We start from the raw sequence: 71,035 nt of genomic DNA, 5'->3' as shown, positions 1-71,035 counted from the left end.
CTAGTGGTTAGTGTTATCCCTAGTGGTTAGAACCCTAGTGTTAGCCCTAGAGGTTAGTGTTAGCCTTAGTGGTTGGAACCCTAGTGTTAGCCTTAGTGGTTAGTGTTAGCCTTAGTGGTTAGAACCTAAGTGTTAGCTCTACCGGTTAGAACCTTAGTGTTAGCCCTAGTGGTTATAACCCTAGTGTTAGCCCTAGTGGTTAGTGTTAGCCCTAGTGGTTAGAACCCTAGTGTTAGCCCTAGTGTTTAGAACCCTACTGTTAGCCTTAGTGGTTAGTGTTAGCCCTAGTGTTTAGAATCCTGGTGTTTGCTCTAGCGGTTAGAACCTTAGTGTTAGCCCTAGTGGTTAATGTTAGACCTAGTGGTTAGAACCCTAGTGTTAGCTCTAGCGGTTAGAAACTTAGTGTTAGCCCTAGTGGTTAGAACCCTAGTGTTAGCCCTAGTGGTTAGTGTTAGCCATAGTAATTAGAACCCTAGTGTTAACCCTAGTGTTTAGAACCCTACTGTTAGCCCTAGTGGTTAATGTTAGACCTAGTGTTGAGAATCCTTATGTTAGCTCTAGCGGTTAGAACCCTAGTGTTAGCCCTAGTGTTTAGAACCCTAATGTAAGCCCTGGTGGTTAGTGTTAGCCCTAGTGGTTAGAACCCTAGTGTTAGCCCTAGTGGTTAGTGTTAAACCTAGTGGTTAGAACCCTAGTGTTAGCCCTAGTGTTTAGAATCTTGGTGTTAGCCCTAGTGGTTAAAACGCTAGTGTTAGCTCTAGCGGTTAGAACCTTAGTGTTAGCCCTAGTGGTTAGAACCCTAGTGTTAGCCCTAGTGGTTTGTTGTAGCCCTAGGTGTTAGAACTCTAGTGTTTGCTCTAGCGGTTAGAACCCTAGTGTTAGCCCTAGTGGTTAGTGTTAGCCCTAGTGGTTAGAACTCTAGTGTTAGCTCTAGGGGTTAGAACCCTAGTGTTAGCCCTAGTGGTTAGTGTTAGCCCTAGTGGTTAGAACCCTAGTGTTAGCTCTAGCGGTTAGAATATTAGTGTTAGCCCTAGTGGTTAGAACCCTAGTGTTAGCCCTAGTGGTTAGTGTTTGCCCTAGTGTTTAGAACCCTAGTGTTAGCCCTAGTGTTTAGAACCCTTCTGTTAGCCCTAGTGGTTAGTGTTAGCCCTAGTGTTTAGAATCCTGGTGTTAGCCCTAGTGGTTAGTGTTAAACCTAGTGGTTAGAACCCTAGTGTTAGCCCTAGTGTTTAGAATCTTGGTGTTAGCCCTAGTGGTTAAAACGCTAGTGTTAGCTCTAGCGGTTAGAACCTTAGTGTTAGCCCTAGTGGTTAGTTGTAGCCCTAGGTGTTAGAACTCTAGTGTTTGCTCTAGCGGTTAGAACCCTAGTGTTAGCCCTAGTGGTTAGTGTTAGCCCTAGTGGTTAGAACTCTAGTTTTAGCCCTAGTGTTTAGAACCCTACTGTTAGCCCTAGTGGTTAGTGTTAGCCCTAGTGTTTAGAATCCTGGTGTTTGCTCTAGCGGTTAGAACCTTAGTGTTAGCCCTAGTGGTTAATGTTAGACCTAGTGGTTAGAACCCTAGTGTTAGCTCTAGCGGTTAGAAACTTAGTGTTAGCCCTAGTGGTTAGAACCCTAGTGTTAGCCCTAGTGGTTAGTGTTAGCCATAGTAATTAGAACCCTAGTGTTAACCCTAGTGTTTAGAACCCTACTGTTAGCCCTAGTGGTTAATGTTAGACCTAGTGTTGAGAATCCTTATGTTAGCTCTAGCGGTTAGAACCTTAGTGTTAGCCCTAGTTTTTAGAACCCTAATGTAAGCCCTGGTGGTTAGTGTTAGCCCTAGTGGTTAGAACCCTAGTGTTTGCCCTAGTGGTTAGTGTTAAACCTAGTGGTTAGAACCCTAGTGTTAGCCCTAGTGTTTAGAATCTTGGTGTTAGCCCTAGTGGTTAAAACGCTAGTGTTAGCTCTAGCGGTTAGAACCTTAGTGTTAGCCCTAGTGGTTAGAACCCTAGTGTTAGCCCTAGTGGTTTGTTGTAGCCCTAGGTGTTAGAACTCTAGTGTTTGCTCTAGCGGTTAGAACCCTAGTGTTAGCCCTAGTGGTTAGTGTTAGCCCTAGTGGTTAGAACTCTAGTGTTAGCTCTAGGGGTTAGAACCCTAGTGTTAGCCCTAGTGGTTAGTGTTAGCCCTAGTGGTTAGAACCCTAGTGTTAGCTCTAGCGGTTAGAACCTTAGTGTTAGCCCTAGTAGTTAGAACCCTAGTATTAGCCCTAGTGGTTAGTGTAAGCCCTAGTGGTTAGAACCCAAGTGTTAGCCCTAGTGGTTAGTGTAAGCTCTACTGGTTAGAATCCAAGTGTTAGAATAAGTGGTTAGTGTTAGCCCTAGCGGTTAGTACCTTAGTGTTAGCCCTAGTTGTTGAAACCCTAGTGTTAGCCCTAGTGGTTAGTGTTAGCCCTAGTGGTTAGAACCCTAGTCTTAGCCCTAGTGGTTAGTGTTAGCCTTAGTGGTTAGAACCCTGGTTGTGCCCTAGTGGTTAGTGTTAGCCCTAGTGGTTAGAACCCTGGTGTTAGCTCTAATGGTTAGTGTTAGCCCTAGCGGTTAGTACCTTAGTGTTAGCCCTAGTTCAAATCAAATCAAAATCAAATCAAATCAAATCAAATCAAATTTTATTTGTCACATACACATGGTTAGCAGATGTTAATGCGCGTGTAGCGAAATGCTTGTGCTTCTAGTTCCGACAATGCAGTAATAAACAACAAGTAATCTAACTAACAATTCCAAAACTACTGTCTTGTACACAGTGTAAGGGGATAAAGAATATGTACATAAGGATATATGAATGAGTGATGGTACAGAGCAGCATAGGCAAGATACAGTAGATGGTATCGAGTACAGTATGTACAAATGAGATGAGTATGTAAACAAAGTGGCATAGTTTAAAGTAGCTAGTGATACATGTATTACATAAGGATACAGTCGATGATATAGAGTACAGTATATACGTATGCATATGAGATGAGTAATGTAGGGTAAGTAACATTATATAAGGTAGCATTGTTTAAAGTGGCTAGTGATATATTTACATCATTTCCCATCAATTCCCATTATTAAAGTGGCTGGAGTTGAGTCAGTGTCAGTGTGTTGGCAGCAGCCACTCAATGTTAGTGGTGGCTGTTTAACAGTCTGATGGCCTTGAGATAGAAGCTGTTTTTCAGTCTCTCGGTCCCAGCTTTGATGCACCTGTACTGACCTCGCCTTCTGGATGATAGCGGGGTGAACAGGCAGTGGCTCGGGTGGTTGATGTCCTTGATGATCTTTATGGCCTTCCTGTGACATCGGGTGGTGTAGGTGTCCTGGAGGGCAGGTAGTTTCCCCCCGGTGATGCGTTGTGCAGACCTCACCACCCTCTGGAGAGCCTTACGGTTGAGGGCGGAGCAGTTGCCGTACCAGGCGGTGATACAGCCCGCCAGGATGCTCTCGATTGTGCATCTGTAGAAGTTTGTGAGTGCTTTTGGTGACAAGCCAAATTTCTTCAGCCTCCTGAGGTTGAAGAGGCGCTGCTGCGCCTTCTTCACAATGCTGTCTGTGTGAGTGGACCAATTCAGTTTGTCTGTGATGTGTATGCCGAGGAACTTAAAACTTGCTACCCTCTCCACTACTGTTCCATCGATGTGGATAGGGGGGTGTTCCCTCTGCTGTTTCCTGAAGTCCACAATCATCTCCTTAGTTTTGTTGACGTTGAGTGTGAGGTTATTTGTTGTTGTTTTGTTGTTGAAACCCTAGTGTTAGCCCTAGAGGTTAGTGTTAGCCCTAGTGGTTAGAACCCTAGTCTTAGCCCAAGTGATTAGTGTTAGCCTTAGCGGTTAGAACCCTACTGTTAGCCCTAGTGGTTAGTGTTAGCCCTAGTGGTTAGAACCCTGGTGTTAACTTTAGCGGTTAGAACCTTAGTGTTAGCCCTAGTGGTTAGTGTTAGCCCTAGTGGTTTGAACCCTAGTGTTAGCTCTAGCAGTTAGAACCTTAGTGTTAGGCCTAGTGGTTAGTGCCCTAGTATTAGCCCTAGTGGTTAGTGTAAGCACTAGTGGTTAGAACCCTAGTGTTAGCCCTAGTGGTTAGTGTTAGCCCTAGTGTTTAGAATCCTGGTGTTAGCTCTAGCGGTTAGAACCTTAGTGTTAGCCCTAGTGGTTAGAACCCTAGTCTTAGCCCAAGTGGTTAGTGTTATCCCTGGTGGTTAGAACCCTAGTGTTAGCTCTAGCGGTTAGAACATTAGTGTTAGCCCTAGTGGTTAGAACCCTAGTGTTAGCCCTAGTGGTTAGAACCCTACTGTTAGCCCTAGTGGTTAGTGTTAGCCCTAGTGGTTAGAACCCTGGTGTTAGCTCTAGCGGTTACAACCTTAGTGTTAGCCCTAGTGGTTAGAACCCTAGTGTTAGCCCTAGTGGTTAGTGTTAGCCCTAGTGGTTAGAACCTTAGGGTTAGACCGAGTGGTTAGAACCTTAGTGTTAGACCTAGTGGTTAGAACCCTAGTGTTAGCCCTAGTGGTTAGTGTAAGCCCTAGTGGTTAAAACCTTAGGGTTACACCTAGTGGTTAGAAACCTAGTGTTAGCCCTAGTGGTTAGTGTAAGCCCTAGTGGTTAGAACCTTAGTGTTAGGCCTAGTGGTTAGTTCCCTAGAATTAGCCCTAGTGGTTAGTGTAAGCCCTAGTGGTTAGAACCCTAGTGTTAGCCCTAGTGGTTAGTGTTAGCCCTAGTGTTTAGAATCCTGCTGTTAGCTCTAGCGGTTAGAACCTTAGTGTTAGCCCTAGTGGTTAGAACCCTAGTGTTAGCACTAGTGGTTAGTGTTATCCCTAGTGGTTAGAACCCTAGTGTTAGCCCTAGAGGTTAGTGTTAGCCTTAGTGGTTAGAACCCTAGTGTTAGCCTTAGTGGTTAGAACCCTAGTGTTAGCCCTAGTGGTTAGTGTTAGCCTTAGTGGTTAGAACCCTAGTGTTAGCCCTAGTGTTTAGAACCCTACTGTTAGCCCTAGTGGTTAGTGTTAGCCCTAGTGTTTAGAATCCTGGTGTTTGCTCTAGCGGTTAGAACCTTAGTGTTAGCCCTAGTGGTTAGAACCCTAGTGTTAGCCCTAGTGGTTAGTGTTAGCCATAGTAATTAGAACCCTAGTGTTAATCCTAGTGTTTAGAATCCTACTGTTAGCCCTAGTGGTTAGTGTTAGCCCTAGTGTTGAGAATCCTTATGTTAGCTCTAGCGGTTAGAACCTTAGTGTTAGCCCTAGTGTTTAGAACCCTAATGTAAGCCCTAGTGGTTAGTGTTAGCCGTAGAGGTTAGAACCCTAGTGTTAGCCCTAGTGGTTAGTGTTAAACCTAGTGGTTAGAACCCTAGTGTTAGCCCTAGTGTTTAGAATCCTGGTGTTAGCCCTAGTGGTTAAAACGCTAGTGTTAGCTCTAGCGGTTAGAACCTTTGTGTTAGCCCTAGTGGTTAGAACCCTAGTGTTAGCCCTAGTGGTTTGTTGTAGCCCTAGGTGTTAGAACCCTAGTGTTTGCTCTAGCGGTTAGAACCCTAGTGTTAGCCCTAGTGGTTAGTGTTAGCCCTAGTGGTTGGAACTCTAGTGTTAGCTCTAGCGGTTAGAACCCTAGTGTTAGCCCTAGTGGTTAGTGTTAGCCCTAGTGGTTAGAACCCTAGTGTTAGCTCTAGCGGTTAGAACCTTAGTGTCAGCCCTAGTGGTTAGAACCCTAGTGTTAGCCCTAGTGGTTAGTGTTAGCCCTAGTGGTTAGAACCCTAGTGTTAGCCCTAGTTTTCAGAACCCTTCTGTTAGCCCTAGTGGTTAGTGTTAGCCCTAGTGTTTAAAATCCTGGTGTTAGCTCTAACGGTTAGAACCTTAGTGTTAGCCCTAGTTGTTAGAACCCTAATGTTAGCCCTAGTGGTTAGTGTTAGCCCTAGAGGTTAGAACCCTAGTGTTAGCCCTAGTGGTTAGTGTTAAACCTAGTGGTTAGAACCCTAGTGTTAGCCCTAGTGTTTAGAATCCTGGTGTTAGCCCTAGTGGTTAAAACGCTAGTGTTAGCTCTAGCGGTTAGAACCTTAGTGTTAGCCCTAGTGGTTAGAACCCTAGTGTTAGCCCTAGTGGTTTGTTGTAGCTATAGGTGTTAGAACCCTAGTGTTTGCTCTAGCGGTTAGAACCCTAGTGTTAGCCCTAGTGGTTAGTGTTAGCCCTAGTGGTTGGAACTCTAGTGTTAGCTCTAGCGGTTAGAACCCTAGTGTTAGCCCTAGTGGTTAGTGTTAGCCCTAGTGGTTAGAACCCTAGTGTTAGCTCTAGCGGTTAGAACCTTAGTGTCAGCCCTAGTGGTTAGAACCCTAGTGTTAGCCCTAGTGGTTAGTGTTAGCCCTAGTGGTTAGAACCCTAGTGTTAGCCCTAGTTTTCAGAACCCTTCTGTTAGCCCTAGTGGTTAGTGTTAGCCCTAGTGTTTAAAATCCTGGTGTTAGCTCTAACGGTTAGAACCTTAGTGTTAGCCCTAGTTGTTAGAACCCTAATGTTAGCCCTAGTGGTTAGTGTTAGCCCTAGTGGTTAGAACCCTAGTGTTAGCCCTAGTGGTTAGTGTTAAACCTAGTGGTTAGAACCCTAGTGTTAGCCCTAGTGGTTAGAACCTTAGGGTTACACCTGGTAGTTAGAACCCTAGTGTTAGCGCTAGAGGTTAGTGTTAGCCTTAGTGGTTAGACACCTGGTGTTAGCCTTAGTGGTTAAACCCTAGTGTTAGCTCTAGCGGTTAGAACCCTAGTGATAGCCCTAGTGGTTAGAACCTTAGTGTTAGCCCTAGTGGTAAGTGTTAGCCCTAGTGGTTAGAACCCTAATGTTAGCCCTAGTGGTTAGTTTAAGCCTTAGTTGTTAGAACCCTAGTTTTAGCCCTAGTGGTTAGAACTCTATTGTTAGCCGAAATGGTTAGTGTTAGCCCTAGTGGTTAGAACCCTAGTGTTAGCCCTAGAGGTTAGAACCTTAGTCTTAGCCCTAGTAGTTAGAACCCTAGTGCTAGCTCTAGCGGTTAGAACCTTAGTGTTAGCCCTAGTAGTTAGAACCCTAGTGTTAGCCCAAATGGTTAGTGTTAGCCTTAGTGGTTAGAACCCTAGAGTTAGCCCTACTGGTTAGAACCCTAGTGTTAGCCCTAGTGGTTAGTGTTAGCCCTAGTGGTTAGAACCCTAGTGTTAGCTCTAGCGGTTAGAACCTTAGTCTTAGCCCTAGTAGTTAGAACCCTAGTGTTAGCTCTAGCGGTTAGAACCTTAGTGTTAGCCCTAGTGGTTAGATCCCTAGTGTTAGCCCTAGTGGTTAGTGTTAGCCCTAGTGGTTAGAACCCTAGTGTTAGCTCTAGCAGTTAGAACCTTAGTGTTAGCCCTAGTGGTTAGAACCCTAGTGTTAGCCCTAGTGGTTAGTGTTAGCCCTAGTGGTTAGTGTAAGCCCTAGTGGTTAGAACCTTAGGGTTAGACGTAGTGGTTAGAACCCTAGTGTTAGCCCTAGTGGTTAGTGTTAGCCTTAGTGGTTAGAACCCTAGTGTTAGCTCTAGCCTTTAGAACCTTAGTGTTAGCTCTAGTGGTTAGAACCCTAGTGTTAGCCCTAGCGGTTAGAAGCCTAGTGTTAGCCCTAGTGGTTAGTGTTAGCCCTAGATGTTAGAACCCTAGTGTTAGCCCTAGAGGTTAGTGTTAGCCTTAGTGGTTAGAAACCTAGTGTTAGCTCTAGCGGTTAGTGTTAGCCATAATGGTTAGAACCCTAGTGTTAGCCCTAGAGGTTAGTGTTAGCCTTAGTGGTTAGAACCCTAGTGTTAGCCTTAGTAGTTAGAACCCTAGTGTTAGCTCTAGCGGTTAGTGTTAGCCTTAGTGGTTAGATCCCTAGTGTTAGCTCTAGCGGTTAGAACCCTAGTGTTAGCCCTAGTGGTTAGTGTAGGCCCTAGTGGTTAGAACCCTCATGTTAGCCCTAGTGGTTAGTGTTAGCCTTCGTGGTTAGAACCCTAGTGTTAGCTCTAGCGTTTAGAACCTTAGTGTTAGCTCTAGTGGCAAGAATCCTAGTGTTAGCTCTAGCGGTTAGAACCCTAGTGTTAGCCCTAGTGGTTGGTGTAAGCCCTAGTGGTTAGAACCCTATTGTTAGCTCTAGCGTTTAGAACCTTAGTGTTAGCTCTAGTGGTTAGAACCCTAGTGTTAGCCCTAGTGGTTTGTTGTAGCCCTAGTGGTTAGAACCCTAGGGTTTGCTCTAGCAGTTATAACCCTAGTTTTAGCCCTAGTGGTTAGTGTAAGCCATAGTGGTTAGAACCCTAGTGTTAGCCTTAGTAGTTAGAACCCTAGTGTTAGCCCTAGTGGTTAGTGTTAGCCTTAGTGGTTAGAACCCTAGTGTGAGCCCTAGTGGTTAGAACCCTATTGTTGGCCCTATAAGTTAGTGTTAGCCCTAGTGTTTAGAGCCCTAGTGTTAGCCCTAGTGGTTATTGTTAGCCCTAAAGGTTAGTGTTAGCCTTAGTGGTAAAAACCCTAGTGTAAGCCCTAGTGGTTAGAACCCTAGTGTAAGCCCTAGTGGTTAGAGTTAGCCTTAGTGGTTAGAACCCTAGTGTTAGCTCTAGCGTTTAGAACCTTAGTGTTAGCTCTAGTGGTTAAAGCCTAGTGTTAGCTCTAGCGGTTAGAACCCTAGTGTTAGCCCTAGTGGTTAGTTTTAGCCCTAGTGGTTAGAACCTTAGGGTTAGACCTAGTGGTTAGAAACCTAGTGTTTGCCCTAGTGGTTAGTGTAAGCCCTATTGGTTAGAACCCTTGTGTTAGCCCTAGTGGTTAGTGTTTGTACTAGTGGTTAGAACCCTAGAGTTAGCCCTACTGGTTAGAACCCTAGTGTTAGCCCTAGTGGTTAGTGTTAGCCCTAGTGGTTAGAACCCTAGTGTTAGCTCTAGCGGTTAGAAACCTAGTGTAAGCCCTAGTGGTTAGTGTAAGCCTTAGTGGTTAGAACCCTAGTGTTAGCCCTAGTGGTTAGTGTTAGCCCTAGAGGTTAGTGTTAGCCTTAGTGGTTAGAACCCTAGTGTTAGCTCTAGCGTTTAGAACATTAGTGTTAGCTCTAGTGGTTAAAGCCTAGTGTTTGCTCTAGTGGTTAGAACCCTAGTGTTAGCCCTAGTGGTTAGAACCCTATTGTTTGCCCTAGTAGTTAGTGTTAGCCCTAGTGGTTAGAACTCTATTGTTAGCCCAAATGGTTAGTGTTAGCCCTAGTGGTTAGAACCCTAGTGTTAGCCCTAGAGGTTAGAACCTTAGTCTTAGCCCTAGTAGTTAGAACCCTAGTGTTAGCTCTAGCAGTTAGAACCTTAGTGTTAGCCCTAGTAGTTAGAACCCTAGTGTTAGCCCAAATGGTTAGTGTTAGCCTTAGTGGTTAGAACCCTAGAGTTAGCCCTACTGGTTAGAACCCTAGTGTTAGCCCTAGTGGTTAGTGTTAGCCCTAGTGGTTAGAACCCTAGTGTTAGCTCTAGCGGTTAGAACCTTAGTCTTAGCCCTAGTAGTTAGAACCCTAGTGTTAGCTCTAGCGGTTAGAACCTTAGTGTTAGCCCTAGTGGTTAGATCCCTAGTGTTAGCCCTAGTGGTTAGTGTTAGCCCAAGTGGTTAGAACCCTAGTGTTAGCTCTAGCGGTTAGAACCTTAGTGTTAGCCCTAGTGGTTAGAACCCTAGTGTTAGCCCTAGTGGTTAGTGTTAGCCCTAGTGGTTAGTGTAAGCCCTAGTGGTTAGAACCTTAGGGTTAGACGTAGTGGTTAGAACCCTAGTGTTAGCCCTAGTGGTTAGTGTTAGCCTTAGTGGTTAGAACCCTAGTGTTAGCTCTAGCCTTTAGAACCTTAGTGTTAGCTCTAGTGGTTAGAACCCTAGTGTTAGCCCTAGCGGTTAGAAGCCTAGTGTTAGCCCTAGTGGTTAGTGTTAGCCCTAGATGTTAGAACCCTAGTGTTAGCCCTAGAGGTTAGTGTTAGCCTTAGTGGTTAGAAACCTAGTGTTAGCTCTAGCGGTTAGTGTTAGCCATAATGGTTAGAACCCTAGTGTTAGCCCTAGAGGTTAGTGTTAGCCTTAGTGGTTAGAACCCTAGTGTTAGCCTTAGTAGTTAGAACCCTAGTGTTAGCTCTAACGGTTAGTGTTAGCCCTAGATGTTAGAACCCTAGTGTTAGCCCTAGAGGTTAGTGTTAGCCTTAGTGGTTAGAAACCTAGTGTTAGCTCTAGCGGTTAGTGTTAGCCATAATGGTTAGAACCCTAGTGTTAGCCCTAGAGGTTAGTGTTAGCCTTAGTGGTTAGAACCCTAGTGTTAGCCTTAGTAGTTAGAACCCTAGTGTTAGCTCTAGCGGTTAGTGTTAGCCTTAGTGGTTAGATCCCTAGTGTTAGCTCTAGCGGTTAGAACCCTAGTGTTAGCCCTAGTGGTTAGTGTAGGCCCTAGTGGTTAGAACCCTCATGTTAGCCCTAGTGGTTAGTGTTAGCCTTCGTGGTTAGAACCCTAGTGTTAGCTCTAGCGTTTAGAACCTTAGTGTTAGCTCTAGTGGCAAGAACCCTAGTGTTAGCTCTAGCGGTTAGAACCCTAGTGTTAGCCCTAGTGGTTGGTGTAAGCCCTAGTGGTTAGAACCCTATTGTTAGCTCTAGCGTTTAGAACCTTAGTGTTAGCTCTAGTGGTTAGAACCCTAGTGTTAGCCCTAGTGGTTTGTTGTAGCCCTAGTGGTTAGAACCCTAGGGTTTGCTCTAGCAGTTATAACCCTAGTGTTAGCCCTAGTGGTTAGTGTAAGCCATAGTGGTTAGAACCCTAGTGTTAGCCTTAGTAGTTAGAACCCTAGTGTTAGCCCTAGTGGTTAGAACCCTCATGTTAGCCCTAGTGGTTAGTGTTAGCCTTAGTGGTTAGAACCCTAGTGTGAGCCCTAGTGGTTAGAACCCTATTGTTGGCCCTATAAGTTAGTGTTAGCCCTAGTGTTTAGAGCCCTAGTGTTAGCCCTAGTGGTTATTGTTAGCCCTAAAGGTTAGTGTTAGCCTTAGTGGTAAAAGCCCTAGTGTAAGCCCTAGTGGTTAGAACCCTAGTGTAAGCCCTAGTGGTTAGAGTTAGCCTTAGTGGTTAGAACCCTAGTGTTAGCTCTAGCGTTTAGAACCTTAGTGTTAGCTCTAGTGGTTAAAGCCTAGTGTTAGCTCTAGCGGTTAGAACCCTAGTGTTAGCCCTAGTGGTTAGTTTTAGCCCTAGTGGTTAGAACCTTAGGGTTAGACCTAGTGGTTAGAAACCTAGTGTTTGCCCTAGTGGTTAGTGTAAGCCCTATTGGTTAGAACCCTTGTGTTAGCCCTAGTGGTTAGTGTTTGTACTAGTGGTTAGAACCCTAGAGTTAGCCCTACTGGTTAGAACCCTAGTGTTAGCCCTATTGGTTAGTGTTAGCCCTAGTGGTTAGAACCCTAGTGTTAGCTCTAGCGGTTAGAAACCTAGTGTAAGCCCTAGTGGTTAGTGTAAGCCTTAGTGGTTAGAACCCTAGTGTTAGCCCTAGTGGTTAGTGTTAGCCCTAGAGGTTAGTGTTAGCCTTAGTGGTTAGAACCCTAGTGTTAGCTCTAGCGTTTAGAACATTAGTGTTAGCTCTAGTGGTTAAAGCCTAGTGTTTGCTCTAGTGGTTAGAACCCTAGTGTTAGCCCTAGTGGTTAGAACCCTATTGTTTGCCCTAGTAGTTAGTGTTAGCCCTAGTGGTTAGAACTCTATTGTTAGCCCAAATGGTTAGTGTTAGCCCTAGTGGTTAGAACCCTAGTGTTAGCCCTAGAGGTTAGAACCTTAGTCTTAGCCCTAGTAGTTAGAACCCTAGTGTTAGCTCTAGCGGTTAGAACCTTAGTGTTAGCCCTAGTAGTTAGAACCCTAGTGTTAGCCCAAATGGTTAGTGTTAGCCTTAGTGGTTAGAACCCTAGAGTTAGCCCTACTGGTTAGAACCCTAGTGTTAGCCCTAGTGGTTAGTGTTAGCCCTAGTGGTTAGAACCCTAGTGTTAGCTCTAGCGGTTAGAACCTTAGTCTTAGCCCTAGTAGTTAGAACCCTAGTGTTAGCTCTAGCGGTTAGAACCTTAGTGTTAGCCCTAGTGGTTAGATCCCTAGTGTTAGCCCTAGTGGTTAGTGTTAGCCCTAGTGGTTAGAACCCTAGTGTTAGCTCTAGCGGTTAGAACCTTAGTGTTAGCCCTAGTGGTTAGAACCCTAGTGTTAGCCCTAGTGGTTAGTGTTAGCCCTAGTGGTTAGTGTAAGCCCTAGTGGTTAGAACCTTAGGGTTAGACGTAGTGGTTAGAACCCTAGTGTTAGCCCTAGTGGTTAGTGTTAGCCTTAGTGGTTAGAACCCTAGAGTTAGCTCTAGCCTTTAGAACCTTAGTGTTAGCTCTAGTGGTTAGAACCCTAGTGTTAGCCCTAGCGGTTAGAAGCCTAGTGTTAGCCCTAGTGGTTAGTGTTAGCCCTAGATGTTAGAACCCTAGTGTTAGCCCTAGAGGTTAGTGTTAGCCTTAGTGGTTAGAAACCTAGTGTTAGCTCTAGCGGTTAGTGTTAGCCATAATGGTTAGAACCCTAGTGTTAGCCCTAGAGGTTAGTGTTAGCCTTAGTGGTTAGAACCCTAGTGTTAGCCTTAGTAGTTAGAACCCTAGTGTTAGCTCTAGCGGTTAGTGTTAGCCTTAGTGGTTAGAACCCTAGTGTTAGCTCTAGCGGTTAGAACCCTAGTGTTAGCCCTAGTGGTTAGTGTAGGCCCTAGTGGTTAGAACCCTCATGTTAGCCCTAGTGGTTAGTGTTAGCCTTCGTGGTTAGAACCCTAGTGTTAGCTCTAGCGTTTAGAACCTTAGTGTTAGCTCTAGTGGCAAGAACCCTAGTGTTAGCTCTAGCGGTTAGAACCCTAGTGTTAGCCCTAGTGGTTGGTGTAAGCCCTAATGGTTAGAACCCTATTGTTAGCTCTAGCGTTTAGAACCTTAGTGTTAGCTCTAGTGGTTAGAACCCTAGTGTTAGCCCTAGTGGTTTGTTGTAGCCCTAGTGGTTAGAACCCTAGGGTTTGCTCTAGCAGTTATAACCCTAGTGTTAGCCCTAGTGGTTAGTGTAAGCCATAGTGGTTAGAACCCTAGTGTTAGCCTTAGTAGTTAGAACCCTAGTGTTAGCCCTAGTGGTTAGAACCCTCATGTTAGCCCTAGTGGTTAGTGTTAGCCTTAGTGGTTAGAACCCTAGTGTGAGCCCTAGCGGTTAGAACCCTATTGTTGGCCCTATAAGTTAGTGTTAGCCCTAGTGTTTAGAGCCCTAGTGTTAGCCCTAGTGGTTATTGTTAGCCCTAAAGGTTAGTGTTAGCCTTAGTGGTAAAAGCCCTAGTGTAAGCCCTAGTGGTTAGAACCCTAGTGTAAGCCCTAGTGGTTAGAGTTAGCCTTAGTGGTTAGAACCCTAGTGTTAGCTCTAGCGTTTAGAACCTTAGTGTTAGCTCTAGTGGTTAAAGCCTAGTGTTAGCTCTAGCGGTTAGAACCCTAGTGTTAGCCCTAGTGGTTAGTTTTAGCCCTAGTGGTTAGAACCTTAGGGTTAGACCTAGTGGTTAGAAACCTAGTGTTTGCCCTAGTGGTTAGTGTAAGCCCTATTGGTTAGAACCCTTGTGTTAGCCCTAGTGGTTAGTGTTTGTACTAGTGGTTAGAACCCTAGAGTTAGCCCTACTGGTTAGAACCCTAGTGTTAGCCCTAGTGGTTAGTGTTAGCCCTAGTGGTTAGAACCCTAGTGTTAGCTCTAGCGGTTAGAAACCTAGTGTAAGCCCTAGTGGTTAGTGTAAGCCTTAGTGGTTAGAACCCTAGTGTTAGCCCTAGTGGTTAGTGTTAGCCCTAGAGGTTAGTGTTAGCCTTAGTGGTTAGAACCCTAGTGTTAGCTCTAGCGTTTAGAACATTAGTGTTAGCTCTAGTGGTTAAAGCCTAGTGTTTGCTCTAGTGGTTAGAACCCTAGTGTTAGCTCTAGCGGTTAGAACCCTAGTGGTTAGAACCCTAGTGTTTGACCTCATGGTTAGAACCCTAGTGTAACCCCTAGTGGTTAGAACCCTAGTGTAACCCCTAGTGGTTAGTATTAGCCCTAGTGGTTAGAACCCTAGTGTTTGCCCTAGTGGTTAGTTTTAGCCCTAGTGGTTAGAAACCTAGTGTTAGCCCTAGTGGTTAGTGTAAGCCCTAGTGGTTAGAACCCTAGTGTTAGCCCTAGTGGTTAGTGTTAGCCCTAGTGGTTAGAACCCTAGTGTTAGCTCTAGCGGTTAGAAACCTAGTGTAAGCCCTAGTGGTTAGTGTAAGCCCTAGTGGTTAGAACCCTAGTGTTTGACCTAGTGGTTAGAACCCTAGTGTAACCCCTAGTGGTTAGTGTTTGCCCTATTGGTTAGAACCCTAGTGTTAGCCCTAGTGGTTAGTGTTTGTCCTAGTGGTTAGAACCCTAGTGTTAGCCCTAGTGGTTAGTGTTAGCCCTAGTTGTTAGAACCCTAGTGTTAGCTCTAGCGGTTAGAACCCTAGTGTTAGCCCTAGTGGTTAGTGTTAGCCCTAGTGGTTAGAACCCTAGTGTTAGCTCTAGCGGTTAGAAACCTAGTGTAAGCCCTAGTGGTTAGAACCCTAGTGTTTGACCTAGTGGTTAGAACCCTAGTGTAACCCCTAGTGGTTAGTATTAGCCCTAGTGGTTAGAACCCTAGTGTTTGCCCTAGTGGTTAGTTTTAGCCCTAGTGGTTAGAAACCTAGTGTTAGCCCTAGTGGTTAGTGTAAGCCCTAGTGGTTAGAACCCTAGTGTTAGCCCTAGTGGTTAGTGTTAGCCCTAGTGGTTAGAACCCTAGTGTTAGCTCTAGCGGTTAGAAACCTAGTGTAAGCCCTAGTGGTTAGTGTAAGCCCTAGTGGTTAGAACCCTAGTGTTTGACCTAGTGGTTAGAACCCTAGTGTAACCCCTAGTGGTTAGTGTTTGCCCTATTGGTTAGAACCCTAGTGTTAGCCCTAGTGGTTAGTGTTTGTCCTAGTGGTTAGAACCCTAGTGTTAGCCCTAGTGGTTAGTGTTAGCCCTAGTTGTTAGAACCCTAGTGTTAGCTCTAGCGGTTAGAACCCTAGTGTTAGCCCTAGTGGTTAGTGTTAGCCCTAGTGGTTAGAACCCTAGTGTTAGCTCTAGCGGTTAGAAACCTAGTGTAAGCCCTAGTGGTTAGAACCCTAGTGTTTGACCTAGTGGTTAGAACCCTAGTGTAACCCCTAGTGGTTAGTGTTTGCCCTATTGGTTAGAACCCTAGTGTTAGCCCTAGTGGTTAGTGTAAGCCCTAGTGATTAGAACCCTAGTGTTAGCCCTAGTGGTTAGTGTATACCCTAGTTTTTGAACCCTAGTGTTAGCCCTAGTGGTTAGTGTAATCCCTAGTGGTTAGAACCCTAGTGCTAGCCCTAGTGGTTAGTGTAAGCCCTATTGGTTAGAACCCTAGTGTTTGCCTTTGTGTCAGGCCATGGGATCCTGTCTGTAATCTGCCGATTTAGCAGTGGGGGTGCACACACACTTACAGTACTCACACACACAACAACACAAACGTGCGCACACACACAAACAAACACACTCATATGCGTACACACACATGCACATACAAACAAACACACATAAGCCAGCAGACATACAACACACTCTCACTGTCCGTGGTGCTGGCGTGGCTCTGATTCAAGCGCAGAGAACAGGACCACCTCTGCTCTGCATGCAATGTTTCATTTCACACTCGCTTTGCGCAGACAAACCAGTTGATTTGACAGCTGAGCCAGAGATTGAATTAACCCCATTGTCGTCGACCGAAGCTTTTAAACGCCTTTTTGTTTATTTGTTTGTTTAATTTTCTCCACTCCTCCCTCCCTTACTCGTCGTCGCGGTCCGAACAGGGAATAATTAGCGTGGTATTGAAAAGTAATAATGCTATGGATTAACGTGGGAGAAGTTGACGGAGGCACATCATTGAGTGAGACAAATCCATGCTCGGAATTGGCAGACAAAGCAAGAGGCAGTCAATACGGATTATGGCTAAGCCGCCCCACTTTGGCGAGGCACTTTGGACTGGCATCGATAGGCTCTCGCAGGTCTGCCAGCACCCCCAGCCAGCCCCCACTCAGTCTTACCAGGCATGGGGGAGACATTGGGTTGGAGGAGGGCTGGCGGGCAGGCGGGCGTTGGCATGGAGGGTGGGGGAGGGTAAGGAGGGGGGAGGCAGAAGGGAGGCTGGGCATCATTCCACATCTACCCCTCCCATTCTCCCTCCTTCTATTCTCCTCCCCCACTCCTCCCCCAAGCCCTTGATCCCTCTCCCCCCGGGCGTGGGGCTGGCACTGCCATGGGCTAGGGTTTGGTGCCAGCTGGGCAAACACTCAAGTCGTTGACAAAATAAACACCTTGTAAATAGAGGCAGAGGTGACACCCAGGCAGCTCCAAGCACTAAAGCAGAGCAGTAGAGAAATACATTGACTAGATTTTGCCTGCTTGCAGATGGTGATGGATGAAGGAGCATCACCTCAACAACTAGTCTGAAGTCTATCCATTCTATCTGGTCTTTCCCATAGTTGTTGTATACATATTTTATTTTGCAGATATGGGTTTAGTTCAGAGTATTGTCTCATGTTGCTATGCTTCTCTAGAATCCCAGGGTGACCTCATACACTCTCAGGTTTAAAGGTTCTATCTAGAACTTAAAAGGGTTCTTCGGCTGTCCCCATAGGAGAACCCTTTAAAGAATGTTTTTTAATCTTCTGAATGTTTTAGACAGGTGTCTGTGTTTGGGAGTGTGTGTATGGGTTTGTGTGTGTGGGAAGGGGGGTGCAATATGTGGACATGGGATTGTTGACAGTGTGTACGAGTGTGTTAATATGTATGAGCGTGGTTATCTCCAAAGTTGTTGTGCAGGTGTTTGTAAGTATGCATGTGTGCTCGTTTTGATTTAATTTGATTTGTTAGGATCACCATCAACCAACGCCGATGCCGACAGCTAGTCTTACTGGGGACCTGACACATAACGATAAAGGCATTACAGACAAGAGACTTTCCAATTTACGCTACCGTTCAAAAGTTTGGGGTCACTTAGAAATGTCCTTGTTTTTTAAAGAAAATCCCCCAAAAAATTGTCCATTAAAATAACATTCAATTGATCAGAAATACAGTGTAGACATTGTTAATGTTGTAAATGACTATTGTAGCTGGAAACTGCAGATTTTTAATAAGAATATCTACATAGGTGTACAGAGGCCCATTATCAGTAACCATCACTCCTGTGTTCCAATGGCACGTTGTGTTAGCTAATTCAAATTTATCATAATAAAAGGCTAATTGATCATTAGAAAACCCTTTTGCAATTATGTTAGCATAGCTGAAAACTGTTATGCTGACTACAGAAGCAATACAACTGGCCTTATTTAGACTAGTTGAGTATCTGGAGCATCAGCATTTGTGGGTTCGATTACAGGCTCAAAATGAACAGAAACAAAGACTTTCTTCTGAAACTCATCAGTCTATTCTTATTCTGAGAAATTAAGGTTATTCCATGCGAGAAATTGCCAAGAAACAGAAGATCTCGTACAGCGCTGTGTACTACTCCTTTCACAGAACAGAGCAAAATGGCTCTAATAGAAAGAGGAGAGGGAAGCCCCGGTGCACAACTGAGCAAGAGGAAAAGTACATTAGAGTGACTAGTTTGAGAAACAGACGCCTCACAAGTCCTCAAATGGCAGCTTCATTAAATAGTACCTTCAAAACACCAGTCTCCACGTCAACAGTGAAGATGCGACTCGGGGATGCTGGCCTTCTAGGCAGAGTTCCTCTGCCCAGTGTCTGTGTTCTTTTGCCCATCTTAATATTTTATTTGTATTGCCAGTCTGAGATATGGCTTTTTCTTTGCAACTCTGCCTTGAAGGCCAGCATCCCGGAGTCGCCTCTTCACTTTTGATGTTTTAGACTGGTGTTTTGTGGGCCCTATTTAATGAAGCTGCCAGTTGAGGACTTGTAAAGCATCTGTTTCTCAAACTAGACACTCTAATGTACTTGTCCTCTTGCTCAGTTGAGCACCGGGGCCTCCCACTGCACTTTCTATTCTGGTTAGAGCAAGTTTGCATTTCTTTCAAAAACAAGGACATTTCTAAGTGATCCTAAACTTTTGAACTGTAGTGTATGTACATTTAAAAACAGTAACATGCAGTGTGTGTGTGTGCATCTATCAGTTACACATACATGTCAGTACATACACACAGCAAGTAGGTCACATGGAGGAGAGGAGTTGTGCTGTGAGGTGTTTCTTTATTTGTTTTTTAAAACCAGGTTTGCTGTTCACTTGCACTATATAAGATGGAAGGGAGTTCCTTGCACTCATGGCTCCGTATAATACTGTACATTTCCTTAATTTTTTTCTGGACCTGGGGACTGTGAAAAGACCCCTGGTGGCATGCCTGGTTTGTTAAGTGTGTGTGTCAGTGCTGTGTGTGAATTGACTATGCAAACAATTTGGAATTTCCAACACCTTAATGTTTCTTATAAAACAAGATGTGATGCAGTCAGTCTTTCCTCAACTCTTAGCCAAGAGACTGGCATGCATAGTATTAATATAAGCCATACAATGAAGAGCAAAACTTGTTCTGGGCCAGCTGCAGCTTATCTTATCTGTCTTTCTTTGCAGCACTTGACCATATGACTGGACAATAATCAGATAAGACAAAACTAGAGTCTGTAGGACTTGTGTGGTGTCAAAAAAGCAACAAATATTTTTATTATGGACAGACTGTCATGTTGTCTTGTCTCTGTCCTTTCCCTTCACCCTGTCTCCCTCTGCTGGTCGTTGTTATGTTACCTTTTCTCCCCCTCTTTTCCCCAGCTGTGCCTTGTCTCCTCCTAATTACCCATTCACCCCGTTCCCCACCTGTTCCCTTTTTCCCTCTGATTAGGTCCCTATATCTGTCTCTGTTTCTGCTCCTGTCCTTGTCGGATTCTTGTTTGTTTGTTTATGTGTCTCATGCCTGAACCAGACTATCATCGTGTGTGCTGCAACCTTGTCCTGTCCTGTCGGAATCTACCTGTCCATCTGAGCCCACGTATGTTCGTCATTAAAGTACTCTGTTTGTTAATTCGCTTTTGGGTCCTCATTCACGCACCATAACAGAAGAATCCGACCAAGAATGGACCCAGCGACTTCGGATCCTCTCCACTCAGCCGTCGAGATCCAGGGAGCGATGCTAGGCAGACACAAGCAGGAATTGTCTGCTGCTCGACATGCCGTTGAGACCCTGGCCACCCAAGTCTCCAACCTCACAGAACAGGTTCACCATCTCCGCCTCGATCCACCGGCCACTTCCAGGGCTTTCGAATCTCCGGAGCCCAGAATCAATAACCCGCCGTGTTACTCTGGGGAGCCCACTGAATGCCGCTCGTTCCTCACCCAGTGTGATATTGTGTTTTCTCTCCAGCCCAACACTTACTCCAGGAGCACTGCTCGTGTCGCCTACGTCATATCTCTCCTTATTGGACGGGCTCGTGAGTGGGGCACGGCAATCTGGGAGGCAAGGGCTGAGTGTATTAACCAGTATCAAGACTTTAAGGAGGAGATGATACGGGTTTTTGATCGATCTGTTTTTGGGGAGGAGGCTTCCAGGGCCCTGTCTTCCCTATGTCAAGGCAATCGATCCATAACAGACTACTCTATTGAGTTTCGCACTCTTGCTGTCTCCAGTGGCTGGAACGAGCCGGCCTTGCTCGCTCGTCTTCTGGAGGGTTTCCGCGCAGAGGTAAAGGATGAGATTCTCTCCCGGGAGGTTCCTTCCAGCGTGGATTCCTTGATTGAACTCGCTATTCGCATTGAGCGACGGGTTGATCTTCGTCACCGAGCTCGTGGAAAGGAGCTCGCGCTCTCCGTCGCCTCTCTCTCCGCATCACTACCATCTTCCTCTGCCGGCTCGGGTGCTGAGCCCATGCAGCTGGGAGGTATCCGCATCTCGACTAAGGAGAGGGAACGGAGAATCACCAACCGCCTCTGTCTCTATTGCGGTTCCGCTGGTCATTTTGCCACTTCATGTCCAGTAAAAGGCCAGAGCTCGTCAGTAAGCGGAGGGCTACTGGTGAGCGCTACTACTCCTGTCTCTCCTTCAAGATCCTGCACTACCTTGTCGGTCCATCTACGCTGGACCGGTTCGTCAGCTTCCTGCAGTGCCTTAATAGACTCTGGGGCGGAGGGCTGTTTTATGGACGAGACCTGGGCTCGGGAACATGACATTCCTCTCAGACAGTTAAAGGAGCCCACGGCCTTGTTCGCCCTGGATGGTAGTCCTCTCCCCAGGATTCAGCGTGAGACGCTACCTTTAACCCTCACTGTTTCTGGTAATCATAGTGAAACCATTTCTTTTTTAATTTTTCGTTCACCTTTTACACCTGTTGTTTTGGGCCATCCCTGGCTAGTTTGTCATAATCCTTCCATTAATTGGTCTAGTAATTCTATCCTCTCCTGGAACGTCTCTTGTCATGTGAAATGTTTAATGTCTGCTATCCCTCCTGTTTCCTCTGTCTCTTCTTCACAGGAGGAGCCTGGTGATTTGACAGGGGTGCCGGAGGAATATCACGATCTGCGCACGGTGTTCAGTCGGTCCAGGGCCACCTCTCTTCCTCCACACCGGTCGTATGATTGTAGTATTGATCTCCTTCCGGGAACCACCCCCCCCCGGGGTAGACTATACTCTCTGTCGGCTCCCGAACGTAAGGCTCTCGAAGATTATTTGTCTGTAGCTCTTGACGCCGGTACCATAGTCCCCTCCTCCTCTCCCGCCGGAGCGGGGTTTTTTTTTGTCAAGAAGAAGGACGGGTCTCTGCGCCCCTGCATAGATTATCGAGGGCTGAATGACATAACAGTGAAGAATCGTTATCCGCTTCCTCTTATGTCTTCAGCCTTCGAGATCCTGCAGGGAGCCAGGTTTTTCACTAAGTTGGACCTTCGTAACGCTTACCATCTCGTGCGCATCAGGGAGGGGGACGAGTGGAAGACGGCGTTTAACACTCCGTTAGGGCACTTTGAATACCGGGTTCTTCCTTTCGGCCTCGCTAACGCTCCAGCTGTCTTTCAGGCATTAGTCAATGATGTCCTGAGAGACATGCTGAACATCTTTGTTTTCGTTTACCTTGACGATATCCTGATTTTTTCACCGTCACTCCAGATTCATGTTCAGCACGTTCGACGTGTCCTCCAGCGCCTTTTAGAGAATTGTCTTTTCGTGAAGGCTGAGAAGTGCACTTTTCATGCCTCCTCCGTCACATTTCTCGGTTCTGTTATTTCCGCTGAAGGCATTAAGATGGATCCCGCTAAGGTCCAAGCTGTCATTGATTGGCCCGTCCCTAAGTCACGCGTCGAGCTGCAGCGCTTTCTCGGCTTCGCGAACTTCTATCGTCGTTTCATCCGTAATTTCGGTCAGGTGGCAGCTCCTCTCACAGCCCTTACTTCTGTCAAGACGTGCTTTAAGTGGTCCGTTTCCGCCCAGGGAGCTTTTGATCTCCTCAAGAATCGTTTTACATCCGCTCCTATCCTTGTTACACCTGACGTCTCTAGACAGTTCGTTGTCGAGGTTGACGCGTCAGAGGTGGGAGTGGGAGCCATCCTTTCTCAGCGCTCCCTCTCTGACGACAAGGTCCACCCATGCGCGTATTTTTCTCATCGCCTGTCGCCGTCGGAACGTAACTATGATGTGGGTAACCGCGAACTGCTCGCCATCCGGTTAGCCCTAGGCGAATGGCGACAGTGGTTGGAGGGGGCGACCGTTCCTTTTGTCGTTTGGACTGACCATAGGAACCTTGAGTACATCCGTTCTGCCAAACGACTTAATGCGCGTCAGGCGCGTTGGGCGCTGTTTTTCGCTCGTTTCGAGTTCGTGATTTCTTATCGTCCGGGCTCTAAGAACACCAAGCCTGATGCTTTGTCTCGTCTCTTCAGTTCTTCAGTAGCCTCCACTGACCCCGAGGGGATTCTCCCTGAGGGGCGTGTTGTCGGGTTGACTGTCTGGGGAATTGAGAGGCAGGTAAAGCAAGCACTCACTCAAACTCCGTCGCCGCGCGCTTGTCCTAGGAACCTTCTTTTCGTTCCCGTTCCTACTCGTCTGGCCGTTCTTCAGTGGGCTCACTCTGCCAAGTTAGCCGGTCACCCTGGCGTTCGGGGTACGCTTGCTTCCATTCGCCAGCGTTTCTGGTGGCCCACCCGGGAGCATGACACGCGTCGTTTCGTGGCTGCTTGTTCGGTCTGCGCGCAGACTAAGTCCGGTAACTCTCCTCCTGCCGGCCGTCTCAGGCCGCTTCCTATTCCCTCTCGACCGTGGTCTCACATCGCCTTAGATTTTGTCACCGGACTGCCTTCGTCAGCGGGGAAGACTGTTATTCTTACGGTTGTCGATAGGTTCTCTAAGGCGGCTCATTTCATTCCCCTTGCTAAGCTTCCTTCTGCTAAAGAGACGGCACAAATCATCATCGAGAATGTTTTCAGAATTCATGGCCTTCCGTCAGACGTCGTTTCGGACAGAGGTCCGCAATTCACGTCTCAATTTTGGAGGGAGTTTTGCCGTTTGATTGGGGCTTCCGTCAGTCTCTCTTCCGGCTTTCACCCCCAGTCTAACGGTCAAGCAGAACGGGCCAATCAGACTATTGGTCGCATCTTACGCAGTCTTTCTTTTCGCAACCCTGCGTCTTGGTCAGAACAGCTCCCCTGGGCAGAATACGCCCACAACTCGCTTCCTTCGTCTGCGACCGGGCTATCTCCTTTTCAGAGTAGCCTCGGGTACCAGCCTCCGTTGTTCTCATCTCAGTTCGCCGAGTCCAGCGTCCCCTCCGCTCAGGCTTTTGTCCAACGTTGCGAGCGCACCTGGAAGAGGGTCAGATCTGCACTTTGCCGTTATAGGGCGCAGACTGTGAGAGCTGCTAATAAGCGTAGAGTGAAGAGCCCTAGATATTGTCGCGGTCAGAGAGTTTGGCTCTCCACTCAGAACCTTCCCCTTAAGACGGCTTCTCGCAAGTTGACCCCGCGGTTCATTGGTCCATTCCGTATCTCTCAAATCATTAACCCTGTCGCAGTGCGACTTCTTCTGCCGCGATATCTTCGTCGCGTCCACCCGGTCTTCCATGTCTCCTGTGTTAAGCCCGTTCTTCGCGCCCCCGCTCGTCTTCCCCCCCCCCCCCCCCCATCCTTGTCGAGGGCGCACCCATCTACAGGGTCCGTAGGATTTTGGACATGCGTCCTCGGGGCCGTGGTCATCAGTACCTAGTAGATTGGGAGGGGTACGGTCCTGAGGAGAGGAGTTGGGTTCCCTCTCGGGACGTGCTGGACCGTGCGCTGATCGATGATTTCCTCCGTTGCCGCCAGGCTTCCTCCTCGAGTGCGCCAGGAGGCGCTCGGTGAGTGGGGGGGTACTGTCATGTTGTCTTGTCTCTGTCCTTTCCCTTCACCCTGTCTCCCTCTGCTGGTCGTTGTTATGTTACCTTTTCTCCCCCTCTTTTCCCCAGCTGTGCCTTGTCTCCTCCTAATTACCCATTCACCCCGTTCCCCACCTGTTCCCTTTTTCCCTCTGATTAGGTCCCTATATCTGTCTCTGTTTCTGCTCCTGTCCTTGTCGGATTCTTGTTTGTTTGTTTATGTGTCTCATGCCTGAACCAGACTATCATCGTGTGTGCTGCAACCTTGTCCTGTCCTGTCGGAATCTACCTGTCCATCTGAGCCCACGTATGTTCGTCATTAAAGTACTCTGTTTGTTAATTCGCTTTTGGGTCCTCATTCACGCACCATAACACAGACATTTCCCCATCTTTACAACCATTGAATCTATATGTTTTGACCATGACAGTTTACAATCTAAGGTAATACCAAGTAATTTAGTTCCGTCAACTTGATCTACAGCCACACCATTCATTACCAGATTCAGCTGAGGTCTAGAACTTAAGGAATGATTTGTACCATACACAATGCTCTTAGTTTTAGAGATGTTCACGGCCAGTTTATTAATGGCCACCTATTCCAAAACAGACTATAACTCTTTGCGGATATGCTTATATATAGTTGAATCATCAGCATACATGGACACACATGCTTTGTTTAATGCCAGTGGCATTAGAGGACCTAGAGAGCTGCCCTGTGGTACACCACACTTTAAGTATTTGACATTAAAAAGCTTCCATTAAAGAAATCCCTCTGACATGTTGAGTTCCTTATTATGTGGTTCTTTGAGCAATATCTTCAGTGTATATGTATTACGTCTCAGTACTCTGTACTGATTGTGGTTGTGAGTGTGTATGTGTCTGTCTTCACATATGTGTGTCTTTTGGTATATTTTGTATCTCTGCATGTATGCAGTTGTTCCCAAAGCCCTGCTAAACTGGTTAATATAGCTGAAACCCTCAAACCCTTACTATGGCACCATTACCCCCCCTCCCCCCATCCCCTTCATCAGTCAGACCCCCAGTAAAGCATCATATTCATCCCTCCACTCCACCCTACTCCAATATCTGTTTACACCTCTAAACATGCACAGCTCAAGTGGCGAGAACACCCACCATGCATCCCCTGGCCCCCTTAAGTCAACATATGTTTAGGCCCAAATCAAAACAAATAATCCATTAAGAAGAAGAATCACCCAATTATCCACTGTTGTGTGTGGAGTGAATGGACGGGGACGAACGTCGAACATTGTCGGAGATATGGACATTTGTGTGTGTGTGGATATTTTGTATTCATTCATTTTTCCTCATTCTTTCGCATGTTATTCTTAAATGTTTATGTTAATGATGGCGGGGGATGGAGAGAGAACGTTTTTTTTGATGCCATATCTCCATTGGAGATCCTTTGGATGGCTTAGCTCCACGTCCAAAAATAGCGGTGAAATCCGGCGGAATAATGGAGAGCGGGGAGGTGGGGGGTGAGGACAGGGGGGAGGGATTTGGTGCAGCTGAGGCTTTGCATTCAAATCGGTGTCCGTCTCGGCAGAGGGCTCTGCGCACTACGCTTTATCGTGTCCGTACAGCCAGCCCTGCTTGTTTATGAATAAGAAATGTGGCACGGGACCAGAGGAGTGAGTTGTCTTTGTTTTGTCAAGTGTGCCGCGACAAAATGCTTCCCCCCTCCGCCCTCTTCCCTCTCTCCCCCTCCAGGGACTAAAGAGGGCAGCTCAGAGCCCATGTCGCCTGCCTACCTGACGCACTGTTGCCATGGGAATGGCGGTTCCTCAATGATACCAACACACACACACACATATATACACACACACACACACACACACACACATACAACCTCTATCTTCTTTCCTCACTCCAACAAGTTCTGTTAAATATTCATGAGGTGTGACTACAGGAGGCCCCCCCTCTCTCTCTCTCTCTCTCTCTTCCATCTCGCTCTCTTTCTTTCTCTGACTCACTCACTGTCTCTCACGCTCTGACTCTCTCGCTCTGACTCCCTCTCTCTCTTCCATCTCTCTCTTTCTCTCTCCCTGCTGGCCTTTGTCTTAGACTCCTGTCCTGCCTTGAAAGCCGGAGCGAAGCTGTGAAGTCAGGCAGTCTTTGAAGGATTTATTAGACCCTACCGGTTGTCTTTAAAGACAGGCCTGTGGAAAGGTTGATGCTCTGCCTGTCATCTCTGCAGTGAGCATCCACCCCAGCACACACAGCAGCCAGGTCACCCGTGATGCAAGTCAGTATTCAACATCCATTCATGTCTGAGGGCATCGGGAGATGACATGGAAACTGGCTACCAGGGGCAACAGTGTGCGCTCTTACCTTCAAGTAGGTTTCGATTTTGCTAGGGCGTTATGGGATGGCGGATGGGCGTTATGGATGGGCGTAAGTATCTGCCTCTGATTCCAAGCCTCTGATTCCAAGCATCTGATTCCGAAGGTTGCAAGTTTGAATCCAGCGATAGAACGTTTTTGAGATTTTTGTTTTAAGCCTATTCCAAACCTTAATGCTTACCTCAACCATTCAGAGTTGATGCCTAAACTTAACCCTAACCTTACCAAAATACCCCCAAAATATCAACATGGGCTAAACATGAAATGGACAGAGATGGACATGATTAAAAAATGACAGAAATCCACCCAACAAGAGACCAATAAACATAACATCCAAAGCCAAAGACACAGGACAGGACTCAAACTACAAATGCCTGTGGTGATTTGCTGCATGACATCCTCACTGTGCACCAGTGTGATCTCAGCCCCTGGGCTGGTGTGTGTGTGTTTGTGCGTGCGTGTGTGAATGCGTGAGTGTGTCTATGTGAAACTAGCTCTCACAGTCTCATGTCAGAATTAGACATTCATCCATGTTTCTCAAACTTTAAATTTCAAAGTTGTTAAAACATGAAAATTCAAAGTGTTTAAGGTTAAGTTTAGGCTTTAACTCCCAATTTGTAGAGTTAGGCTGTCGCAACCAGTTTGAAGAGAGACTTTTATTTTCAGTGGACAGTTTGTGTGTATTTTCCTCGTTTTCAAGCAGTCTTTTCAGCATGTCCAGAGGCAAGGTGTTCCCCCCTGTATTTGTGCGCATGTGTGTGTCTACTCTAACCCCCATGCTGGGGGCTGAGCCATGGGGGTGGGGGTGGGTTGCCGTCGGGGTGTTTACACAGGAGGGTCATCACAGTGTAGGCAGGTTTAGCCCTGCTCCCTCTCCCTCCAGTGGGATCATGGTGGTGCCCGCTGCTAGTCTGCCCGCTGAACCATCTGACACACATTCACACCTTGCCCTGGCGGGCACTGCCAGCTTCTGCCACCATGCCTGGGAGCATGTGGCTCTGAGTACACACTTGCCACAGTGTCAGGCTTTACAGTGTCAAAGTCAGTCTTGGTGGCACAGGTGACACTAGGTTTGCAGCCAAGTACAGTACAGTCCTGTCTTCCCTCTTCGTCTATCGCTCTCTTTGATTTCCCATACCCTTTCTCATGTTCTTTCTGTGCTCTGCTTTCATTTTTTATCCCTTTCCCTCTGTTTGCTTTTATTCTCTATCCCACCCTCTCTGTTTTATTGGGTTCTCTCTCTCTCTCTCCCCCTCCTTCTCTCCCTCTCTCTCTCTCTCCTTCTCTCTCTCTCTCTCTCTCTCTCTCTCTCTCTCTCTCTCTCTTCAGCTCTATTTTCTCTCGCTCGACTGGGAATCACCTCAGTCTCTGACGTAGTGTCCTTCTCCAACAGTCTGTCTGTCCATATGCCCAGAGCCTGACACTAAAATATGGTCTGCCCAATGTGTGTCTTTGTTAGCTAGTTGCTAGCTGTTTAAATGTGGCTAATCTCATGGAGCCATATAGCTCAGCTGCTGTCTCTGTCTCACTCTCTTCTCCACACTCCATTTTCAGCTGTCATCAAGCATTCTATACCCTCTCTCTCTCTCTCTCTCTCTCTCTCTCTCTCTCTCTCTCTCTCTCTCTCTCTCATTGTCACTTTCTTTCTCTTGTTCCCTCCTTTCTCCATCGCCACAGAAACTCTCTTCCTCCCTCTTTTCCTAATTTGTCTCATTCCCTTTCTTCTTCTTTTTACTCAATCTCCTTACACTCTCTCCTCTTCTTTTAGCAATTCTCTACGCCTCCTCTCCCTTTCTCTTTCTCCCTGCTCTCTCTCCCTCTCTCTCTTTCTGTCTCTCTCCCTCTCTCTCTCCCACCTCTCTCTCCCTCTCTTTCTCCCTCTTGTCTCTCTCCCTCTCTCTCTCCTTCCTGTCTCTCTCACTCTCTCCTTCCTGTCTCTCTCCCTCTCTCTCTCCCTCCTCTCTCTCCCTCTCTCTCTCTACCTCCTATACTGTATCTCTCCCTCGCTCTCTCCCTCCTGTCTCTCTCACTCTCTCTTTCCTTCCTGTCTCTCTCCCTCTCTCTCTCCCTCCTGTCTCTCTCCCTCTCTCTCTCTTCCTCCTGTCTCTCTACCTCCTATCTCTCTCCCTCCTGTCTCTCTCCCTTTCTCTCTCTCCTTCCTGTCTCTCTCCCTCTTTCCTTCCTGTCTCTTTCCCTCTCTATCTCCCTCCTCTCTCTCCCTCTCCCTCTTCCTCCTGTCTCTCTCCCTCCTGTCTCTCTCCCATTATCTCTCTCCTTCCTGTCTCTCTCCCTCTCTCTCTCTCCCTCCTCTCTCCCTCTCTCTCTCCTTCCTGTCTCTCTCCCTCTCTCTCTCCCTCATTTCTCTCTCCCTTTCTCTCCTTCCTGTCTCTCTCTCTCCCTCCTGTGTCTCTCCCTCTCTCCCTCTTGTGTCTCTCCCTCTCTCTCTCTCCTTCCTGTCTCTCTCACTTTCTCTCTCTCCCTCCTGCGTCTCTCCCTCTCTCTCTCTCCCCCCTCCTGTCTCTCCCTCTCTCTCTCTCTCCCTCCTGTCTCTCTCCCTCTCTACCTCATATCTCTCTCCCTCTCTCTCTCCCTCCTGTCTCTCTCCCTGTCTCTCTCTCTCCTTCCTGTCTCTCCCCCTCCTCTCTTTCCCTCTCTCTTTCCCTCCCTCTCTCTTTCCCTCTCTCTCTCCCTCTATCTCTCTCCTTCCTGTCTCTCTCCCTCTATCTCTCTCCTTCCTGTCTCTCTCCCTCTCTCTCTCTACCTCCTATATCTCTCCCTCGCTCTCTCCCTCCTGTCTCTCTCCCTCTCTCTCTCCTTCCTGTCTCTCTCCCTCTCTCTCTCCCTCCTGTCTCTCTCCCTCTCTCTCTCTTCCTCCTGTCTCTCTCCCTTTCTCTCTCTCCTTCCTGTCTCTCTCCCTCTCTCTCTCTCTCTCCCTCCTTTCTCTCTCCCTTTCTCTCCTTCCTGTCTCTCTCTCTCTCCCTCCTGTGTCTCTCCCTCTCTCCCTCCTGTGTCTCTCCCTCTCTCTCTCTCCTTCCTGTCTCTCTCACTTTCTCTCTCTCCCTCCTGCGTCTCTCCCTCTCTCTCTCTCCCCCCTCCTGTCTCTCACTCTCTCTCTCCCTCCTGTCTCTCTCCCTCCTGTCTCTCTCCCATTCTCTCTCTCCTTCCTGTCTCTCTCCCTCTCTCTCTCTCTCTCCCTCCTTTCTCTCTCCCTTTCTCTCCTTCCTGTCTCTCTCTCTCTCCCTACTGTGTCTCTCCCTCTCTCCCTCCTGTGTCTCTCCCTCTCTCTCTCTCCTTCCTGTCTCTCTCACTTTCTCTCTCTCCCTCTTGCGTCTCTCCCTCTCTCTCTCTCCCCCCTCCTGTCTCTCACTCTCTCTCTCCCTCCTGTCTCTCTCCCTCTCTACCTCCTATCTCTCTCCCTCTCTCTCTCTCCCTTCTGTCTCTCTCCCTGTCTCTCTCTCCTTCCTGTCTCTCTCCCTCCTCTCTTTCCCTCTCTCTTTCCCTCCCTCTCTCTTTCCCTCTCTCTCCCTCTATCTCTCTCCTTCCTGTCTCTCTCCCTCTCTCTCTCCTTCCTGTCTCTCTCCCTCCCTCCCTATATGCCTCCTCTCTCAGTGGTAAATCCTCTAATCTCTCCTGCTCAGACTGTGTGGCACACGCTGGCCTCTCGCGGGCACACAGATGCCCTCTGTCCGCCGCCATCGTGGGGACGCTTCCTGCGCAGGTGTGCCATGGGGCGCAGTCGGCAGGGGGGCTCCGGGCCTGCGGGCATGGATCAGGGAGGGGAGTGGGGGTGCAGTCAACGTTCCCGATCTTTCCCAAACGCTCCAGACTGAGAAGGAGAGGGCAGACCAGCCAGACAGATGCTACTTGATAATACTACCTCCTGCCTCAGTCCGTGACGTTCCCGACATGTGCCGTTCCTTTTTTCCTGCTGACTCCATAGGATTTTTTGGGGTTGGTTTGTACTTTTTCTCCATCACTGGCATCTCTTAATCAATGTTAATTGGCTGTAATTAGTATATGTTAATTAATGATATTTACTACAAATTAAAGGTATGAACAGTCCCAGAGGGTTTCCTGTTCATCTCATTAAAACCAATTAGCTGCAATTAACACGTGTAAATGAGACGCCACTGAGTCCAAAACAGTGTGCAGGCTGCCTGCTTCCCATGTCGTTTAACCTGGCCTGTGTGAGTGTGTGAGTAAGCACTGATGGCTAATTGGACCGCTTGAATCAAACAGTACAGAACAAATATCAGATGCACACATTTAAAAGACATACTCCACATTTAAAAGACATACTCCACATTTAAAAGACATACTCCACATTTAAAAGACATACTCCACATTTAAAAGACATACTGTACATGTAAAAGACATACTCCACATTTAAAAGACCTACTCCACATTTAAAAGACACACTCCACATTTAAAAGACATACTGTACATGTAAAAGACATACTCCACATTTAAAAGACATACTCCACATTTAAAAGACATACTCCACATTTAAAAGACATACTCCACATTTAAAAGGCATACTCCACATTTAAAAGACATACTCCACATTTAAAAGACATACTCCACATTTAAAAGACATACTCCACATTTAAAAGACATACTCCACATTTAAAAGACATACTGTACATGTAAAAGACATACTCCACATTTAAAAGACACACTCCACATTTAAAAGACATACTCCACATTTAAAAGACATACTGTACATGTAAAAGACATACTCCACATTTAAAAGACATACTCCACATTTAAAAGACATACTCCACATTTAAAAGACACACTCCACATTTAAAAGACATACTCCACATTTAAAAGACATACTCCACATTTAAAAGACACACTCCACATTTAAAAGACATACTGTACATGTAAAAGACATACTCCACATTTAAAAGACATACTCCACATTTAAAAGACATACTCCACATTTAAAAGACATACTCCACATTTAAAAGACATACTCCACGTTTAAAAGACACACTCCACATTTAAAAGACATACTCCACATTTAAAAGACATACTCCACATTTAAAAGACATACTCCACATTTAAAAGACATACTCCACATTTAAAAGACATACTGTACATGTAAAAGACATACTCCACATTTGGTTGAGAGAATGCCAAGAGTGTGCAAAGTTGTCTTCACTATTATTCTACAATGTATAAAATAGTAAAAATAAAGAAAAACCCTTGAATGAGTAGGTGTTCTAAAACTTTTGACCGGTAGTGTACAGTACATGACATGCTGTACATTTACAAGACCATATGACTCCACATTGTCATTAAACACAGTTATGTAGTTACCTTTTCCTTACATATTCACAGAATCCCTTATTTTGAACGTGTTTTTTCAGTAGTCTAAGTCCTACATTATGGGAACCAATATTGTTGTTTGACAACAGACCTCTTCCACATGTAGCATCCAGCGGCTTTATTAATTGAAATTCAGTCGACGACGTATCTTGTTTTTGTCTGAGAAACCACCATTCGTGTTGAGTAGGGAGAATAATCCCACGGGGGGAAAATTGCCAGGAAATGAGGTGATGTAAACGAGGAAGGGGAGAGCAAAATAAACATAACTCAGTCAAGCATCTATGGCCTCACAGTACAGCCACTATACACTATTAAACTATGTTGTTCTGTTTACATTTAAGGTGACACAATCATTTCTGGACAGTTTAATATCAAAGAAAGAAGCATTTACCCCACATTCTAACAATGTCTTCTCCTTAGCCTATGCAATCTTCTCTCTCCCAATGCCCTCAGACTTTGTAAAAGACCAACAGAGGGAGGAATACATTTCTACATTTCCACAGATACAACAAGGCATCTTTTTCATTTTACCTGGGTATTAAAACTCTCAGTATTCCCATTACGGATGTATCCCAAACCTCAGACTTCATTTACCCCCATAACACAGCCCAGGTATCAATAAAGCAAAGTTGACATCAATAACTTTAGACGCCTTTCTAAACGGTGGAATAGATGCAGATTATTTCTCATTGGAGTTTTTATTTGATTTATATTCCCACCCTCTTAAGGTTGAATGAAGAGAAAAAAGACATCTTTTGAAATCCCGGTTCAGAGCAAAGCCCTAATCTGAGTTCTGTGGTTGTGTCAGGCAGCGTTGACAGGCATCTTTCTGGGTGTAGGGAGCGTCTATGGGAGTGTGTGTTGCCGTAGTCTCCAGGTTTAGCAGAAGGAACCATCGTAAGCAACGCCTGCCGTACTTACTGCTGTAACAATCAGGGGGTTTCAGGGGCTTTGCGGCTGAGAAGATGACGCTTTGTTCGGCGATAAGAGTGTGTGTGCGTGTGTGTGTGCGTGTGTGTGTGTGCGTATGTATGTATGTGTGTGTGTGTGTGTGCGTATGTGTGTGTGTGTGTGTGTGTGTGTGTGTGTGCGTATGTGTGTGCGTGTGTGCATGCATGCGATCCTTGGTGATGAACAAAAATGTGTGCTGTATTGTGGGATGGTAAACACGGCTGCAGTGTTTACCATTGAAGGGTGAGAGGAGTGGGCAGGGGGGGTGCTGTATTTGGAGTGGAGCACACAATGAAGAGATAGAGGAATTTGGGGCAGAGAGGAGGAGCGAAGGAAATAAAGGTGTAGGAAGAATTTCAGGAGTGCCCCGACATGAGACCATGTTGATAAAGGAGGGAATGTAAGAGAGAGAGAGAGAGAGAGAGAGAGAGAGAGAGAGAGAGAGAGACTGTGTAAGTCAAAGGAAAGTTAAGGCTGCTCTGAGTCCTCATTACTCTTCAGATCTCCCCTCTAAACTCAAACACAGAGAGTGTCACCCCCTTTTCTCTCCATCCTCTCCCTTGCCCCCTCTCCAGACTCAAAGACCCTGATGGAGTCAGCTTGACGTTCCATGGTGTCACACAGCAGTTTTTAATCAGGGCCAGACAATCAGTCAGACTTTGTCTCATATTCATTACTTTTTTTCATCAGTGTTCTTTGATAGGTTCTCAGAGACAGTTCTACAGATGGAGCTTCATTTAAAAGAGTGTTATCCATGTGTCGTACACATGAATTTCACTTTACTTTAAGCCACTTAAATGTATGGGCATTAAAGGGATAGCTCACCCAAATTACAAAAGGACATATTGGTTTCCTTACCCTGTAAGAAGTCTATGGACAAGGTATTGACATCAATCCATGCTTTGGTTTAGCTACCCTGGCACTGTTTCCAAATGCTAATATTTGTGCATTTGTGGCACAAGTCATAGGACAGATATTAGCAGTTTTCGCCATCATGTCCAAATAATCCGAAAGCATCTAAAATTGATTGTGACGCTCAACAAAGTCACAAATAGATCATTTGAACACGATGCGCAAAAAATACTAATATCGGTCCCATTACTTGACTGGAATTTTTGCCACAAATCATAATAACATTAACATGATGTGGATGCTACACTACAGGACTGTTTTGCTAGCACAGACTGGAATGTTTTCCGGGATTTATCAAATGGCATTGAGGAGTATACCACCTCAGTCATCGGCTTCATCAATAAGTGCATCGACGATGTTGTCCCCACAGTGACCGTACGCACATATCCCAACCAGAAGCCATGGATTACAGGCAACATCCGCATCGAGCTAAAGGATAGAGCTGCAGCTTTCAAGGAGCGGGACACTAATCCGGACGCTTATAAGAAATCTCGCTACGCCCTCAGACAAACCATCAAACAGTCAAAGTGTCAATACAGGATCAAGATTGAATCCTACTACACTGGTTCTAATGCTCGTCGGATGTAGCAGGGCTTGAAAAATATTACAAAGGTAATTGGACTACAAAGGAAAATCCAGCCGCGAGCTGCCCAGTGACACAAGCCTACCAGATGAGCTAAATGCCTTTTATGCTCGCTTCGAGGCAAGCAACACTGAAGCATGCACGAGAGCACCAGCTATTCTGGATGACTGTGTGATAATGCTATCGGTAGCCGATGTGAGCAAGACCTTTAAACAGGTCAACATTCACGAAGCCGCGGGGCCTCTCCCTGACCGAGTTTGTAATATCTACATGTTTCAAGCAGACCCAGTAGCACTCACGTCGGTAGCCATGAAGTACTTTGAAAGGCTGGTCATGGCTCACATCAACAGCATCATCCCGGATTCCCTAGATCCACTCCAATTTGCATACCGCCCCAACAGATCCACAGATGATACAATCTCAATCGCACTCCACACTGTCCTTTCCCACCTGGACAAAAGGAACACCCATGTGAGAATGCTGTTCATTGACTAAAGCTCACCGTTCAACACCATAGTGCCCAAGCACCCTTGGACCAAACACACCTCCTTCTGTAAATGGATCCTGGACTTCCTGACGGGCCACCCCCAGGTGGTAAGGGTAGGCAACAACTTGTCTGCCCTGAGGAGTGCATGCTTAGTCCCCTCCTGTACTCCCTGTTCATCCACGACTACTTGGCCAAACACGACTCCAACATCATCATTAAGTTTGCTGACAAAACAACAGTGGTAGGCCTGATCACTGATAACGAGGAGACAGCCTATAGGGAGGAGGTCAGAAACCTGACAGTGTGGTGCCAGGACAACAACCTCTCCCTCAATGTGAGCAAGATAAAGGAGCTGATCATGGAAAAGGCAGGCAGAACAGGCCCCCATTAACATTGATGGGGCTGTAGTGGAGTGGGTAGAGAGTTTCAAGATTCTTGGTGTCCACATCCCCAACAAACTATCATGGTCCAAACAAACCAAGACAGTCGTGAAGAGGGCACGACAACACCTTTTCCCTCACAGGAGACTCAAAAGATTTGGCATATCTTCTGTGAGGGAAAAGGTGTTGTCGTGCCCTCTTCACGACTGTCTTGGTGTGTTTGGACCATGATAGTTCATTGGTGATGTGGACACCAAGGATCTTGAAACTCTCGACCCACTCCACTACAGCCCCGTCAATGTTAATGGGGGCAGATCCTCAAAAGGTTCTACAGCTGCACCATCGAGAGCATCCTGACCGGTTGCATCACTGACTGGTATGGTAACTGCTCGGCATCTGACCCTAAGACACTACAGAAGGCAGTGCTTACGACCCGTACATCGCTGGGTTCAAGCTTCCTGTCATCCAGAGCCTACAGTATATTCTAGGCGGTATCAGAGGAAAGCTAAAAAAAATTGTCAACGACTCCAGTCACCCAAGTCATAGACTGCAATCTCTGTTACCACACGGCAAGCGGTGCCGGAGTGCCAAGTCTAGGACAAAAAGGCTCCTTAACAGCTTTTACCTGGCACCAGAGGGTGGTGCGGTCTGCACAACGCATCATCGGGGGTAAACTACCTGCCCCCCAGGACACCTATAGCACCCAATGTCACAGGAAGGCCAAAAAGATAATCAAGGACAACATCGAGGTCAGTACAGGGGCATCAAAGCTGGGACCGAGAGACCGAAAAATAGCTTATATCTCAAAGCCATCAGACTGTTAAACAGCCATCACTAACACAGTGAGGCTGCTGCCTACATACAGACTTTAAATCATTGGCCACTTTAATAAATGGATCACTAGTCACTTTAATAAGGCCACTTTAATAAATGGATCACTAGTCACTTTAATAAGGCCACTTTAATAATGTTTACATAACTTGCATTACTCATCTCTTATGTTTATAATGTATTGTATACCATCTGTTGTATCTTGTCTATGCCGCTCTGTCATTGTTCATCCATATATTTATGTACATATTCTTATTATATTCCTTTGCTTAGATTTGTGTGTATTAAGTAGTTGTTGTGGAATTGTTAGATTACTTGTTAGATATTGCTGCACTGTCGGAACTAGAGCACAAGCATTTTGCTACACTCGCATTAACATCTGCTAACCATGTGTGCTAACCATGTATATGTGATTTTACCACCAAGCCGTAAGACTGCTGAACAATTAATCAAATGGCCACCCGGACAATTTACATTGTTTTTACACTACTGCTACTGCTAATGTAGTATAACATTGGCTAGCTAGCTAGGAATGAGGGGAGGGCAACTTAATTGTAACTAGCTAATGTTGGCATTGCTAGCTATGTTTGACACTTTTTGATAGATATTGACAACATTGCCATCTCTCTAAAGTCAATTTGACAACATCGGAGTGATGGCAAAGTTGTTTCCTACTAAATATTTATAATATTTAGCAATGTCATTGTATTTCCATGCAACTATAGTGTAATTTCAATGAAACAGTCATTAACCCCCATTCAGAATGAGTGGGCACGACTGAATTTTTGGTCACCACGATGGCGGGCGTCGTTTTTAGAACGTTCTTAACAATGGCATGGCGACCGAGTGACGGAGATGCAACCCATGAATACCCTTTCTACTTTAGAACAAAGTTTCCCAACTCCAATCCTTCACTCCACCCCCAACAGCACACATTTTTGTTGTAGCACTGAACAAGCACACCTGAGTCAACTCATTGAGGGCTTGATGATTAGTTGACAAGTTGAATCAGGTGTGCTTGTCCAAGGCTACAATAAAAATGTGTACTGTTGGGGGTACTGGAGGACTGGATTCGGGAAGTACTACTCGTAGAGGGTAAGAACAAAGTTGGTACATAACTGTAACATGCAGTGTGACACTAGTATCATATGTGACCAACAGTTTGGCCTGGGAGCCCACCTCTCCACCCCACCGACAAACCTCACACAAGTCATTCTGTCTTGTTTAAGGACTTTTGCATTCAAATTGGTCATTTAGATTTGAAGCATGAAAAATGCATCTAATCCTTTCAAAAAACAGTGAATTAGTGAGACAGACCCCACACACCAACAGACAGAGGAGAGGAGAATACGTCTGGAGTGGCGTCTGATGGCACTGTGGCTGTCTGGTGTGTCTGCTCTCTTCCTCCAGTCTCTAGATTAGAGCTAGTGGAGGTCTGGCCAGGCCTAGGTAAAGCCTGCTTCCTCACTAATGTTCTCTGTGTTTCCCTGCTTAGGGGGAAGCGACCTGTCACCCCTTCCCTCGGCTGCCTGGCAGAGATAAAAGTTTACAGCCATTTCTTTTTTCCTTCCCATCCCTCTGTATCTGGGAATTACACGGGGAGTCCGTCCGTCCCTAACACGGCCACAATCAGCCTCTCCTCAGTGAGTAGCGTGTTCTTCTTTCAGAGCTGTCATGAAGGAAAGACAATGCAGCACACCTGTACGGTCTCAGAGAGGCCTCTCCGTCTTATTGTCAACATGCCTCTATGGGGAGAGGGGATTCTCAATGAGGATGATGTCTGTTCTACAGAACAAAGAACTAACTACAGCTATTCTCTCTATTCAGAGCCATGCAAGTTCCTCATCCCCATGTAGGCTATGCAGTGATGTTGACTACTGGAAGAGAGCCTATTGGAAATCAATCAATTTCTATTTGTCAAGTGTCTTTAACGATTTGAATGAGGCAGTTTGAGTATTTAGCAATTCCCTTCAAAGACGTGTCAGTAGCATGGTGAGAGAAAAAAAAAAGTTCAGGTGTGTGGACTCTTCAGCCAATCAATTAAATTAATTTATCAGTCAGAGACTAAGGGGGAGCTAAAACCACTGGGGCTGAGGAACTCAGGCGCTAGAGATGTCCACCCCTGTTTTATAAGGCATTATGAGAGTGGTCTGTGGAGAAATATTTTGCTGTAATACCAGGTCTTTATATGGTTCATTACACTGGTTAAGGGGATCTAAAGTTTTCTAAATGTGTTTGTTTACAGTAATTATTAAAGTACTTATTTGGTCACACCACCTTCTGTGGTATAGTTTTAGCAGGATGGGCTGTTCATAGCATCACCACTTTAAGCAGGGCAGGGAAGTGCTGAAAAGTTTTAGGCAAGGGGAGATTTGGAATTGGAGTCAACAAGATACAAATAAAACAAAATAACTACAGGAAATTGAATTAGTATATCAGAGAATTTGTTTCTAGGGACCAGAACCACTTACTTTTGTAAATAAACTAATTTACTTTTTTCCTTCATTTCACTTCTCTTATCCTTTTCTTTTTCTTCCCTCTTTATTCAACTCTAAACGGAATTCCATCCTTTCTCTCTGCCTTATAATCATTCCAAGAAAACCTGTGACTTGTGAACTTGAAGAACATTGCGCCCCACAAAAAGGATCTTTAGCATTCACAGGCTGGTGATTCCGATAATCCAAGTTCAAATACAACTCCTGGATGACGGGATTTAAATGACATTATATAGAAATTAGATTTCACATCTAAAGGAACTAAACCTCCCTATCCCAACCTGCTCTAATTATACTATGCCCCCCTTTCCTCCCTCCTCTTCCCATTCTCCTAGCAATTCTTCCACTCTTTTTGTTCATTCTGCTTGAATACAAACTGCTATATTCTTTGCCGACACAATGCATGTATTACAATACAAAGTAACCCAGGAACTGCATATATTCCTAGTGATGGTACCTCAGTGGTTAGCACCCCAGTTGATAGAATGAGGCTTGATTCATGGTGGGCCACAGGGCAGTTAAAGTGCTTTCTCTTGCTTACATTATCTACCTAGCCATCTACCTGTACCCTATACTGTATATAGGTCATCTCAATGGGGAGAGTGTGTAGTGGGAAACGATGAATACGTAAAGAGATAGGGACGGGACAAATGGATGTGTCCCCACACTAATGGAACATCAGTGGATGTTTCCGAGGTCTTCTTCAATGGGAAGTGTGGGGGGGGGGGGATTCTCCAGTGGGGAAATAGATGATCAGATATGGACTTGTTCGCTACAGGGGCAAATTAGCTGCTTCCCTTTGTAAATAGATCCCAACTACTTAATATGCATGGAGTTTAATGGAATGCCCTTCCTTTGGGTGTGGGCGGGGAGTTAGCACCCGCCACCGCCACCCGCCAACAAATCTCGCTCTCGAATAAATCATGTAATCCCTGATACAGGAAGACAAACATGCCCCTGATCTAATCAGCTCTTTAGGATCCTTCTTATCACACCATTCCAGGGTGATGATCACACACATGTATACATCCTCCATACCATACCGCTAGAAGGAAGCTCAGCTGGACCGGGCCGCGGGCCAGGGTGATAAGGGGGATAGAGCTGGGCTGGACTGGCTGGCTGGGCTGGGCTGGGCTGGGCTGCCTGGCTGGCTGGGCTGGGCTGGCTGGGCTGGCTGGGCTGGCTGGGCTGGCTGGCTGGCAGGCTGGGCTAGCTGAGCTGGGGTAGATTGGTTTACATCCCTGGTTCTCAAATCCATGCAGTGCAGGCTCAGCTGGGGCCTAAGCACACAGGGTCAGGGTGGGTGCCATTCCCTGAGATCACTGGCCAACCATCAGCCTGCCAGCCCAGTTAATTTATAGCCTCCCCTCCTCCTCTTTGTTCCCCACCTCTGCCCTGCCCTGCCCTGCAACTCAAGGGTGTGAAGATGCCAGTGGCACGCTCCGGCGAAGACAAACCCTGCCGTAAAACACCCGGAGGCCACAACCTCCTCACAATTTCAGCTCATTGGCAGGCAGAGCATGCAGCGAACTACCTAGACTCCCCGCACCAGCATATCAACAACCAACACAATAACCCAACAAAGCCACCGATGACCCCCCTCTATGCCTTTCCACCCCCCCTCCCCTCCTCACCCCAGACCCCTCAGTGTGGCTCCCTGCTGCTCCTACCTGATGGGCCTATCAGGACCAGAACCATACAGGGAACAAATCTCTCTCCTCCATCGCATCACTGAGGCCCCTGGTCTCCTCATCATAGAGGAGAAACAATTTGTGCTCCCACCCACAGTCTCAGCTCTTGCAGTTGAGCAGGGGATGGGGGGGGGGGGGGTAGAGATCCTCAAGTCAATGAATAATGGCAGTAAGGAGTCCCACATATATATTCATTTGACACATAGTGCTACCAACATGGAGAACAGTGTCTATTCCTGCAAGGAAACTATCTGAAAGGGATATGACAGTGAGTGTAACTAAATAGTAGCGTATATAGGGCTTCCAACGCCCACTTTACATCTCCCGTGCGCCAGGCCTGGATAGACCCGTGCATGACTGCAATCCCATTTGGCGGATTTGTGTCCTCCTTTTACGAAATTCGGTAAGCACATGGAGACAAGGAAAGGTGTTTAGAATTTAGAAATGTGTCTGTGGAAGTCATTGCCAAAGTCAATGTCTGACGCCTCTGTCTGTTTGCCTGTGTCTGCCTGTGTCTGCCTGTGTTTGGGAGCTAGGTAACACCCAGCCCCTGACGCGCCAGTCCACTGATATAAACAAGGTTGTAGCCTACTATTCTAATGCTGAAAATGTACAGACTGGTGTAGTTTCAGCGCTGATAATCCCTTCCCAGAAATAAATTGTCCCATTAAAATGAAATGTTGCCCATATAGGTTTAATAAATTGAAAACATTGGTTTGAATACTCCATAATTTGGACGGAATCTCATGCATGTCGCAAGGCTCGTGCCAAATAAGATTATTTGCTGTGTATTATAATGTATGCACCGATTTTATATGGCCAAACGGTGTCAGTGAACCCACCAATGAAATGGGTGCTTATTTATATGCAGTTATTCAGGTATGCAGTAAATTCCAATTACTTCTTTAGATTTATATTTATCATGGAGGGAAATATGACAGAGAAGCTCTGTTTTTGAGCAGCATTGTAAATCTTGTTAACTCTTTCTCTTCCACCTAATAAAGGAGAAATCTGAATGTATGCATACAAGGAACAATGAGTCAGATTTTAATGGCTAATGCTCCTAGAAAAGTGTGAGGTCGATATCGTGTGTGTGTGTGTGTGTGTGTGTGTGTGTGTGTGTGTGTGTGTGTGTGTGTGTGTGTGTGTGTGTGTGTGTGTGTGTGCGTGCTTGCGTGCGTGCATGTCCCCGTAAATGTGCGTGTGGGCGTGTGCGTGAATGTGTGTGCTTGTGCGTAAAAGGGCGTGCGTCCTGTTGTTCATGTGAGTATGAGCGCGTGCGTGTGTGTGTGACGGGACCGAATACATTATATGCCCAGCCAGCGCTCAATCCCATGCCTGGCTCGGGTCCCACCGGCCTTAAATCCCCGGCTCTCCCCCTGCGAACAGCCGCTGACGTGCAGCATGTCGAGGCGAGGCGTTTTGCCTATGCATTAGCCATCCATTTCCTTCGGCTGACAACTCTCTAACATAAAACCGTAAGGCAGAGGTAAAATATCTCTCTCCTGGCGAAAATAAAGCTTTGTCTCCATCCTGATCTGTAGGATATAAAATAAAGCCACGGCTTTGATGCGGGCTTTACCTTATGCACACGGGTTGCTTTTTGTGCACACAAAAGGCAATGAAGATGAATGGAGCGGTATTGCCCATTTTGCGTCTCCTGCGGTCCAGCAAGATTCTCTACCTCCCCCCTCAATCTCTTCTCTCTCTCTCCTCTCCCCTCTTCTATCCGCTGCATTCATCCACAGAAGTTTTTACGGACGGGGACGGCGTTCTTATTGATCAGTGCATTTCGATAATTATGCAGCGTTTCCTCGGTAAAAATCGGATTTGTAAAAGTCTTGAATCGAAATTATTGAGATAATCAGTCATTCGAAATTATCTTCCCTTACTTTCCTCTCCATAGGCCTATTTGATCTAATGAGCATTGTCTTCGATTGTGTAGTTTCATGCACAAATTACTTTATGCTCAAACCATGTTTTTGAGGTATACATCTAGGCTATATGTATGTGTCTTTAGATGTCTATACCTCTCATGATATCACCGCTTTTAGTGTTCATGTTCCCTGGCAGAACAACGACTCTCATTCGTTTTGTTCAAACACGACCAATTGCTCAAATTGAGACCTGCTTCAGATCCCTGTTGTTAAACTCAGAGATAAAGAATGTTTGAGATTTTTTAAGAATCATTGGCTGTACATTATGTAATATATATTTTTCTGTCTTTTTACATAAAACAAATGTAGGCCTACATTGGAGAACGTTTAAACTCCATTCTACTTTTAACTTGAAGCATTATTTTTTAAACTCTTTAAACTTTTTTTGCATTTTATATATCAAACATTATCATCTACCATGTGTGCACATTTTCTAATTTAACAAAAAAAAAATCGAGAGTGAAAAAATAAGTCGAAAAATACATCTTACATCCTACCGTCCCTGTAGCCCATTTTAATTCAACCCGGGGCACTTGATATCAGAGCCGGCCAGGCTTGCGGGGTTTTAACGCAGAAATCCGCTCCCGTGCAGAAGCTATCTGCCGCTTTTCAGCCTTGCAGGCCGTCCCCAGAGCATTGCCCACTGCGCGATAATATCTCAAATGGAGTGGTTATCACCACACATTATATTACAATCATTAGTGAGCCTAGCCCTTTCACCCGTATTGGAGAATAAGCATTGAGAATCATTCATCTAAACTAGACCAACTGTTCCCAAATACCTTTTCTCTAAACATTTCATAAGGGATTCATAATAATAATTATTTCTATTTTCTACTAGACTGTATTTTCTATAACGTAAATTCCCTCTGATTTAAATTTCAGTTGAGAGTATACTAGAGTAGGCCTAGGCCTATATGTTTGAAATATATTTGTTATATATGAGAAGAAGGAAAGAAAGGAAGGAAGGAAGGAAGGAAGGAAGGAAGGAAGGAAGGAAGGAAGGAAGGAAGGAAGGAAGGAAGGAAGGAAGGAAGGAAGGAAGGAAGGAAGGTGAATAATTTGATGAATTGTGCTTTACATTGTTTCTGTCACTTCAGAACTTTTGGGATTCAGTAATACTCCAACTACAAGTGCATGGGCCTATAATACTACATCAGAGCTGGTGTGGGGTGGGCCTATATCTTTATCCAGATTGAATTCGCCCCCTAGTGTTACATGTATTGCCTATACTCGAATAAAGGTCAGTGGGATATCACAAGTATTGTGAGGTTATTCAATGAATAAGAGAGATTGCTTAAATATGGTCCATAATAGGCCTACATAGATCCCACGTCAGTATCTCTCTTTAAATTACTCATGAGATATGAGAATGGTTTTGGAACAATTTAATTGCATTCTGCATTATTGGAAGAGGCTGGAAGATGATGACTGGAGGATTCGCCCCATCCGTCCTCCGTATAGAAAGTTGCATTTAGGCCTATTTCACGCTGAGAACAGACCAGCTCCATGGAAGCAGCACAGTTGTCGTGTCAGCGTGTTGATTATCGGGTTGGGGAGAGCAGCAGCAGCTGTTCCGGTTATGGGACGGTCAGAGCAGATCTATAAGTTCCATCGAATTTCTCTCTCTGCGATGGAGTTGGAAAGTCAGGAAAATGTTTATGTAGAGTTTGGGGTCAATATTCTACGAGGTCATCATTGGCATATGTTTGTGCCGATTCCAACAAATCCAAGGGAAAATCAACGGATCTTTGGAGTAGGCCTAGGTAGGCTATCTAGTCTATGTGTGGCCTGTTTACAGTTGATAATTTATTGTTTTGATTAACAATTCAACATTTCGATTTCTAACAATGGACCGTTGAGCCATAGCCTATTATTTTAGTTTGTTCTCCCTTTCTTTATTTTTCTTTGGGGGTGGGGGGGTATTTGGTCTGTGGTGTATGATATTGCTGTGCTGTGATTCTACTCAGGCTTTGTTTCTATACTTTTCTAATCAGTTTTGTCACGCTGTTGGCTGCAGCTGAGCGGCAGGCCCTCTCCTCAGGTCGTGTACGCGCACGGTGGCCCGCGCTCTGTTTGAGATGTGGTGAGTGACAGCACACTCTCTCGCCTGCCTCCTTGTCCACGCGGTGAAAATAAATACGTTTTATGAATACAACATGCTTGATGGTGAACCTATTAGAATGATGCCGCCCTGCCCCTTACCCTTAACTCCGTGACGCACGTGCACAAAAAAACATGATATAGGCTGCCTTGTCTGAAGTAATTATCTTGCGATCTTCCAATACCATTTATTATTTTTAGTGTGTGAGAAATACTATTTTGTGAGGAAATATATGAACTCTTAATGGCAAAAGAGAGCATATGGTTTATTTATTTTGTTAAGGTATGCAATTAAAAATAATTAACATGGACTTTGTTAAACTATGCTAGCATTGTCAGATGTTTCACTTTGTGTTAATTATTTTTCTCATGACAGCAACAGGATTTTTTTTTATTTGTATACATGTATTATAATAATTCAAAACATTTCCAAAATGTCGGTTTTATTCATGTATTTCGTTTAAAGTGAATGGGAATCTAACAATAATAACCAGTCATTCAAGATTTAATAGGAATGAATAACACATTCATGATAAATACTGCATTTGTCATCAGTGTTTTCTTCTCATGCAACATAAGGAATAATTCTGATAGTAGTCCAGTTACAGACCTAGGTACTACTAAAACGAGCATTTTAGTTCTCTTTTGTTACCAACATTTTCATCTGCAATTAGGTTGTCCCACCATTTTAGAAGTCTAAAGTTTTGTTATCGTAGGCCTACTGTTAAATTATTTCATATAACCTATATCCCTTTTTCATATTTGATCAGGAAGGCTGAGGTCTGAGAAAGAGGCCTCATCTTTATATACTCTTCAATTGTAATCCAAACGAATTACATGAGAGCAAAAACAACAACACATTCATTTCTATGAGCTCAATATGGATTTATGAATGGGACGTGCCTATCGGAAATCCCAACTGGATGGTGATTGTACCCAAACAGCTCTGTGGAGCGGTGGGGGCTATAGGGAAAGCCTGCCCGCCCACGGCTCCTCTCTCCCCCCTCCGAATGTGCTCTCGGCGGTCCTCGGTGCGCTCAGCTGATCAAAGCTCAAGTCAGAGGTAATATTTCTCACTTTATTACCGGAGTCACGGCGTGTCTGCACGCCTAGCGATCACAGAGTCCACTGCCACTTTCAACTCCCACTTGCCCGGTCACGTATCAGCAGCACACAAAAATACAACTTATTTTGCTAAATGTATAGGCGTATTTCGAATATGTAGGCCTAGTGAATAGCCTAAAATAAAATAATGTGTTTGTTGATAATAAAAAAATACATTTCAGAAAAATATTTTTATTAAACCTGAAAGTAGGCTAATCATTATCTTCAACGAAATTGCGTTATTATCTGCATCTAGGATGAGTGGCGCTATTTAGAATATTAATGTATAATTTATTTTAGAAAACAAGTTAAGAAATATTTTAAAGTGGGCTCTATTTAGGTTTAGGAAATTACACAGGGCCAGGGCCTATAGAAGCCAATGTTGGCTACATTACGTTTTTGGTTCAATTGTATTAGGGGATTGTCTGATTGTATGACGAGTATGAATGTAATAGAATAGAATATAAATACAGACAAAAGTGCTCAAAATAAGAATAGCTTACACCTGTCACATGAAAAATATTTGTATATATAGGACTTACCACCGCTGACAATAGGCTATGCAGTCAACACAGTCAAAAACAGATGCTTCGAAAAAAGTTAGTTGCCAATCTGACATATCCTACTCAACAGAGCAGGTCTCATCTTTTGACTGGAGGAGAATGTGCAGTTCATGCTCGGTGCCCGGTTTAGTGCCCGTTTTTTTCCCGGTTTAGTTTGGTTTTGTGTTGTGCGTTTTTCAATCGATGGCTCCCTCTAGCCTTGCCCCAACGTTGCTCCCTGCATGTACTGTAAAAAAGCAGTAGTAAAACCAAGCTCCCCTTGGAGCAGTCTGTCGCTGAGTATGGACATAAAGTGAGGACATATACTGTAGAGGCAGATATTAAATTATATAGAGGCCTGACTTCGTATTGTTTTGTGGTGCCTATCTTAGATTTTTGGAGAAACTAAGACATCTTCAATTGTGCCAATTGTAGCACATGGGTAGGCCCATACTTTTTCTTTGGTTAAATACAATTCGAATTTACCCTTTCTGGATACGAAACGAAAATGCGTTGACTGGGTGAAAAACATCACTCCTATACGTATTACAGCAGTAATCCTTTTGCATTTAATCGCGTCATTGCCTCGAGGGGTCCTGAGATATTCATATATGTCTGATTTCGTTTTTATTCATGAATTAATCTCATTCTGTGGGTTATGCTGTACTGAATGGTTTATTCTTCTAAATCAGGAAAGATTAGTCCCTGTGTGACAAGTCAGATTTTACTGGTGCTGAAAATAACATGTAATTTATTTACAGCTATTTAGTATGTATGTACTTCCCATATGTTAGTATCCTAGTTTAGGTGTAAGAAGACTTTATATCCCTCAGTCAGAGCTTGTGGTATAGACTATAAAATCATTTTTGTAAGGCTAGATATCTCACATAATAGCCTCTCCCTTTTATGCTCCCCTGAAAAGTCTGAACATTCCAAGCTGTCATTTGTGGCTGAGTTAAGTTTCATCGCCTAACTGTCAAAAGTCTTCTTCAGACAATTTTCGAACCCATTCTCTCTCGCTCATTTTACATTTTAGTCATTTAGCAAACGCTCTTATCTAGAGCGACATACAGGAGCAATTAGGGTTAAGTAACCTAGGGGCGGCAGGTAGCCAAGTGGTTAGAGCTTTGGGCCAGTAACCGAACGGTTGCTATATCGAATCCCTTTTACAAGGTAAAAATATGTCGTTCTGCCCCTGAACAAGGCAGTTAACCCACTATTCCTAGGCCTTCATTGTAAATAAGAATTTGTTCTTAACTGACTTGCCTAGTTATATATATTAAGTGCCTTGCTCAAGGGCACATCACATATTTTTCACTTAGTTGGCTCAGGGAATCGTTCTATGACTGTACTGGTACATATGTGAAGTCTGGGGTCCACCCATATTTATGGGTAAAAAAAAATCGAATTTCATCCAATTACTTCAAATCCCAAATTGAGACTATAAAATCAAGTTATATGAGGATGACTATAAACGTCTATATATTTATTATTTATGTGAAAGAGTTGACCAAACTATATGGTCTGAAGTGTTCCCCCCCCCTCCCCCCCCTTATGGGAAATATATGTTGACATTGCCAAAGCAAGTGAAATAGATAACTAACAAAAGTGAAATAAACAGAAATGTACAGTACACGTCACAGTCACAAAAGTTCCAAAAGAATAAAGACATTTCAAATGTCATATTATGTCTATATACAGTGTTGTAATGATAGTTAAAGTACAAAAGGGGAAAAAAATAACATAAATATAGGTTGTATTTACAATGGTATTTGGTCTTCACTAGTTGCCCTTTTCTTGTGGCAACAGGTCACAAATCTTGCTGCTTTGATTGCATACTGTGGTATTTCACACAATAGATATGGGAGCTTATCAAAATTGGATTTGTTTTCAAATTCTTGGTGGGTTTGTGTAATCTGAGGGAAATATGTGTCTCTAATATGGTCATACATTTGGCAGGAGGTTAGGAAGTGCAGCTCAGTTTCCACCTCATTTTGTGTGCAGTGAGCACACAGCCTGTATTCTCTTGAGTGCCAGGTCTGCCTTCGGCAGCCTTTCTCAATAGCAAGGCTATGCTCACTGATTCTGTACATAGTAAAATATTTCCTTAATTTTGGGTCAGTCACAGTGGTCAGGTAATATGCCACTGTGTACTCTCTGTTTGGGCCAAATAGCATTCTAGTATGCTCTGTTTTTTTGAAAAATTATTTCCAATGTGTTGTAAAGTCTTTCCAAAGTAATTCTATTTTAGTTTTCTCATAATTTGGTTGTGTCTAATTGTGTTTCTGTCCTAGGGCTCTGTAGGGTCTGTTTGTGTTTCTGAACAGAGCCCCAGGACCAGGTTAATCTCTCTCTAGGTGATGGCTTGTTATGGAAGGTTTGAGAATAGCTTACTTTTAGGTGGTTGTAGAACTTAACGTCTCTTTTCTGGAATTCGATAATTAGCGGGCATCGGCCCAATTCTGCTCTGCATGCATTATTTGGTGTTCTACGTTGTATACTGAGGATATGTTTCAGAACTCTGCATGTAGAGTCTCAATTTGGCGTTTGTCCCATTTTGTGAATTCTTGGTTGATGAGTGGACCCCAGACTTCACAACCATAAAGGGCAATGGGTTCTAAACTGATTCAAGTATTTTAGCCAGATCCTAATTGGTATGTTCCTTTTGATGGCCCTTCTTTCCTTGTCTCTCAGATCGTTCACAGCTTTGTGGAAGTTACCTGTGGTGCTGATGTTTAGGCTGAGGTATGTTTCATTTTTTTGTGTGCTCTAGGGCAATGGCGTCTAGATGGAATTTGTATTTGTGGTCCTGGCAACTGGGACTTTTTTGGAACACCATTATTTTTGTCTTACTGAGATTTACTGTCAGGGCCCAGGTCTGACAGAATCTGTGTAGAAGCTCTAGGTGCTGGTGTAGGCCCTCCTTGGTTGAGGACAGAAGCACCAGATCATCAGCAAACAGTACACATCTGACTTCAGATTCTAGTAGGGTGAGGCCGGGTGCTGCAGACTGTTCTAGTGCCCTTGCCAATTCATTGATATATATGTTGAATAGGGTGGGGCTTAAGCTGCATCCCTGTCTCACCCCCCAGTCCCTGTGGAAAGAAATGCAGGCCCTCATGCCAAATGGAGTTGAAAGCTTTTTTGAAATCAACAAAGCATGAGAAGACTTTGCTTTTGTTTTGTTTGTTTATCAATTAGGGTGTGCAGGGTGAATACATGGTCTGTCATGCAATAATGTACAAGTCTGCTGTTAATGCAGAGGATTAGTAACCGAAAGTAACCTTTCGGTTACTGGCTCAATGCTCTAACCACTAGGCTACCTGCCGCCCCAAATTGGGGTGATCAGTCCTTTGTTACATATATTGGGGAACATCCCAGAGGTGAGGATGGTGGTAAAGAGTTTAAGTTTGGCCAATGGGAATTTGTGATCTGTTTATTTTATCATTTCATTTAGGATACTATCAACTCCCCAGGCCTTTTTGGGTTGGAGGGTTTGTATTTTGTCCTAAAGTTTAGTCAATGTAATTGGAGAATCCAGTGTGTTCTGGTAGTCTTTATTAGTTTATTCTAAGATTTGTATTTGACCATGTATATGTTTTTTGCTGTTTGTTCTTTGTTATAGAGACAAAAAGATTGCAGAAGTGGTTTATCCATACATCTCCATTTGGATAGATAGCTCGTTGTGTTGTTGTCTTTGTTGTTGTTGAGTTTTCCAATTTTCCCAGAAGTGGTTAGATTCTATGGATTCTTCAATTACATTAAGCTGATTTCTGATGTGTTGTTCCTTTTTTCGCATAGCGTATTTCTGTAATGTTTTAGTGATTCACCATAGTGAAGGCGTGTGCTCAGGTTTCCATGGTCTCTTATGTTATTGGTTGGATAGGTTTCTCAATTTCTTTCTTGGGTTTTTGCATTCTTCATCAAACCATTTGTCATTGTTGTTAATTTTCTTAGGTTGTCTGTTTAAAATCTTTAGATTTGGTAGGGAAGCTGAGAGGTCAAATATACTGTTTAGGTTTTCTACTAAGTTTACACGTTCACTATTAGAGTGAAACATTTTGTCCAGGAAATTGTCTAGAAGGGATGGAATTAGTTGTTGCCTTGTTATTTTTTTGGTATACTTCCACACTACTTTCCTTCCATCTATAGCATTTCTTAGTATTATTAAGTTCCTTTGGCTTTGATGCCTCATGATTGAGCATAGCTCTCTCTCAGTGAGTTATTGATGGAAATGTAACCAGATGCTTAGCATTTGAATTAAAATCTCTCATAGTCACACGTAGAGAGAGAGAGTGAGAAAGGGAGATACCAGGTTGCGGGGATGTTGTGTGTGTGTGAGAGAGAGAGATGCCAGGGCTCGAGGATGTTGTGTATTTGTCTCTTATCTGTTATTCTTCCCCGGGGACAACACATGTCATTGAAAGGGTGCCGCAGTCAAAATAGGCACTCCCCAGACGCTCTGAGGCAGCTGTCACCGTGTTTTTATAGTATGGGGCCGGTCGCGGCCCTGTCCTGCCCGCACCTCCATTTTACAAGAGAAGTAGCCCATTTGCACGAGGAAGCGTGCTATTGATTCCAGATTTCAGACTGTAATGTTTGCACAAAAAATCTGCCGCTGCCCAAAAGTGTGTGTGTGTGTGTGTGTGTGTGTGTGTGTGTGTGTGTGTTTATGTGTGTGTGTTTATGTGTGTGTGTGCGACGAGCGTGTGACCGCGTGTGAGTGCGTGTGAGAGTGAGAGAAGTGAGATAGTGATGATGTAAGATTAGGTGTCATGAAGAAATGTAATCTCATAGGTTAGGAGAGAGTGAGAGAGGAGGCCTTTAGGATGATGGCTCCCTGTTGTGGTGTCACCCCATGACAATTGCGAATGGCATCACTTTCCCTCCCAATGTCTGAAAGTATCCAATCAGTCACAAAGCATTTAGTGTCAACACTTCACAAATAAAACTATTACAACTTCTTTACTATTAATACTATATTTATTAAGCTATAATTTTACAGATGTTAATTTGTGAAAGCAAGAATTCAAAAGATTCAAAGAGGATTCAACTTCCATCGAGCTTTAAAGACAGGTCTATGAAGGATGATTTAAAAACAATTGCAAAACTAAGAAATGTGACGGCTGGATATATGAAGTCACCATGAACCTAACTAAAAACTCATCAATAGTAAGAACATTTAGACATTCCTAAAAAAAATGTTTTGGTCCTGTAAAACACATGCATATTTATCTTTACTAGGTCTACATAAAGCATAATGTTTTCAATATGTCTACATAATGCATAGCCCCAACTACTTTGGAGTCTGCAAGCTTCTAGGTAAAGTTTTCTGCTCATCTTCTGGTAAGTGGATTGAAAGGCCTTAATTAAACATCCTAAGGTGTTGAAGCAATCAGCAACTGTCACAATGATCTAGCAACCTCTAAACTGTTGAGCCTCTTCGTCTTTCACATCACCCATGCTCCACAAAAGATCAAAGAGAGTGCAGCACTGCTGAGATGTATTGGTGGGCAACGTGGATTGAAATAGTGATTCAATTATGATCATGGCAAATAAATGATAACATGCATAAAAGGTAAGAAGAAGACTATGAGCAGCTGTCAAGAAAAACATTTCAAGTAAAAGCATATGATGAAAAAAGTTATAACAGCCACCAGGACATAGGCTATACCTCGGATTATTTCGAATTGTGAAACATAATTCCTGTTTTGGGTAAATAGTGATTTCTAGCCCATGACAATTTAATTTCCCATAGGTAATTGAAACATAATTGCGAATGTGTCTCTAAACTATTATCTAAAACGTTTTAATCCTGAACCACCACATTCGTCTTGGCACATTGGAGAGGCTGTCCATTCTAATAAAAAACATTCTGTCAATTTAAGTCAGAAATCAGACCTATGAATTATCTCGTCATTGATAATTGAATAACCTATTGTATGGCATATACAACATATTCTAAAATTTAGTCAAAATTAGATTTTTCCACTAAAAAGAAAGAAAAAAGCAACAAAAGCATGCATTCCATCCCATTTTGTTATATATCTATAAGATAGACATGCTACTGTTTTTAAAACGAAGACTAGCTCTCTCTCGCCCACGGGGAGGATCCATGCAGGATCCGGAGAGAACGTTAAGATGCCCATATCTACCTTATCAAATGATTCTTCATGTCCATTCCCTCGCCGCAGACAATTGATAAGCGGATGATTGTGCTGTTTTTACCTCAACGGTCGTCGTCTTTCCCTCCGCATACATTCACTAACATATAACCATTTCTGGGAATATTTGACAATTGGTTTCTTTAGTTCCCCATAAATAGTACAGAATGCACCGGCTTGGCTTTGAAGGGATTGCTAATGGTTACTTGCATGGCGCGCTGCTGATTGGCTTCTCCACTGCCTGACGTCACTAGCCTGTGAATAAGGCTGGCTCGTGTGCTTTCAGGAACATGCAGAGTACTAGAGACTGTACACGGAGGTGTCACACGCATCCTACCATCACTAGCATAATTTACCAAAAGAGAGCTCGAGGGGACAGCTAGCCAACAGAGCAGGAGGAAACCCACTTTTCCTTGAAATATTTTGGTGGTTAATTGTTTCGATTCTTATCGGGTGCTCAACAGTGGATAAGCGGTCATGTCAAAGAACATTGAATTATTTATAGGCACGCGCGTCTTGTTTTGTGACAGTATTGCCCCAAACCCATTTTGTTAGATGTGCGTCTTCAGCAGTGACTGGCACACATAGCTTTTTCGGCCAATGCTTCACTTTGACGACCACGGATGCTTGCTGATAGGCTATGGTGCTCGCAGTATAACCAATCTTCAGAGGTGGCTTGATCATTTTTGCCATTTGGTTGGCTTCATTTAAGCCGATGTGTGTTGGGTGTAAGGAAGAGGATCCAAAGGACTGATTTTCGAGGCGTCAAAGGCTTTGGCACTACCTCGCCCGGGAGGACGCATCCTGGCTAACGGTCGCCATCCCGAATTACATCCTGGCTAACGGTCTCCATCCTGTACTTGGATCCTATAAACCTCCATGCTGACCACTTCAGAGGAGCGAAGAAGAGGTAGGATAGCGACCAGGCTACCCATCGACTGTTTATGTGAACACATTGATCCAGGACCTCCGAGCGAATAAGGAACCAAATATTACATACAAAACATCCAATGATCCGTGTGTGTTGTTGATTTGTTTTCTGCTCAAGTCAGAGTGTGAGTGAGACGACCACAACCTCAGGAGACTGAACAGACCACGGTTGCAGAGTGGGTGCAATTCCAAAGACGATGGTCCACTGTGCCGGGTGCGAGAGGCCTATACTGGACAGGTTTCTCCTCAATGTTCTGGACAGAGCGTGGCACGTCAAGTGCGTACAGTGCTGCGAGTGTAAATGCAATTTAACAGAGAAATGCTTTTCTCGAGAGGGGAAACTATACTGCAAAAACGACTTCTTTAGGTAAGCTTGACCGGTGGGAGCTTGCTCCCTTTCATTCGTCCTTTACTACAGGAATTCTTATTTCAGATGTACAGTCTTGGATAAACATTTGCCATGTTTCTGTTTAGTAAACAATACTATCCTAATGTTCCCAGTCAAATGCACAATTTTCCCCGAAAAGACTCATAAGGATATATTTCAAATACAAAAGATTTTCCATATAATTTATAAACACAGTTATTTGTTTAGTGTAACAAAAACAACACAGATGTGCATTTCTAACTACTGAACTAATAAACTCAAAAGTAGAGCCTATAGCTAATTTTAAAATGAATGACATACGATAATTACACCTCATTCCTTCAAATTGTACTTTAGACAACTGTTAAGACAATACTTTTCTGCCTTTTTCTATCAAAACATTTACCATTATCATTTGCTTGTACAAAATGATAGGCATACTCAAGATTAAATACTTTCATTAAACGTATTACATATAGCATTTATAATTACATGAACCACTCTAAATATCCGTTTTAAAAAAGTATAATATCGTTCAAATGGATAAATAATTCCTCCAGAATTTCTAATAAGTGCTAGGTGTGAAGGTGGATTTGGAGGTGGTGCTTCGGAAGCTTTGATTAGGACAGCCAGTAATTAAAGGCATGTTCATTTGTATTCTTATGCTAAAAAGGGGACAGCAACATTAAACGCGTGTGTACTCGTCCTCTGTATGGGGTATGAAAGAAATCACACGTTGTTTATAACGGCATAGAGGTGAAGAGGAGCGGCTAGAATCAATACTTCATCAGAATAATGTGGAGGAAGTGTGTCTCGGCCCAGTGGCAAAACTATCGGCCCAGTGGCAAAACTATCGGCCCAGTGGCAAAACTATCTGCCCAGGCTCCTGTGTTTGCACGGTTCCAGTGAGAAGGACGTGATACGTGGATTTAAATAATAAACCTTTTTAAAAGATCAAAAAAGCAGACAATGCAATCACAGACTTGCAGTCAGTGTACACCATCTCAATACACATTAGTTTATGTTACAATCAACAAACATAGGATCATTACACATTAAGGTAATAACTTGTATAGTGCAATCTATATTATGGTGTATAAGTCTTTATTTTCCCAAAACCCTACAGAACATTATTGCCTAATCGTGTTCAACATTTAGGCCTGTTGTTTTGTGCAATTACATGATGTATTCTTTGGTCATAATGATCAGCTAAATTGCGGAATGGACAACACAATATTTTTTTTTATCCATATAGGTCGTAATAGGCTTAAAATGCAATTCTAGGCAATTATCTTATTTACACAAAAATATATTTATAATGGAACTGATCATTTTGGATTGGGAAAAGTAAGACAAGTTTTCCGTTGACAATGAATGCAGAAATATAAAATAAGGACACGGCCTATTACAGTCAACCATAATAATAAAGAACAGGACCACATATGGCTATTATGGAATCATTCTCATCGTGAAACATTGTAATTGGGAGCCAGCAGGCCTATTCATACACTTAGAAAAAAGGGTTCCAAAATGATTCTTCGGCTGTCCCACAGGAGAACCCTTTCTGGTTCCAGGTAAAACCCTTTTTGGCTCCAGGTAGAACTCTTTTGGGTTCCATGTAGAACCGTTTGTGGAAAGGATTCTACATTGAACCCAAAACGGTTCAACCTGTAACCTAGATTGAAGAAGGGAAGGTTAAGACAACGAAGTAATTCCATACGGAAGTGTCCTGAAATAAACAAATTAATGTGACCAGCTCCATTGATAACTACTAGCGCCGTTTCTAAATAGCAACGCTTGTCCGGTGAATTGCAAAGAGTTATGGGGTATTAGAATCATCTTGTCTTAACCTGTATATTTTGAACATAGCCTGCAACCGAAACGGTTCTACATGGAACCAAAAAGTGTTATTCAAAGGGTTATCCTATAGGGACAACAGAATAACCTTTTTAGGCTTTAGATAACACATTTTCTTAACAGTGTTGACCAAGCTCTGACCTCTATTTTAAAAAATATGTATTTATTCACACTCTCAATATGCAATCGTTGTATATTAACATATATTGTTTGGTTTTGTGCCTAAACACATTTTAATAATCATGCATTATTCCTGTGTACCCTCGCAGGAGGTTCGGGACAAAGTGCGCGGGCTGTTCTCAGGGCATCTCGCCGAACGACTTGGTCCGGAGGGCAAGGAGCAAAGTGTTTCATCTCAACTGCTTCACCTGCATGATGTGTAACAAACAGCTGTCCACGGGAGAGGAGCTCTACATCATAGACGAAAACAAATTTGTCTGCAAAGAAGATTATCTAACCCATAGCAATGGGAAAGACACAAACCTTCTCTCAGGTAGGCCTGCCTATACGGCCAAATTGGCTTTATAATTTTGGGCGAATGGATACTAAATTGTGATGGATGTGACGTGTTCCACCCATCGTTTGATGTTGAATGATCGTGCATCAATTCAATGTTTTGTTGAAGAAAATGGCCGTAGTCTTGCATATATTGTAGGCCCGACGCCTAAATTATTTTATTTTATAGTAAAAACTGAAAAATGGATTTGCGCAATTGCATAGCCTATATTTTCACAAGATTGCTAGAGATTTATTTGGATTTGAGGTCTATTTCTGAGCCGAAATATCAAATTCTATTTGCATAGATGTTAATTACCGGCCTTTGGTTGTATGTCTATTGTAGACCCTTAAGCCTATTGATTTTATTGTAGGCCCATTTTATGACATTTAATTAATTGGTCGCTGAAGAGTAACTGATGGACAAATAGTGTTCATAAAAATAAGTGTAATCTGCATATGTTATTATTAGGCCTATAGTGCAATAAGCCAACATAAATGTCTAAAAAGGCAACAAAAAAAACACAAACAGGGCAATATTAATCATTCACATTCCTCATTTCATTGAACTTATAGGGTTACACATGGACTGTGTGTCTAAGCTTTTCGTGTCCTTTTTCGTTTTTACAGTAACAGCATGTAGCGATCCAAGTTTATCACCAGATTCTCAAGACCAGTTACAGGACGATGTAAAGGACACTGAAATAGCCAATTTGTCGGACAAAGAAACGGGTAGTAATGAGAACGATGGCGAAAACCTTGGCGGTAAACGACGTGGACCGCGAACCACCATCAAGGCAAAGCAACTGGAGACCCTGAAAGCGGCCTTCGCTGCCACCCCCAAACCCACAAGACACATCAGGGAGCAGCTCGCGCAGGAGACGGGGCTGAACATGAGAGTAATTCAGGTAATGGCAACGACAAATGCACTATAATGACGTAAATATAATTCCTGATACAGCTCATGTCTTATTGGAATGAGAGTGGATGAGGACGGTATATTGCAGAGGGAACGGGCGGCTGTGAGAGGAGGGCAGTTGGGAGACCCTCACCTTGTGCGCTTTCAGGGTTACGCACTTATTAAAACGTGTGACATAGCAGCTTATATTTTATGGAAAGTATCTCTCTGAGCGCCTGATCAACAAAAAAATGGCGGGGGCACGTGGTTGGCAATTGTTTCTCCATGTTGGGCACGGTGTCAACAGTTCGCCACAAACAGTGAGGCTTCATCACAATCACTCCGCTCCTTTCTCATCTGCCTTCCCGCTTAAAGATGGGGTTGCCTAGAAATTGCATGGTCACATTGAATTGAACGAGCGAAAAATTGGCTGCCATTGAGGTTTATTTGGAAAGCGTAATTTATATGGGTATTTTTGATTCTTGGCGTGCAGGCTGGGTAAACACGCCAACTGGACTGAGACTGGTGGGAGCAATGGGAGTCTTGGCAACGCTGTGCAATCACGTTTTGCGACCACATTTAGCCATGCTGCGAACATTTTCAGTCAAGTGTAAACGCATAAATCTGTTTCAGGAGAATTAAAAATGCCTCCTTATCCCCCAGTCTAGTCTAGGCTAAATCATTTGAAATAGGGTAAATCATTTGAAATAAGCATGCCTTATGTTGACATATAATAATAACAACAACAAACTCAATAATTATGAATAGTTTATTATCAATATTAGTGTTGTTGTTGTTGTTGTTGTTGCTGTCGTTATTATTATTATTGTTGTTATTATTACCAGTGGTATTTATTTGACATGTTTAATTTGGACAAATTGCTCAACATAATTAAAAACAGTAGGCCTGGATGGCTTTTTTGTCTGGTGGCATTATTTGTGGCCTATTTTCAAGAGTTTAAAATTAAGCTACTAAAAATGAGGCTACTGAAGATGAACCCCTGATTTTAAATAGTTTAGTTGCTCTCTGTATCGTGTCACCTAAGTTAGAAAAATAAATCGTATGTGCACACAAATAAGCGCATCAACGCAGCTGAGTCTCCCATGATGGTGCTAGTGCTGCGGGGACGCAGAAAACTATTAACAAAAGATTGAACGGCATATCAAGTTTTAAAAAAAATAAGGTTTATGGAGATTAATACAATGCCGAGGTTGGATATATAAGAGCGTCAGGGAAGAGCATAATTCGCACAAGGAATTCAAGGGTGTATATATAGATTACGAAATAATAACCTCGCGGAGCCGGTTAATAAATCGGTAACAACCCTCCATTAAGAAATTAATTAGAGATTTTTAAGGTTCCCGCTGCTGCCCCCTTCACTCGGGTTAAATGGAGGGTTAAAAGATCATTACACCGAGGTTAGATCTGTGAGTCTGGAGTGACGATAATTAGTAGTAATCTTGTCCTTGCATAAGACATCACTCCATCACGTAACCACGCACCGAACCTGACCATGAGGTGCAGCGCGAGCACGGGCACAAAAAGGGCACCCAGGTTATGAGTGGCCTAGCCCTAGGTGTTGCTTTGATGTTGATCACGGATCTATAAACAAAGCAATGATATTAAAACGGTAAAGGAGTAATAATTCTAAACAAAATGGCACCATACATAATGCTTTTATTGTTGGAATAGATCTGATATCAAAGTTAGGCTACTTTTGATAAAGGCTACCAATCTGTAATGATACTTCAACAGAAAAAGTGTTTCGATCTGTAGTGAAGTAGTGTTTGTTTTTATTATACTTTTTATTTTACAATTTCGATTCTGCACATTTACATCATGTGTGTATTCAATGCTTTATCCTAATTAATATATTCAGATTTGTGGTCAAACGGCCATCTTTGGTGTGAGCCTCTCTTTGTCTCCAACTCTCCAGAAGTAATATGTGCACTTAAATTCTTCCAATCCATTTCATTTTCATTAACGTTGCTCTATGCTGACTTGTGTGCTCCGTAGGTATGGTTTCAGAACCGGCGGTCTAAAGAGCGACGCATGAAGCAATTGAGCGCCCTGGGCGCGAGACGGCACGCGTTCTTCCGGAGCCCGAGGAGAATGAGAACGCTAGTGGACCGGCTGGAACCCGGGGAATTAATTCCAAACGGTCCTTTCTCTTACTACGGAGGTAAGACGAGTGATGACACGGCTTGCGTGTCCCAGCGAGTTTATTGGTTTCACATGTTTTTCTGAAATGTCGAATAATTGTACGTGTCCATCAAGTGCTGTTTCCATTTGTCGCGCTGCCCCAGGACGCCTTTGATGACTATCATGGCTTATCAGTTGAGCACAACAGACATCACTGGAATATGACCTGCACGGAGAGGAGTGCTTTTAAATGTTTCGGTATGGATGGACATTATCTAGAGATGGATTAGTTAGGATGCTGTGCCAAATCTTCACGTGTTAAAAAAAAGTGATTTACAATGGGAGATAATTAACCATTACGCACGATTATGCATGTGCCAAAACACCACAAAAAGGTCTGAAGTGATTCTAAATTGAGTTTGTTCAATTACAATGTTTAAATAAGGTGTCTCTTTAAGTATTGTCTCAAATTATAAACTCCAATCATCTGACCCATGTGTCCAAACTAGAAAATAAAAATAAATCAAATAGTGCCAATGAAAAGAACAGTTACAGTAGTATGGAGAATCAATCTCCATATGGTGTCCATGTAAGCCAAACAGCGCGCAATAACAATTAATACAAGATGCCTGAATGAGTCATTAAATATGAATGAATAATCACTAGTACACTATTAATATTGTTCTCTGTATGTCAGGTATATTACGTCAACATTCAAACTGTATTAAGAGGGGAAGATGCTCATTACCAAATCCCCGCGGCCTTCTCTGGGATCCCTGTCTGGAACGGGTCTGTTAATAAGTAATACATCCATTTAATTTAGGTCAATGAGTTAGTTCGAGAGGGCTCCAAGCCATAGCGTTATCTCACTGACCGAATGTTCTTGACTTTTTCCCTGACAAGATGACATTCACATGCAAGAACGGTGCATTTGTAGGCCTACTCTTTCCCTAGGAAGTACTTGAACATTTGATTGTGACATGCATTTTGCGTTTCTTTGAGGAATATTTAGAATGTTGATGCTTGGAGAGGGTATTTGCATTTGAGAAATAAACTCACATTAAATTGTGAAGAATTTAGAAAAATGATTAATATACAAAGTCAATCGAATATGTTTATCTTCTTTTCAAAGGATACTGTTTTTGGGCAGTTCACAGATTTTTCACCTTGGGGATTGAACTAGCAACATTTCAATGTCCTCTGAATGTAATAATGTAGAATTCTCTTGATTGTAGTGTGCATCCTTATTTCAATTTTCCTATCATGTTTTGTGGATATCAATAGTGTATGGTGGACTCTGGTCCTTTGTGGTGTACAGTGGGTCTAATAGTATTCTGCAGAAATAAAGAAATGGATCTCAAAAGGTAAAATCTCTGATTAAATGGTCCCCATTTTAATTAATTATGCTGCTGCGTTGTTCTCCCCACCCAATTGCAGTTTTGATTTAAGTGTAACATGCTTTGACTAATGTGCCTCGGCGAGGGGTTCTCCTGATGCAACTTCAGGCTATGTATATTCAATGAATTCCTGAATATTTCTGAGATAATTTGTTCCCAGGCTAACCCAGATTTTTTTGTCGATCTGCAGATTATCAGAGCGAGTACTACGGACCAGGAGGGAACTACGACTTCTTTCCTCAGGGGCCTCCATCGTCGCAGGCACAGACCCCCATAGACCTCCCCTTCGTGCCCTCCTCAGGCCCCACAGGCACCCCTCTAGGTGGTATGGACCATCCCCTGCCCGGGCACCACCCCTCCAGTGAGGTGCAGCGCTATTCTGACATCATGTCCCACCACCCTGGGGACTCACCCAGCCCGGAGCCAGGCATCCCGGGGCCCATGCACAGCATCTCCTCTGAGGTGTACGGCCCCAGCCCACCCTTTACCTCACTATCCCTCAATGGCAGCGGATACGGCAACCACCTGTCCCATGCACCCTCGGAAATGAATGAGGGCACCGTCTGGTAGCTCTAAAGAACGGACTGTACCATCAAGAGATTCAATAGGGGATGACAGGAGAGTGGGCATGGGTATGGGCAGGGGTAGGGACACCAGTCAAATCATTTTTTGTCAATCATATTTAATTTTTTAATTTCCCCATATGATATTTTTTGCAGGGAAAAAAAATATGGCGAAAAACAAAACGTGGACAATGTGGTTGTAAACATTTACCTTGGTATTGTGTTGATGTTTCGATTGCTTCTTTCTCTAAACCCGAATAAAAAGATTGTCACACATAAAATACTGAGTGTGACTGTTGACCCTGTGGGCCCTTGGCTGCCCCAGGCCCCTGCTCTCCATGGCTGTGACCCTTCCTGACTCCTGTCAGTGGCCTAGCACAGCAACGCCCCTCCAAACACACGCCACTGGGAAAACAACTATTCTGAAAACAAGTAATATGTCCCACATCCACAAAAACATCATTAGCTACTGTCAAAGACTCAACAGCTTTACAGAAAAAGAAGGAAGGGTGGTTGGTCTGAACACTAACCTGCGCCGCTGGCATTAGAAGAAGGCTGAAAGGCGTCAGACTCTATTTATGGCACTAGACGTGTCCCTTGTATTTATTCAAAAGCTCCTCAGACCTCTTTGCCTCTCAAGGCTCTGCCATATTGACACTTAAACAACCTTTTTGACACTAAATATATTTCTGAAGGCCAGGGGAAATACATTTTTTTTCGCTCCATCTGGACAGTTTCCTTTTTTTGGTTAAAAAATCCAACCACCAAATCTGAAGAAGTTGGCCTTCAAAGGGAAAACAAAAGGCAAAGTTATATTTAAATTGAACAGAACTTGAAATGTTGCTAAATGAAGTCTACCTTCTAAAAATCGTTTAATGGGGGTCTGAAAGGGACTAGAACAGTCAACTGTTTACGTAATATATTTCATTCAGGAGTTAAAAGTGTCAAACCATGTTTTAGAATCTCTTGATCCAGATAAAATGTTCCAAGCAACTAACCAAACTTTTGTATTGATTTTATTTATATTGTATGAAGACAAACACGTTTGCTGGGGTTGTGGTTCACTGTGCTAGTTTGTACAAGATGTTGTTTACAAAAACAAAAAAACATAAAAAAAACACACAAGTAGACAGTTACCAAATAAAAAATAGCACAAATACTGTAAAAGTGCTTTGCACCATCATCTGCAGAACGTGTTGAGTTACAAAATGCTGAGGAGTCATTTACTTCTTCATTTTGTAGTCTGCTGAAAAACATTCATAAAGTTGTTAATATAACATACTTAGACAGGTTTTTATTTTTGTGTCTTCAAAGGAAATCCAAACGATTAAATTAATTGTCGAATATGCAGCTAGCGGCTGCTACTTTCTTTAAATATCAAACCCTCATGGTATGTCTGTTATTGTTCTAATAAACCTAAGCTTATGTGACCTCCAGTGCATATTAGACCATTCACTGTATAAATACAACATGTTGAAAACAATTGTGAGTTTTTAATAAAACTAGAAAATATACAATTTGAATGATAACACATTTTCTTTGGACAGATCATCTCTTACCTTAGCTGCATTTTATATATTTAATATTTAAAAATGATAAAACTTAAGTGTGGGTTATTTCTCTTATATGTTCTTTTCAATTTAGTATGAGGGAACTGTTTATGTGTCTCTTTACTGAAGTCAATTGAACAGGTTTAGGATAATAAACGATTCAGTATAGTATTTACTAATTGCAAGCAGTTTGATCTGATTTGCACATCCCATACAGTGAATGGAAATGTCAACTGCTGTTTTTGCCCCACACACACACACACACACACACACACACACACACACACACACACACACACACACACACACACACACACACACACACACACACACACACACACACACACACACACACACACACACACACACACACACACACACACACACATACATACACACACACACATACACACAGTAATAACCACATAGCAACTGGATGCCGTGCTGACTAGCACTGTAATCACACCATAACAGTAATGCCATGCAATGTGTTGCTATATATGGCGGTGCTCGTCACACACCAATCAGAAGGGACATTTTCTCCAGTATCACAGCAGAGCATGGAACATTGTGCTTGCAATTTTGTGTCTCTCTCTGTTTGTAAGAACAATTCATATATGCATTACTGCAGAGATTCGAATAACAAGGAAATCTTGCTGCCTTGAGTTATCCCAGTAATAGAAATGGTTGACAACGTTACAGCAGCCAACACAACGGGAACTTCTTCAGTAATTCCACAGAATTCATTGATAAATTATGCTGAAATCATTTCTTTTCCCACAGTCCTGCCAATGGTTTTGACCTCTTGGAAATTATTCAATTTCTTGGGGTCATGGAAGAAGTGTGATGATGAAGAAACTATGAATCTGGGTCTCTTGCAGTTTTAGTAATCCTACCTCATAGGAAGGGATACCTGGTCAGTTGCACAACTGAATGCATTAAACCGAAATGCGTCTTCCCAATTTTTACCCAACCCCTCTGAATCAGAGAGGTGCAGGGGGCTGCTTTAATCAACATCCACAGCACACGAGAAGCAGTTGTTGTTGGGGGTTAACTGCCTTGCTCAAGGGAGAACAGAAGATTTTTTCCACCTTGACCGGCTCAGGGATTCGAACCAGTGACCTTTCAGTTACTGGCCCAACACTAGGCTACCTGCTATTATAGGGGACTTCTAATCCTTATGTAGACGACATACAAACAAACAAACAAACAAACAAACATAAGCAAACAGACATCAACAAACAATAAACAAAGTGAAACAAAATAACTTAAAACATGTACTGGAAGTGAAACATTCTCATACTTCTGATTTATTTCAGTGTATAAAACATAATGACCAAAGGAATGAAATGCATTGAAATGATCTGGTGTTAAAATGATTCATAGGTGTGGGTGGCGTGGCGGTGGGTATAGGATTGTGGGATGTATCCAGGGGAAGAGGCCTTTATCTCTAGGAGCCTGTATGGCTGCCTGCTAGCCTGAACGCTGCCTGACTGCCTGCTGGCCTGCTAGCCCCCTGGCCTCTCCAAGGGCCCGGCCCCTGGACCATAATCCACCATGAATTAATCATGGTCCTAAGAGTTAACCAGGCCTGGGGGGCCGAGGGCTCGGGGCCTGTGTGTGTGTGTGTGTGTGTGTGTGTGTGTGTGTGTGTGTGTGTGTGTGTGTGTGTGTGTGTGTGTGTGTGTGTGTGTGTGTGTGTGTGTGTGTGTGTGTGTGTGTGTGTGTGTGTGTGTGTGTGTGTGTGTGTGTGTGTGTGTGTGTGTGTGTGTGTGTGTGTGTGTGTGTGTGTGGAGGATAGGACTCTCCTGAGCCCCAGGGCTTAGCCCCAGCACTAACACTACGCACTGCCACCCACACTGGGGCCATGGCTCTTTAAATTCAAATATCCTATTGATCGTGCATTGGCTATTGGTTCAAACTGACCTTGTAGTCGAGTTAAAAATAAATGCAGCCTTAACTGCGTTGAATGATTTTAAATGACACTTCGAATTCCTTGAACGAGTGGATTTTAACATACGTAGCTCACACTTTATTAAATGGGTCACTAGTCACTTTAATAAAGCCACTTTAGTAATGTTTACATATCATGCATTACTCATCTCATATGTATATACTGTATTTCATACCATCTATTGTATCTTGACCATGATGCTCGGTCATTCCTCATCTCATATGTATATACTGTATTTCATACCATCTATTGTATCTTGACCATGATGCTCGGTCATTGCTTATCCATATATGTATATGTACATATTCTTATTCCATTCCTTTACTTAGATTTGTGTGTATTAGGCAGTTGTTGTGGAATTGTTAGATTACATGTTAGATACTGCTGCACTGTTGGAACTAGAAGCACAAGCATTTCGCTACACTCGCAATAACATCTGCTAACCATGTGTATGTGACCAATAAAATGCGATTAGATTTGATTTGAGCCTCTGGAGCTTGGGTTAGGAAGGGAGGAAGCAGAGAGGCGGGTGGACATGATGGTTTACAGTAGTGCAGGGCCAGGATGGACCAACCAAAGACGATATACCCCAGCAGACAGATGCCACGATAGTTCTGCACTGTAGCCAAACTGAGAGGTTTTTACAGCTCCGCTCCATATGAGTAGTATTTGGCTTATGCTTTTAATGCAGAGGGGCTCGGCTGGAAGTGCACTCTCCTCTGAGTGGACTGGGTAAGCAAACAAACACATGGCATGGCGCACGTCTTCATTTTCTGCCTCAAACAAATGACATGTCTAGGAATGGATTCTGAACCAAACCAGAATACTAATCAATGGAACAGGCCGGTTGAGCAGACTGATTTTCTTAGTTGTGTATACATATTGAGCTGCTGGGCCAGGGTGATGTCCAGCCATGCAGCTGCCTGGCAGGCTACTGCTGCTTTCTGCTGACTGGCAGGGCAGGCAAGCAGGCAGAGAGAGGGAGGGCGAGAACAGTCTGCCTCGCTATCTGCTGCTTGTGGTCCTCAACTACAGATGTAGGATCTTAATTTGATTACTTTGTTGCAGGAAAAAAAGACTAGCTTTGTGATTTACATAAATTCACTGAAAATGGACACTAACACAAGCAGCAGATAGCGAGGCAGACTGTTCTCGCCCTCCCTCCCTCCCTCTGCCTGCTTGCCTGCCCTGCCAGTCAGCAGAAAGCAGCAGTAGCTGCTTTTCATGTTTACTACTTTTGGCCAGCTAATTGCCTAACCACTGATCAAGCAACATTATGGACTAAATGTTAAAACCCGGTTACTGCAGAATTATTTTGCAGTGACAATATAGGTCAAATTAAGATCTTAAATCTGTACTGAGCGCTAGCTAGCTGACTGCATTCATATGTACACAGTAACTGTAGCAACATCATTTGATAGACCTAATGAAGCCTGTACTGGATTCTGATGATGTTCTAAAGTCACATCTCTCACTCAAGGACCACTGATGTAGATAGAGCTAAGGCAACTTTAATGCAACTTTTGTTCATGGATACCAGTAGACAAATACTCACCAGTACTCATGCCACGTGAAAGGTAAAAGAATGGGATAGCTGTCATCATCTACCAAGAAGACCTTTTAATACTTGTGGTCAGGAAAGATGGACATTTAAAAGGAAGCACTGATGTGACCTGTAAAAGCTACAGCGTATACAACAATACATTGCTAGTAGATGCTTCTAAAAGTGGAGGATATAGTCATTGGTTTCACCCTGGGGTTGTCCTGATGGCACAGTATGTTAGCGTGGGGTTGTACTGATTAACACAGAGCATGGACTGTATCTGCACCATCTGACAGACTAGAAGAGAGATTCATTTGTCATTCAGCACTTGGAGAGCGACTGCTGTGTTGTAGCTGGGGGCAATGGTTCCCTCGATGAGTTGGTGGTTTCTTTGTACTGTGCCAGTAACATTTCCACTAATACAGTGAAGTTCTCCCTATTCAGTCATATTTGAGAACATCATATGAATGTAGGCCTACACAGAACAACACCCCCAGCAGTCTGGCAGATAACATACTGCAGATGTGATGGGATTGTGTTCATGAGAATTGCATTGTCTTTATTTATTTATTTTTTCCCAGTATGAGTAAATATTTCTTGAAATAAACACCGGTAAGTAATCTAAGTATTCATATTTTTCATATTAATATTTCATATTAAGTCAGTAGACTTGGTTGAGCTTTTCAGCAATATAAAATATCCGCTCCAACATTATCAGAGTGTATTAATTGAAGCAGGTAAGCACAGCTACAGAATGCCCTTATCACCCAGTGACTGCTGGTAATGTGAGCTCCAGGTGTTTGTTGCCATGTTAATGTACAAAGGCACATGGCAGCACAGCGTGTTTAATTAAAGCAATCCCTGATTATCCAAAGAGGCAAATACCTGGATTAGAGAGAGATTTGCAACTCAAACCTGAGACATTGCTAATCAATTTAAAGCCATTAGACAATTAATTTACTTTTGTGAGTACTGCGGATATTGCATGGACTAATCTGGCCTGTAGTTGTCACTCTGTGTACTGATGAGTATTGAACACACGGTGTACAAGGTTGACTGGAATGGGTCTGAGCACTAAGCATGTATGCTGGATGGGAATAAACTACACCAACACTGTTTCCTGTTTGGTACCTGTATGTATGTGTGTGTGTGTGTGATTGAGTGTGTGTGTGTGTAGTTGTGTGTATGCATGTGTGCGTGCATGGAAACAAGAGGATGCTCATATAAACATGCTGAATAACAGCTTTCAGAACATTTAGGCTAAAAATAGAAAATGGTTTGTACATAATCCCTAACCAATAAATGTTCTTTATTTTAGGTATCTGAAAGCATCCACTTTGATTTGCTTCTGCAAGCGGAAACAGTTCTTCCAATTTTAACACGAACTCCCAGCAGTTTTGGGGAATGTGCTCTTTGCTCAACACAGTGTCCTTTACCTTAGAAAAATCTGACAGGATATTTCGCCCTTTTTTCAAACATTCATTCCAATTAAAGCAGGCTTGTGCAAGTGCAGCCAAGCAGCTCTGTTATTCAATTCTATTAGAATGCATAAAGCAGTGGCATGCAACCATGCAGTTAACAGGAATTAAAACCATAGGCAAGATGACGGATTACACAGAACATTGTGTGTGTGTGTGTGTGTGTGTGTGTGTGCGTGCGTGTGTGTGTGCGTGCGTGCGTTTGTGCGTGTGTGTGCCTGCGTATTGTGGCATGTATCTACTGTTTGTCAGTATTTATGTTATGTGCAAATGAATAATACATAAAGTCAATATAGTCTAAACACAAAATATATCAGTAGGGGCATTCCTGTAGCATTTCTTTGAATGCACTTGTCATTTCACAACGTTCCTCAGCTACAGTCATGTGTGATGTATGTTAAAAGGTTTTTAGAGGAGTAGAAGGAGCTGTATGATTCTACTCGTGCTGCAGTGGAGGCTGGTGGGAGGAGCTATAGGAGAACAGGATCATTGTAATGGCTGGAATAGAATAAATGGAACAGAGTCAAATGTGGTTTCCATATGTTTGATACCGTTCCATTACTTCCATTCCTCCGATGTGCTCTGTTTATGGGAATATGACAGTTGGCTGTCATTAATCATAGCAACTGTAGAAGACCTGAATAGCAGATCCTTATGGTAATCTTTAATTGAAACATATTTTGTCATTTTTATTTATAGATACCGTGAAGAAGTGATTGAGATGGGGAGATTGAGGAGAGGGGTATAGAATGGAAAGTGGCGCAGTCAGAGTTTCAACATGCCAGTGTGTGGTTTAGGGGCAGCAGCATTACCTACCACTAGATCAGAACCCAGCACTCATTATGCTGTTATAATTGTATAGTTTGAGCATTCAAGATATAATCAGCATTGTTATACTAGGCCCATATGTCTACAAGCACTAATACTGTATATAGGCCTCTGCAGATGGTTTGTAGACTGGCAATAAGTTGGATAACAACATACGTGTGCAATGAGTGAGTGTGGCAGCATTGGGTTCTACGGGCGTCTCTAGACTCTACATCTGTAAAATGAGACTGTCCTGACACACCCCTTCTCAGCTACAGCAGAACCTTTACAGAGTGGACTAGCCATGCAGTTAATTAGAAACAAAAGCTGGAAATAATTAATTAGACTTCAATTCCTGTCTTTTTTTACCACTCCTGCCAAACTTTATAATGGAAAAGATTGGCTTCCAGAATTACTGTACATAGAAAATAAATCATTAAAGTTCAAGTCAGGGGGAGGTCTGTAAGATGAATGGGAGTGATATTCCTCATCGTCGCTGTAGTCTTTCTGTGTGTGGTGGAGGGTCTGTAGGTGGTTTGGAGTCTTTCTGTGTGTGTGGTGGAGGGTCTGTAGGTGGTTTGGAGTCGTTCTGTGTGTGGTGGAGGGACTATAGGTGGTTTGGAGTCTTTCTGTGTGTGGTGGAGGGACTATAGGTGGTTTGGAGTCTTTCTGTGTGTGATGGAGGGACTATAGGTGGTTTGGAGTCTTTCTGTGTGTGGTGGTCTGTAGGTGGTCTGGATTCTTTCTGTGTGTGGTGGAGGGTCTGTAGGTGGTTTGGAGTCTTTCTGTGTGTGGTGGAGGGTCTGTAGGTGGTTTGGAGTCGTTCTGTGTGTGGTGGAGGGACTATAGGTGGTTTGGAGTCTTTCTGTGTGTGGTGGAGGGACTATAGGTGGTTTGGAGTCTTTCTGTGTGTGATGGAGGGACTATAGGTGGTTTGGAGTCTTTCTGTGTGTGATGGAGGGACTATAGGTGGTTTGGAATCTTTCTGTGTGTGGTGGTCGGTAGGTGGTCTGGAGTCTTTCTGTGTGTGGTGGTCTGTAGGTGGTCTGGAGTCTTTCTGTGTGTGGTGGAGGGTCTGTAGGTGGTTTGGAGTCTTTCTGTGTGTGGTGGAGGGTCTGTATGTGGTTTGGAGTCTTTCTGTGTGTGGTGGAGGGACTATAGGTGGTTTGGAGTCTGTCTGTGTGTGATGGAGGGTCTGTATGTGGTTTGGAGTCTTTCTGCGTGTGGTGGAGGGACTATAGGTGGTTTGGAGTCTTTTTGTGTGTGGTGGAGGGTCTGTAGGTGGTTTGGAGTCTTTCTGTGTGTGGTGGAGGGTCTGTAGGTGGTCTGGAGTCTTTCTGTGTGTGGTGGAGGGTCTGTAGGTGGTCTGGATTCTTTATGTGTGTGGTGGAGGGTCTGTAGGTGGTTTGTAGTCTTTCTGTGTGTGGTGGTCTGTAGGTGGTCTGGATTCTTTCTGTGTGTGGTGGAGGGTCTGTAGGTGGTCTGGAGTCTTTCTGTGTGTGGTGGAGGGTCTGTAGGTGGTCTGGAGTCTTTTTGTGTGTGGTGGAGGGTCTGTAGGTGGTCTGGAGTATTTCTGTGTGTGGTGGAGGGTCTGTAGGTGGTTTGGATTCTTTCTGTGTGTGGTGGTCGGTAGGTGGTCTGGATTCTTTTTGTGTGTGGTGGAGGGTCTGTAGGTGGTCTGGATTCTTTAGGTGTGTGGTGGAGGGTCTGTAGGTGGTTTGGAGTCTTTCTGTGTGTGGTGGTCTGTAGGTGGTCTGGATTCTTTCTGTGTGTGGTGGAGGGTCTGTAGGTGGTTTGGAGTCTTTCTGTGTGTGGTGGAGGGACTATAGACAGTTTGGAGTCTTTCTGTGTGTGGTGGTCTGTAGGTGGTTTGGAGTCTTTCTGTGTGTGGTGGTCTGTAGGTGGTCTGGAGTCTTTCTGTGTGTGGTGGAGGGTCCGTAGGTGGTCTGGAGTCTTTCTGTGTGTGGTGGAGGGTCTGTAGGTGGTCTGGAGTCTTTCTGTGTGTGGTGGAGGGTCTGTAGGTGGTTTGGAGTCTTTCTGTGTGGTGGAGGGTCTGTAGGGGGTTTGGAGTCTTTATGTGTGTGGTGGTCTGTAGGTGGTATGGATTCGTTCTGTGTGTGGTGGAGGGTCTGTAGGTGGTTTGGAGTCTTTCTGTGTGTGGTGGTCTGTAGGTGGTCTGGATTCTTTCTGTGTGTGGTGGAGGGTCTGTAGGTGGTCTGGAGTCTTTCTGTGTGTGGTGGAGGGTCTGTAGGTGGTTTGGAGTCTTTCTGTGTGTGGTGGAGGGTCTGTTGGTGGTCTGGAGTCTTTCTGTGTGTGGTGGAGGGTCTTTAGGTGGTCTGGAGTCTTTAAGTGTGTGTTGGAGGGTCTGTAGGTGGTCTGGAGTCTTTCTGTGTGTGGTGGAGGGTCTGTTGGTGGTCTGGAGTCTTTCTGTGTGTGGTGGAGGGTCTGTTGGTGGTCTGGAGTCTTTCTGTGTGTGGTGGAGGATCTGTAGGTGGTTTGGAGTCTTTCTGTGTGTGGTGGAGGGTCTGTAGGGGGTTTTGAGTCTTTCTGTGTGTGGTGGTCTGTAGGTAGTATGGATTATTTCTGTGTGTGGTGGAGGGTCTGTTGGTGGTGTGGATTCTTTCTGTGTGTGGTGGAGGGTCTGTAGGTTGTATGGATTCTTTCTGTGTGTGGTGGAGGGTCTGTAGGTGGTTTGGAGTCTTTCTGTGTGTGATGGAGGGTCTGTATGTGGTTTGGAGTCTTTCTGCGTGTGGTGGAGGGACTATAGGTGGTTTGGAGTCTTTTTGTGTGTGGTGGAGGGTCTGTAGGTGGTTTGGAGTCTTTCTGTGTGTGGTGGAGGGTCTGTAGGTGGTCTGGAGTCTTTCTGTGTGTGGTGGAGGGTCTGTTGGTGGTCTGGAGTCTTTCTGTGTGTGGTGGAGGATCTGTAGGTGGTTTGGAGTCTTTCTGTGTGGTGGAGGGTCTGTAGGGGGTTTGGAGTCTTTCTGTGTGTGGTGGTCTGTAGGTAGTATGGATTATTTCTGTGTGTGGTGGAGGGTCTGTTGGTGGTGTGGATTCTTTCTGTGTGTGGTGGAGGGTCTGTAGGTGGTATGGATTCTTTCTGTGTGTGGTGGAGGGTCTGTAGGTGGTCTGAGTCTTTCTGTGTGTGGTGGAGGGTTTGTAGGTGGTCTGGAGTCTTTCTGTGTGTGGTGGAGGGTCTGTAGGTGGTCTGGAGTCTTTATGTGTGTGGTGGAGGGTCTGTTGGTGGTCTGGAGTCTTTCTGTGTGTGGTTGAGGGTCTGTTGGTTGTCTGGAGTCTTTCTGTGTGTGGTGGAGGGTCTGTTGGTGGTCTGGAGTCTTTCTGTGTGTGGTGGAGAGTCTGTTGGTGATCTGGAGTCTTTCTGTGTGTGGTGGAGTGTCTGTTGGTGGTCTGGAGTCTTTCTGTGTGTGGTGGAGGGTCTGTTGGTGGTCTGGAGTCTTTCTGTGTGTGGTGGAGGGTCTGTTGGTGGTCTGGAGTCTTTTTGTGTGGTGGAGGGTCTGTAGGTGGTCTGGAGTCTTTCTGTGTGTGGTGGAGGGTCTGTAGGTGGTTTCTAGTCTTTCTGTGTGTGGTGGAGTGTCTGTTGGTGGTCAAGCCATAAGACTGCTGAACAATTCATAAAATTGCCACTGGACAACTTACATTGACCCCCCCTCCCCTCCCCCCCCTCCCCTTTTGTACACTGCTGCTACTTGCTGTTTGTTTGTTACCTATGCATAGTCACTTCACCCCCACCTACATGTACAGATTACCTAAACTAGCCTGTACCCCTGCACTCTGACTCGGTACCGGTGCCCCCTGTATTTAGCCTCGTTATTGTTATTCTTATTGTGTTACTTTTTATTATGAC

The 71,035-nt window shown here is 44.2% G+C and overlaps 1 protein-coding gene across 2 annotated transcripts; it reads left to right on the top strand.

Moving 5' to 3' along the window:
- The first annotated feature begins 51,478 nt into the window (after positions 1-51,478).
- On the top strand, positions 51,479-61,359 carry LOC110507877 (LIM/homeobox protein Lhx1). 2 transcript variants are annotated; one of them, XM_021588263.2, is made up of 6 exons: positions 51,479-52,102; positions 52,241-52,489; positions 54,616-54,839; positions 55,472-55,749; positions 57,756-57,921; positions 59,469-61,359. In XM_021588263.2, the coding sequence occupies exons 2-6, from the start codon at positions 52,320-52,322 to the stop codon at positions 59,846-59,848; spliced, it is 1,218 nt and encodes a 405-aa protein (XP_021443938.1). In that variant the 5' UTR covers positions 51,479-52,102; positions 52,241-52,319; the 3' UTR covers positions 59,849-61,359. The 2 variants fall into 2 exon arrangements, with proteins under 2 accessions (XP_021443938.1, XP_021443937.1); XM_021588262.2 differs by having other exon boundaries at positions 51,479-52,489.
- Positions 61,360-71,035: the final 9,676 nt, after the last annotated feature.

Source organism: Oncorhynchus mykiss, chromosome 27 (assembly GCF_013265735.2).
Source record: "Oncorhynchus mykiss isolate Arlee chromosome 27, USDA_OmykA_1.1, whole genome shotgun sequence".
Lineage (NCBI taxonomy): Eukaryota > Metazoa > Chordata > Actinopteri > Salmoniformes > Salmonidae > Oncorhynchus > Oncorhynchus mykiss.
Note: the sequence above shows the minus strand (reverse complement) of the source record. Positions and strands in the feature narration are given on the sequence as shown.

Bases quoted from the DNA above. Each gene is read 5' to 3' on its own strand.
- LOC110507877 (XM_021588263.2), top strand. From the start codon at position 52,320: ATGGTCCACTGTGCCGGGTGCGAGAGGCCTATACTGGACAGGTTTCTC. The intron at 54,840-55,471 runs GTAGGCCTGCCT...TCGTTTTTACAG, and splicing joins AGACACAAACCTTCTCTCAG to TAACAGCATGTAGCGATCCA. The intron at 55,750-57,755 runs GTAATGGCAACG...TGTGCTCCGTAG, and splicing joins TGAACATGAGAGTAATTCAG to GTATGGTTTCAGAACCGGCG.